Here is a 60,948-nt window from a genome sequence, read left to right as displayed (position 1 = left end):
TGAGGTCACGCTGTGGTGGGAAAACAGGTGAAGAACAACCTAGCCTGCTGGCCGAAACATACCCGCCTATTGTTACGCGCCGTGATGGGCACTTGCTACGAGCTAATGGGAAGCACGCATTGGCGCGGCCGATCCAATGGGATAGTGCAGAAGGCGGGTCCCGGAGGTGAGGGGGTGCGGCAAGAGGCGGGGCCGCGTGCGGTTCTTTCCAAGTTCGGTTGCGTCACAGCGCCGCTTCACCAGTTTGTGGGGACAGTGGATGCGACACTGGCCAGGGATTTAATCCTGCGCCTTTATGGGAGTAAAAAATCACCGCTGAGGAGCGTGAGTGAATTTGATCTTGAGCCTGTCCGACACTTGGTGCAATCGGAAGATGCTGCTTTAATCCAAATTAATTTCTGCTGCGGGACCTTTTCCGATTCAGTTTCCAAGCAATTGCACCTTAAATCCGGGGGGGATCCTAATTCACCATGGCTCGAACTCGGACGCAGGGAGAAGATTTCACCTTCGTCAACCCCGTGGTTAAATATTTACTATTTCTGTTTAACATGCTGTTCTGGGTAAGTGACTCCACTATCTCGTTTTAATTCATCTCTTGTTTTCTGCCGCCTCAGTCTCTGTGCTCCTTTTTTTTCTTAAATGGCAGCAAACTTGCAGCTAGGCAACCTGTCCTCCTTAGTCCAAGCATGTTCAACCAGAGACTAGCTGAAGCAACACAGGCGTTTCGTGTTTCTGATTTCCCCCCCCCCCCCCCTTCCATTTCATTCTAAACATTGTCAGGCCAACCACCCGGGGATTTCCTCGCACCAGTATTCAAGGATGGATTTTCTTTTTTTTAAAAAAAAAGGCTGGAGGTCCCCTACGGTTTTTCTTTGTGTTTTTTTTAAAAATAAGTATTAATCATTAACCCGCGTGCAGAATGTTGCCAGCTTTCTGGGATTTCCCATTACCCCTCCCCCAGACATTGTAAAATCACAGACTTCTTCGAAAACGTTCTCTCTTTTTTTCTCTTCGAAGTGAATGAAGACCGGATTCTCAGTAGTTAAAGCAGCTAAGGCTCCAAACTGTTCCCTTCACCAGTTCATCGCATCAAAGCGATAATGACTTTTTCCACCGTCCCACGAAAACCATGTTTGTTAAATAATTTCGGTTTCCTACCAGACACCCTGGTATCTGAATCCCAGTTTCAACTCCTGATACTAAATTGACTTGCTCTTGTGATTATTTACATTGAATATCAAACATCCATCTGTTGACCTTTCATCTCTCCCGGACTAAGGAACACTTGTGTTTACGTACCGCCAATCCAATGAAGTATTTTCTGAACTCTCGTCACTGTTGTAGGCCAAATTGCACGCTGCAAGAATTCACAAACAACTATGTAATAAATATTAGTAACTGTTTACCTCATTGCGGTTTCACTCCATGAGATGCGCGGACTTGCTCCTAACATTGGGCCTAATCAACTTAAAACTAAAGCGAAATACTGCAGATGCTGGAAATATGGAATAAAAGCGGAATGTTGGAAATCAGTAAGTCAGCATGTGGAGAGAGAATTGACATGTCAGGACTGTCACCTCTCCTCGCCATTCAGAGCGAATTGGCTTCCAATCAGAGTCCGGCAAATGCTTATTCATTTTTAAAATGTATAATTTCATGGTCTGTGGGCACCAGTGGGTCACTGAAGATTTATCACCCAGCCCAGCCAGTCCAGAATGTGGTGGGATGGTGGTGCACTTCTGCAGTCCCAACTGCAATAGATACACCATTAGGAAGTTTCAAGATGTTAACCCTGTTAGTGAAGGAACAGTGATATATTTGAAAGTCAGTATAGTGTGCAACTTGGAGAGGAGTCTGCTAGTGGTGGTGTTGTGTGCACTGGCTGCCCTTGACCTTCTAGAAGGTACCGGTCACTGATTTGGAAGGTGCTAACAAAGGAGCCTTGGGAGTCGCTGCATTTCATTTTGTAGATGCCACTGTGTGTGTCACTGATGGAGGAGGTAAATGTTTAGGATTGTACATGTACTGTCAATCAAACAGGCGACTTTGTCCTAGATGGTTTTGAGCATCATGAGTGTTGTCAGAACAACACTCATCCAGACAAGTGGAGAGTATTCCATCACACTTGGGTGGTGTGCAGGCATTGGGGACTAGGTGAGTGACTCACTACAGAATTCTCCAAGTCTGATCTGCTCTTGCAGCCACAGTGTTTCTATGGCTGGTATGGTTTAGTCTCTGGTTAATGGTAATAAACAGAACAGTAAGGCCATTGATTATGGAGGAAACTAGTTAGACTATCTCATGTTGGAAGTGGTTGTTGTCTGGCTGTTGTGGCACAAATGTGACTTGCTCCTTACCCAACTTTGGAGAAAGTGAGGACTGCAGATGCTGGAGACCAGAGCTTGGCACACCAGCCTCATTCCTGAAGAAGGGCTTGTGCCCGAAATGTTGATTCTGTTGCACCTCAGATGCTGCCTGGCCTGCTGCGCTTTTCCAGCACCACACTTTTCAATACTTATCCAACTTGCTCAAGTAACTATCGCATTCCCAGCTACACCATTCCCCCCAACCCCCCCATACACACATACACAAAAAAAAATCTTTCAGCTTCCTTGGGCTACAAGCCTCATTCCTGAAGAAGGGCTTTATGCTCAAAACGTCAATTTGCCTGCTCCTTGGATGCTGCCTGACCAGTTGTGCTTTTTCAGCACCACACTTTTTTCAACTCTGATCTCCAGCATCTGCAGTCCTCACTTTCTCCAAGTCTGAATACAGTCCAGATCTTGCTACATTTTGACGTGGACAGCTTCAGTATCTGAGATGTTGCAAATTATACTGAACATTGTGCAATCATCTGCAAATATCTTGAAATTGATGGGAAGTCATTTAAGCAGTCGACAATTGTTGAGCCTAGGACACTGGGACTGGGATGTCTTCCCCACAGGTTAACTGAATCGAGTTAATCAGTTCAGTCCATTTTGCCTGATGATTATTACATGCAACTACAAATCCCTTCAATACTCTGTGCTTCAGAAAATTATCAACAACCGCAGAATTTTGCCTATGGTTATTCTGGTCGACGTTTGGCTGGCTTCCCATCCTCCTGCAGAGTAGAACACACAGAATTTCGTGCTTGTAAGAAAGTAAAACATTCTTGACATGTTCCTAACAACTTGCATATGTAGGCAGGATCTTTAATATGTTCAACAGAGTAAAGGTATCAGTTTAGTCTCCTAAAGTAAACAAGATCATAAACTTGTACAGTCACTAAAGTATACTAGATTGGAAGAAAGGCTGTTTCACATGCAAGTTTTGGGGCCCAGATGTAGGAGTAGCAGAATGTGCAGGTGCTCCAGTTGCTACCATGGAATCGGGAGTTTTACAAGAATGAACAAAAGCACCCCAGAGGGAATGTTCCTTTCTGGAAGCAAATGAGAAAGGAAGAATAGATTTTGGTTCTTGAATAGTGCTGTAGATGGTAAGAAATGATCTGGCAAAGACTGTGGCTAGTCAGGTGTTGGTTGATGGTAAAGGAGACTCAACAGTGAGGAATAATCTTGTTGGTATAGATGTAGTCAATGACCAAAGCTGCAGTGGAGCATTTGGAGATTCTGCTGGAGGATAGGGAGCCAGCCAAATGTAGACCAGAATAACCAAAGGCAAAATTATGCAGTTGTTAATCATTTTCTGAAGCACAGTGCATTGAAGGAATTTGTAACTGCATGTAATACTCAGGTAAAGTGGACTGAACTGAGTAACTCAGCATTTAGGGATTCTGCTGTTTTAATATTTGCGTTGTCAGGAGAAAACCTTTTGAACAGCATGTCGTAAATATGAGGTAGTGTGGGGCAGTGTAGTAGGTGTATGATACTGGGATCTATGGATATAGCACTGTACTTTACTTTGTCTTGACCAAAGCACTCTGGTCTCACACACACATTGCTCATTACTGGTACCTACAGTTACATATATTATATTGTATGCATGCACTATTGGAAATATAGTAACTCTCGAGCTGTTAAGTTACTGCCTGTTAGTTATTATAATGATTCTGTGGTGCTATTTTGAGGATAAGCTGAGCATTCCCTCCGCATTCTCGCCAAGAACCTGCATGCTCATCTTGTTGTTTGTGAGATAATGCTGTATATAAAGCTAGTTTTCCATGTTACAATTGATACATTTGCAAGCATTTTTTTTGTGTAAAATGCCTTGGGATATATTAGGTAGACCTAAAAGGTTCCTAAATAGTATAAAAAAAACTTCCATTTATACAGCACCTTTCACAATCACAAATGTCCAAAGCCCTTAACAGCAGTTGAAACACTTGAAGAGAGCTTACTGTTGTAATATCAGTAGTTCAGCAAATAATTTGCACATAGATTACATTGATGTTTGTAGGATCTATCCTGTAGTTCTGTGTTATTTACATTGTATGCTTAAAAAAAATTCTGTTTGAAACAAATTTCTTTTGAATTGACAGATATTGGCTTCTGAATGTCAGAACAAAGTGTTTAGTACTGTCCGTCATGTCACAGGACCAGCCTTTCACTTGCTGTTGGCTTCAAAGGCCAAATGGCTTGTTAAGGAATTAAACACAAGTTTGCTTGTGGAGTTACAAAACTAATAGCAATTCGGTGCAGTCAATGTTTTTTGGTGGGACAGAAAGAAGCAAAGTCCTGTTTACAAAGATGGAGGGTGGTGTGGAAAGGGAAGGAAGTTGTTTTACTGCCAGATTATCCACACTGAGGACTGGAGCAATTCACCAACACCAACTCGAGACAATCAGAGATAGAAAGAAAATGCCAGTCTTGCCAATGATCACTGCATCTTAGAGCAAAGTAACGGTCTGATTCTTTTTTTTCCACACGTTTACAAAAGAGAACTTTTTTTTTAAAAAAGAAAGACCCAAGTATAAACATTGATATGCAGTTAAATCTTAAATAAATGATAACCAAAATCTATCAAACAAGAAAGCAGAAATACCAAGAGAAAAAAAAGAAAACTCGACTAACTACTCATGTAACTTCCAACTAACCAGAGTGTATCATTAAAGTTCTTACATTACTCAAGAGAGAAAAAAAAATCCAGTGGATAACGCATAAATTGAGCAGTGATATACACCCTTGGAATGTGTTAACATCAGATCACAACAAAACCTGTATTTATCCAAAACATCTCGAGCATATAGCATATAAAATTCACAAAAATAAAATCTCTTTAGTACATTCAGATCAATATAATCTAAAAAAAAATCTAAATACTAAAAAAAAGTATAATACGTGTTTAGTTGGAGATCTTTCCCCCTTATTCCCAGGGGGCATCACTTCCTTTCCAAAAACCCATCATAACCTCTCCCAACCAGTGCTCCAACCTTGACCCAGGCACCCCATGATAGGATAAGGAAAATTCAAGTATACTACTGAACTAGAACTAACAGTGAGTACCCTATTCCCCCACCCCACCCACACCAACACCTGGATATATTTGGTAATGTTAATACCATATATGAACATATATTACTATGAAATTACAGTCTCAGCAAATAATAATTAAATATATTAATACAAAATAACAGGGGAAAATAACCCCGCTCCTAAGGACAAAGATAAAATAAGATATATAATAAAAAAGGAGGGGGGGGGTGAAGGAAATTGCTAAGTAAAGGATGGATAAAAGATGAACTGCAGAAAGGCAGTTCGAGGGGGATCTGCCTTTGGAGGTAGCATGGGCTGAGGTCAGAAATAAGAAAGGAGCAGTCACCTTGTTGGGTGTTTACTATAGGCCCCCCAATAGCAGCAGAGAAGTGGAGAAACAGATTTTGGAAAGATGCAGAAGCCACAGGGTAGTAGTCATGGGCGATTTCACCTTCCCAAAAATTGATTGGAAGCTCTTTAGATCAAGTAGATTGGACGGGGTGGTGTTTGTGCAGTGTGTCCAGGAAGCTTTTCTAACTCAGTATGTAGATTGTCCAACCAGAGGGGAGGCCATATTGGATTTGGTACTCGGTAACGAACCGGGACAAGTGATGGGCTTGTTAGTGGGTGAGCATTTTGGTGATGGTGACCACAGTTCTGTGACTTTCACCTTGGTTATGGAGAGAGAGAGGTGCGTGCAACAGCGTAGGTTTTACAATTGGGGGGGAAGGGTAAATACGATGCTGCAAGACAGGATCTGAGGGGCATAAGTTGGGAGCATAGGCTGTCAGGGAAGGACGTCATTGAAATGTAGAACTTTTTCAAGGAACAGATACAACGTGTCCTTGATACGTATGTACCTGTCAGGCAGGAAAGAGATTGTCGTGTGAGGGAACCTTGGTTGACGAGGGAGGTTGAATGTCTAGTAAAGAGGAAGAAGGAGGCTTACATAAGGTTGAGGTAACCAGATTCAGACAGAGCGTTGGAGGGATACAGGATAGCCAGGAGGGAGCTGAAGAAAGGGATTAGAAGAGTTAAGAGAGGGCATGAAAAATCTTTGGCGGGTAGGATCAAGGATAACCCCAAGGCCTTTTATGCGTATGTGAGAAACATGAGAATGATGAGAACGAGGATAGGTCCGATCAAGGACAGTAGTGGGAGATTGTGTATTGAGTCAGAAGAGATAAGAGAGGTCTTGAATGAGTACTTTTCTTAAGTATTTACAAACGAGAGGGACCGTATTGTTGAAGAGGAGAGTATGAAATGGACTGGTAAGCTGGAGGAGATACTTGTTAGGAAGGAAGATGTGTTGGGCATTTTGAAAAACTTGAGGATAGTCAAGTCCCCCGGGCCTGACGGGATATATCCTAGGATTATGTGAGGAAATTGCAGAGCCGTTGGCAATGATCTTATCGTCTTCACTGTCAACGGGGGTGGTACCAAGGGACTGGAGAGTGGCAAATGTTGTGCCCCTGTTCAAAAAAGGGAATAGGGATAACCCCGGGAATTACAGGCCAGTTAGTCTTTCTTCGGTGGTAGGCAAAGTAATGGAAAGGGTACTGAGGGATAGGGTTTATGAGTATCTGGAAAGACACTGCTTGATTAGGGATAGCCAGCACGGATTTATGAGGGGTAGGTCTTGCCTTACAAGTCTTATTGAATTCTTTGAGGAGGTGACCAAGCATGTGGATGAGGGTAGAGCAGTGGATGTAGTGTAAGGCATTTGATAAGGTTCCCCATGGTAGGCTTATGTGGAAAGTCAGGAAGCATGGGATAGTGGGAAATTTGGCCAGTTGGATAGAGAACTGGCTAACCGGTCGAAGTCAGAGAGTGGTGGTAGATGGTAAATATTCAGCCTGGAGCCCAGTTACAAATGGAGTTCTGCAGGGATCAGTTCTGGGTCCTCTGCTGTTTGTAATTTTTATTAATGACTTGGAAGAGGGAGTCGAAGAGTGGGTCAGTAAATTTGTAGACGATACGAAGGTGGAGTTTTGGATAGTGAGGAGGGATGTTGTCAGCTGCAAAGGGACTTAGATATGATGCAGAGCTGAGCTGAGGAGTGGCAGAAGGAGTTCAACCCTGTCAAGTGTGAGGTTGTCCATTTTGGAAGGACAAATAAGAATGCGGAATACAGGGTTAATGGTAGGGTTCTTAGTAAGATGGAGGAGCAGAGGGATCTTTGGGGTCTATGTTCATAGCTCTTTGAAAGTTGCCACTCAGGTGGATAGAACTTGTAAGAAGGCCTATGGTGTATTAGCGTTCATTAGCAGAGGGATTGAATTCAAGAGTCGTGAGGTGATGTTGCAGCTTTACAGGACATTCTGCCCCTACCTGGCCTGATCCAGCCTCCAGATTCAATAACTGCGGAAGCCACTGTTCAAGGAACCTTGTAAGCTGGCCGTTCGGGAAGGCCCAGCAAACGAATATTTTTTCGACGACCTTGATTCTCAAGGTCGTCAATGTGATTCTCTAAGGTCCAGACTTGCTGCTCGAGAGTCCTGACCCGATCCACGGCCAATTCTGCATGGCCTCGGAGGTCGCGGCCTTTAGCTCCGCCCCTCCGACTCGGCATTCAATTTCTTTGATGTCTCGGCCATGCTTTTGCAGCGCGGCCGAGATTGAATCCCACTGACTTCGGGACTCTTCTATGAAAGCATCGATCTTCACGTCGAGTTTGAAGATTATTTCCGCGAGGCACACCACCGTAGGTAAGCCCCCCGGGGCGGCTGCGGACCCCTCTGCTGCAGCTGGGGAGGGTGGGGGAGGGGCTCCTGCTTGCTGAGAACTGCGGGCTCCTTTCCCTCTAGTCATTTTTACAGGAGACTGAACTGTATAAATTTAGTACTAAACCACTAATTACATTAAATAAAAACTATTTTTAGTTGATTTGGTGAGTGTGGTGGGGGAGGGTGGCCTACTTTGCCTAGGTCTTGGGAGGAGGACTATAGACTCAGACTTGCTGAGTCACCGCCATCTTGGATCTCCTGATTCTTAACCTTCTGGCCTCCGGGCAGGGACGTTATCACTGTGCCACAAAAGCTTCCAGTTAGCTTTTATATATTTGTTTGGTCCCTCTTCTTTACTGGGTAGAGAATGTTTTCGGGTAAGTGTGCTATATATTAACAGCTAATAGGCAACGCTTTTCAAAATAAACAACTCAACAAAAATGGAATAAGTTTTTGACAGTCCGTGCTATTGCCAGTGTTCTTTTTGCCTTTGCGTGCGATCTGTTTGCACTGCATTGTCCCATTAAGAGTGTTGGATGGTCATGGGCTCCACAGCTTAGTGTGACCAATGCCCTGATACCACACATCAGTCACTACCTTTGACCTCTTTACAATGTCCCAAATGTTTGTAGAATTTTGGGCATAACTTGCCTGTGGTATTTCCAAAATTGCAACATAAAGTGTACATATTTGACTGTGAGGCACTTTAGGAATTTCGGAGATCGTGAAAAACACTTGTGAAATCCTTTCCGTTCTTTTAAATTCATAAGTCCCCTCCCCTCTCCATATTGTAACTAGCTAATGTCAGTGTCAGTTTGTCCCTTTTGTCCTCCTCAGGCCTGTAATTCTTCCCAAAGTCTCACAGCATTATTTGTTTATTTCTCTTAGATTACATGCATCAAATGTCCCAACCCACCCCCACTTTGTAATGGGAAAGACACTGGGTATCTGTTGGCACAACCTTTCTCTACTGTTGTTAATGTGAGGAGGAAAACAATGAAACAAAGATTACAAGAGAAGAAAGTTACTTTTTTGCCTTTTTTCACCAAAAATGCAAAAGAAATTACAATGTATTATGAAATAGGAATTGAAGGAAGCAGGAAGAGAATGATTAGTAATCTGAATGTGTGTTGGGTTTAATAACAGTGTATCTCTAATTACCTGGAGTTATTGACAGGCACTTGTGAATGATTCTGAAACTGGACACCCATTGAACCTCATTCTTAGGGATACTGTCTGGATTCCATGATTCTATGAAACACAGGGACCAAGATGGAGCAATTATTCCAACTCCGTTGCGAGCTTTCTGTCCCAGAAACAGGCTGGAATACAAAAGCATGGAAGTTATGCTAATCATGTAAAGCTCTGATTAGCATCTATTAGAATGTTGCAATGCATTTGGGTATTACACATCATTGAGAGTATGAGCCTTGGAGAGGGTGGAGCATGAGTTCACAAGAATGATGGGGTGGGGGTGGGGTGCTGAAGAGGATTGTTATGTGGATTGGCTTGTATAGATTAGGGTATTATTTTAAAACAGAGATTGATTTTTTTAATATTTTGGTAAGGACATTGAAATATATAGAACCAACACAGTTACTTGGAGTTGAGATACAGTTCAGCCATGATCTAACTGAATGAAGGGAACGTCTCATACTAGTGAATGGTTTTCTTCCTGTTCCATATCCAGAATCTGCAGGGCCATCAGTGCAACTATCCTGTTTCTTTAAATGTAGCAGTTGTGCCAAAATTGTTGTAAATGGAGAATATCATGCTCCCCTCCTTCCACTGTTTATGGCTCCTACTACAAGTTATTACATAACTACTATAGGCTTACTCTTCCATCCTCCCTTCATGGTGCAGAATTGAATCCTGATTAGATGGGTTTTTATAATATGTTCAAGTGATATTGGTTTGCCCTGTTTTATCATGGACTCCATTTATCAGTTAAAACCAATTATAGAGGGTGGCTCACTGAGCTGTGTTGAACGTCCCTGGATCATTTGTTAAATCTGTGAGCTGGGCGGGGGACAGTACCTCCTTCTCAGACAGGACTGGAGGAGGAATGGGGTCTCTCTCTCTCTATCTCTCTCTCTGTGTCTCTGTCTCTCGGAGCTGGGTGGAAAGACAAGTGAAAAGTGAGAGTAGAGTTGGACCAAAAACAGGGCAGCACATTGGCACAGTGGTGAGCACTGCTGCCTCAGCACCAAGGACCTGGATTCGAACTCCGCCTTCGGTGAATGTGCAAACCCCACACAGACATACTCCCCATGTCTCTGTGGGTTTCTTCCAGGTGCTCCAGTTTCCTCCCACAGTCCAAAGATGTGCAGGTTAGGTGGATTGCCCATAGTGGCAGGCTAGGTGGGTTAGCCATGATAAATGTGGGGTTATGAGGATAGGGAGGGGTTGGGGAGTTTGGAAAAGATTTGTAGCTCAGGTTCTAGATATAGGTTTGCTCACTAAACTGGAAGGTTCATTTTCAGATGCTTCATTACCATACAAGGTAGCATCATCAGTAGGCCTCTAGTGAGGCACTGGTGTTGTTTCTCTCTGTCTCTCTCTCTATGCTTAGGTAACCTAAATACATAAATAGAAAGTGGGTGATAACACCTGTGCTTGACTGGAAGCTCGGTAATGTTACCTAGAATGGTGACAAAACTTCTGAAAATGAGCCTTTCAGCTCAGCGAGCAAACTTGCATCCGAAGGGAGGGGTATTGGTTCTGGTTCTGGGTCTGAGTGGGATGCTCTTCAGAGGGTCAGGACAGACTCTATGGACTGAATGACCTCTTCCATGATTCCATGAAATACAGGGAACAACATGGAGCAACTTATTCCAATTGGTTGTCAGGTTTTTGTCCCAGAAAGCACATAATGATGACACAGATTCCACCTGTTACTGATGTTGAACTGCACTGATAAAAGACAGCTACATAAGTAATCCAAAGAAACATAGCCTATCAATACCCAATTCAATTACTGTACCTGTCCCCATGCACATGTTCACAAAGGCATGGACTGAAAAATGCAGTGTTCTATGCAGGAGCACATACAAATGCTTGCACATACCCAAGTATCTATAAGCTTCATCTTGCACATGTGAAATCTAACTCCCCTGCCTCACCCCACTGCCTCCAAGGCTTGATCCCATTATAACAGTGCAAAAGGATAGTAAGGACATTCTGCCCCATTTGATAGGAAGCCCAGATCTCTGTCATCTAAATTCATTGGATCATTTAAATAAATTGCATCTATTATTTAGCTAATATCCATAGTGGATACAAATTGTATCAGTACCTCGTATGGTGATGAAACATCTGAAAATGAACCTTCCAGTTTAGTGAGCAAACTTACATCCAGAACCTGAGCTACAAATCTTTTTCCAAATTGAAAGTAACAGTATGCGCTTCTCCCTGTCCAAACAAAACAAGAGCACATATCATCCCTAGCTCCTTTTTGAACTGGTTATCTGCTTTGATATTCACCTAAGCCTCATGTCAGGCCTAGTGCTGAAAATTAATGTCTGTCTAATCAGTTGATGCTGTCTGGAACTAAGAGAGCTTACCCGTAATTTTGTATCTTTGGCTGTTCCTTTATCTGAGGCTTTGGATCCAATGTACACTGGACACCACTTTTCCTAGTCAAACAGGACAAAACAATGCAGATCATTGAGACTGCATGTCTGGATGTTCAGGCAGATTTCTCAATAGGGTAATTTGTAATCCAGATAGATGATTGAGAAAATGAATGAATGAATGAACACTCAGGCCTGGCTTCTTCCATTCTTCATTACATTCTCTCCACCACTTCCTGGCTCCTCTCCTGATAGTGACTGGTTCTGGTGAATAGACTGAAAGACTCTGGTTCAACTCTGGCACTTACTTTGGATCTGGTGAGGTTCAAGTCAGGGAGGGAAGAGAATGGGAGATCAGAAAACTTCAAGTGAGACAGACCCTGTAAAATCTGGCAATCTTGTGAGTATGAACTTCCTGTCAATGCTCATGACCTATTTTGTTGTGGTGAGTATCACAGCCACCTTGATCTCGGCTAAGTCTGGATCTGAGTGAAAGCCCAGCATTTGCCTCGCCTTTGAACCTGCCAGTCAGCTATGTTCAATTTTGAGGTTGAATAACTTTGTTTTGTTTTAATAATTGATCCTGATCCACGTCACTCCTTAAGAGCTCCACAACAGTATAGACACACCATTCCTAGCACAATCTACAATGATCCTGCTGCAAATCTCCCTGTTGATGCATGGTGAACAAAGAGGGTACAGACTGTAAACCATGCTATTGCACTATGGAAATTGCATGCCAATTGCAACAATGTGCTGAGAATAGAAATCAGTGAAAGCTCCTGATTTTAAACCAGACCACTAATTACTTGTGATGCAAGGATGGATAGATGGTGCTTAATTCTCCTGCTCATTTGGAAATGAAAGCATCCCTGCTGATTCTCAGTAAGTAGAGTAAAATATCAATGGCAAGGGAAATGTGGTCAGGCTGTTTCTCTTTTTGAGGGGGTTGGTGTAGAAAGGGGCGTGTTTATGTGGTGAGGGGGGCATTCTTTAATCACAGCCCCTTCTCATAGTGTGTCTCAACATTATTTCTTTATTCGACAACTTGGATTTGCCTCACGGCACCTTTTATTATCCCAAACAATTCACCCACTTTCAAAAGGTTTGCTGATCAGAGGGCAGTGAGTTTCTGAATGCTAATAAGCTGTGGAGATGAAGCTTCAAACCTTAATGCCAAGTGTTTGCTCAGTGGGTGGCATGCCCACTTCTCAGTCCAATGGTGTAAATTTAAGTACCACTACACAGAGCCCAGTACAGGATAGGATTGCCCTTTCTGGTTGATGTAAAAGACCTACTAATGCTATTTGAAAGAAAAAAATGAGTTTTTGGTAAGATGTCTTGGGTAATATTTAATCCTTCGTTTAACAAACTGATTTTTGTTTCCCTTAATTATATGTAGTGAGATTCTGCAGTCTGAAAACTTGCTGACTCTTTTCTTGACATGATCCTTCAAACTAAGACCTTGTCTTGGTATTGCATCTTCCCTGACTTTGCCATGTCCTAAAGTACTGTACTGCTGAATAACTGAGGTTTTTGAGTTGCATCCTTCTCATTACTATTGACAGCTTTCAAATGATTGGAGGAGAGAATCCTGGAAATTTTGGCAGAACAAGAATAAACCCGCAGGATGGCGGAGCTGCCATTATTCCATGTATGAACTGTTAAAACGCTTCCCTTTTTAGACAGTATGATGTCTGGTCCATTTTCCGGATGGAATTGAAATGCAGGTTAATTTTGATCGAATTGAATGGCGAAATAGATTCAAATGGCCTCATCCTGGTCATGAGTCATTTTAAAATTAACATGTAGGTGCAGCCAGTAATGAAAAAGATAAATGGTGCATTAGCCCTTCATTGCAGAGGTTTTGTGTGCAGAAGTAAAGATATCTTACTGTTGTATAGAGCCTTAGTGAGACCTCACCTGGAACAACGCTCAGAACACATGGAGGTAGTGAGCAGATTTGCTCCTGAATCCCCAAATTACTTAGAAAAAGGCACTCACAGGCCTGACCAATTAGAGGTTGATGCCATAGGGATATCATGATAGACATTCGGCTGTGATTGAATAAAACAGCAGGACAGATTTGATGGGCTGAATAGCCTACTGCTGTTCTTATGTTTCTAAGAATGATACTTGAAATCCATGTGTTGCTTCCTAGTTAAGCACTATAGATCTGGGATGATAGGCAAACAAGCCTTACTGCAAATTATATAGGCAACAGAGAGAGTTTTGAATGGTCTCAAAAGTCCATGGAAGAATGGAAGCCAGCCACGAATATACTAAAGTAGTCCACTCACTAGAAATAAAGCAGTGGAGGAGGGTTTCAACAGCAGGTAAACTGTTAGGCAATATTATGGAATGGTGTAGAAATATGGTCTGAAACTGATTTTGGGGTCAAATGCGACCTCCAGGCTGAGAACCGTCTTGTTCAGCTTTGGACTTTTGCTAGAGAGAGAGAGAGAGATGGAGACAGTAGCTTTAATGGCGTTGCTGGCTGGCACTGAAGTTAGTGGTCTTCCCAGTATTTTATTAGGGAAGAACTTTGTGTTCGTATGGTATTCAATGTTAGATGAGCATTCTGAAAATGTAGAGGTAGAGATGGTAGTTGAGTGAGGTAGGGGTTGATGACTGGGATCTGGGGAGAATTAGTGAATGTGTAGAAACTGATGCTGTGCTTTTGGATGGTGTACTCGGGCATCATGTAGGTGAGGGTGTCAAATATTAATCCTTGAGGGACATGAAGGTTAGTAACCAAATACCCTATTAGGTAAAGAAGCTGGAATTAAAAAGAAGTTTACAATAAATCTTTGTGTAAGAAGAAACTTCCAAGCACAACGAATCTATCCTGCTTTTGCACCACTCCTTCCCTTACTCCAGGTATTATGTGCTTTTCCTTCAAAATGTCTCTTCATGCTTTTGATAGAATGGAACAAGATCAGAAATTACTGGAAAAACTCAGCAGGTCTGGCAGCATTTATGGAGAGACAGCAAACTTAACATTTTTGCTCCAGTGACCCTTCTGCAGAACTGAATGGGGCTTTGAAAAATTTGGTATATATGCTAAAGGAGGAGTGGGGTGTGGATGCTGAATTCCAGCATCTGCATTTCTTTGGGTTTTTTTTTTTGGATGGAAAAGAGCATTGAGTTCAAAATCCAGACTGACACTCCAGTGCTGTACTGAGGGCATTGTTTTGTTGTCTCGGGTATTGCCGTTCAGATGTGTGAGGACCTGACTCTCTCCTCAGGTGAACTGTGGCATTGGTTTGAAGGATAGGAAGATTTCCCTGGTACCTGAGCTACTATTTATTTCTTGGCTGATCCCTAAAGCAGATTGTCTGGTCATTCAACATAATACTATTTGTGGCACCTTTACTATATGTAAATTGGCTGCTACTTTTCCTTCCATTGCAACAGTGACCATTTAAACTGACACACTGAAAATCCTGGAAGTACAGGTCATGCAGCAACTATGGTAAAAGAATGTTTCAGATCTGTAACTTTTCATAGGAAACTGTTACACATTGAAGAGCATTTAAAAAGTCAGAGTCACACATCATTGAAACAAACCTTTCAATCCAACCATGTTTCCAAACTAAACTAGTCCCACCTGCATGTGCTTGGCCCATTTCCCTACAAACCTTTCTTATTCATGAATTTATCCAAATATCTTTTAAATGGTGCAACTGTACCTGCATCTGCCACTTGTCTGACAGTTTCATTCCACACATGAGCCACCAAAATGTAATCCCTCATATTCATCAATATTAAACTCCATCTGCTACTCCTCAACCATTGACCCAATTGATCAACATGTCTTAATATCTTCGATAACTTTCTTCACTGTCTACCACACCACCAATTTTGGCGTCCTCTGCAAACTTACTAACCATGCCTCCTAAATGGATGTAGGTTTGCTCGCTGAGCTGGAAGGTTCATTTCCTGACGTTACTAGAGCCTCTAGAGGCCCACTGAAGATGCTACCTAGTGTGGTGACAAAACATCAGGAAATGAACTTTCCAGCTCAGCGAGCAAACCTACATCCAGAACCTCAACCTGAGCTACAAATCTTCTCAACTCACTAATGCCTCTTATATTTTCATCTTTTGTTTGTAATTTTATATAAATATAAGTAGATCCAGTACTGATCCCTGTGGATTACTGCTGGTCACAGGCCTCTTGTCCAAAAAACAAGCCTCCACGACAACCCTCTGTCTCCTACCATAAAGCATTAGTTATTGTCTTAGCTTTGACTGTGAAACCGATTGTAGCTGTGGTGCCCAGATGTGGTTTGAGTGTTGTACATCTTCCAAAGGAAAATGGGCATTGTTTTTGAGAAACACTTTAGGCTCTATCCCAAAACTGGGAGATTCCATCCAATTAATTCAGCCTCCAGCCAGGAGCATCCTCTGATGCACACCTATTGCTGCTTCTGATCTTAATATGGAAAATCTATCTAATGGCCAGCATGTCCCACTGTCTCACATTTCAGCCTGATTCAGTTCACCATGCTTCCTGAACTCTCAAATCAAGGCTGCCTGCATAAGACAACACATTGATTTCTGAGTTAAGGCCACCATACTTAAAAGCACTCTGACATTCACAGGATTTCTCCAAGATTTGCAATCAATGCATTTGTTTTAAGGTGCTCATACTGTTTTTATTTTGGTGAAATACACACATTTTCTATATAACTCTGCACACAACATAGTAAGTTTAAAAATCACACAACACCAGGTTATAGTCCAACAGGTTTATTTGGAAGCACTAACTTCATTAGGTGGGTGTGGGCTATAAGATTGTAAGACACCAGAATTTATAGCAAAAGTTTACCATGTGACGTAACTGAAATTATATTTTGAAAAATATTGTTTGTTAAGTCTCTCATCTTTTAGAATGGGCATGTTGGTTTCAGTTCTTTCATATGTAAATCGCAAAATTTTTTTTTTTAAAAGTTACATTCTCAAGTGAACCTGCTGGACTATAACCTGGTGTTGTGATTTTTAACTTTGTACACCCCAGTTCAACACCGGCATCTCCAAATCATCACAGCATAGTAAATGCACCTCCTATGTGCACATTTACTTGAGCATTTACTGTCATTCAGTTACTAAGGAAGCAAGCCAGACGCCACAATCAAAAGATACTCTCACATTCTGTATCTTTCCAACAAAGCTACAATTGCTGCCTGTAGAATACTTCATTTTCTTTCGCATTCCTCATTAAAATAATTTTATAGTTTCTTTTTGCTTTCCCAATTGACAGATTTCCCTGTCACTTCAATGGATGACTATTCAGGAAAAAAAGAAACTAGTTTTCTCTAGGTTGATGTTATCCCACATGTGACGTTAGATCAAGTCTTGTTTGAATAGACGAATTGCAAATACTGCATATGAAAGTAATGTTGATGGATGACTCGAGACACTGTATTTGTGCTACCCTCGCTTGTCCTAAAGACATGACTCTGTTTTCCTCAAATGTTGAAATTGCTTGATGATAGAGATTTAACATTGAACAATTCCAATGGAGTTTTCTGACCATCTGTGATTCAACTTGGAAGCAGCAAGGTTGGCTTTCAGATCTTGATTATATCCTGTGGTCCGGTTTGCTGTATTGGCTGTGCAGTATTGGCTTTGGGGTCTGAGAATTTTCCATGAACCATGTGGCTCACATAGCAATGCTGAGATCTGATGAATATGCTCTTGGTGTATGTAACACTTTGCAAAAACCCCTGAGTTAAGAATTTTGTCCTTGTTACAAACCAACAGTGAAAATGAAGTGCTTACAATTACTCTGTGATGTTGGTATTGCGTCTAAGTGTCAAACACCTAAGAAGTGATGCAAGTACCACTGCCTGATCTCTGTTCTGAAACAAACTCTACGTTCTTTCCAAAGTCTGAATGAGCCTGTTTTTGTCAAGTGAACCTTCCTAATTACTGCAGAGAACATTTGACAGGGAAAGAGATTTTGGACAAACCAATCATTGTTGACATCATGGTTCACTCGAATGCCTTCTACCTTTCTTCTCCCAATCTAACATCATAACCATTTATTTCATTCTTCTTCATCAGCTTGTTTTGCTTCCCTTGAAATATATCTATTGTTGGCTCAACCACTTCCCACAGCAGCAAGTTACAAATTCTTGCCACTCTTTAGGGTAAAGAAGTTTCAGTTCTTTCCAAAATGCGTTATATTCCGCTTTCTCCTTCTAGTCTTTAACAATGTGTTTATAGTGTGTGCCTTTTTTTTCCTTTATTTCACTAGTTGTGTTTTCTCTTTTATTCATCCTGATACATCATTACTGGCTAGATGGTTTTCACAAACAAAATTTGATATCTAGCTGCATGAGAAATATAAGTTAACTGATGAAAATTTGGTCAAAGAGGTCAGTTTTAAGCTGCATCATAAATGGAAGAAGTCAAGAGAGGTAGGGGGAAGAGGTTTCAAACCTTTGATGCTTGACCACTTGTTACAAGTGCATATGGAGGGATCCAAAAAAAAATGAGGGATCTACTGGAGACTAGAAAGAGTAAAGTTACCATTGTGCCAACAGACCAAAAGCTACCCTCTCATTAGAGAGAGACATGATTGGTGGTGGTTTAATCCGAGGGTAACTATGCTTCAGGAAGTGCATAGGGGTTTTCCAGGGTTTTTGGAGCTGGAGGTAACTTACATAGGTAGGGAGGGTAGGTACAATACTGATTAGATACAGAATAATGTATAGAATCATTTTAAACGTATAAGTCAGTAAAACTGACAAGTGGTACATAATATGAAATTTTGGGAAAGATTGAAATATATGGCTATCTATATGTATGTTAATCGGGATATTTATCAGCAGATTAACACTTCCATTCCTACTGTTGAAACATGTTGTTTATTTCTCTAGTTACATGAATAGTTCAGTTTTTTTTATTTGCTGTCCCAAATGTTTTCATTCTAAGCAACCATTTAGAGGTTGCACTGGCTCTACTGCACACTGCCCCATTTGACACTCAAAGCAGGTAAAACATGAAGTAGAGAATAAAGCACCCTCTCCACTTTCATCAAGATGTTTCACACAGATTAGATTCTCAGGAAAGGTTTTGCGGTCCCCACTTTCATTTCCTCTTTGTAGTGACCTTGGACAGCTTCTTAGACGCTACAGCTACCTTTTATGGGTAAACTGTTCTTTTGCAGTGGAAGTGGTCATTGTATGTGCCTTACTACAGAGACCCAGACTGCTGTGTTGACTAACCAGATTGGGACATTGTATGCAAACACTCAGCTCCAGGTTTTTTGTAGATTCATCTTGCTGTTCCTATGATGTTTTTTGGGCATGTACCTATGCCAGAATCATAACTTTTCTACTGGTTTCATTTCCTTATTTCTAAAAGAACTTTGGGTTTAAAATTAAGTTTTTGCAATTCTATTAGTGATTTACAAAGGAAATGGTCAATGTTAGCTAAGGAGTCATAAGTTGATCATATGGAATATTGTCATTGCATTACCCAATGTCTGTGTGTGGTTGTCGACAAGAACATGATGTTTTCAAAGCTAAGATTAGCAGATATTTGGGGATTGAGGATAGATTGAAAACAGATAAATGGGGTGGGTACAATTCAGTTGTGACCTAAATGACTGATGGATGTTAATATCATAAGTAATTAAGATTAGAAGAGAAACAAGTAGTGGTTGTTAATTGATTGATTGATTGATTACCATGACCCAACTGGGAAGATTGAGAGTCAAAAAGTGTAGTACTGGAAAAGCATAGCAGGTCAGGCAGCATCCAAGCAGCAGTAGAGTTGACGTGTCAGACCTAAGACCTTCCTGATGAAGGGCTTATACCCAAAATGTCGACTCACCTCCTCAGATGCTGCCTGACCTGCTGTGCTTTTCCAGTGCTACACTTTTCGATTCTGATTCTCCAGCATCTGCAGGCCTCCCTTTCTCCCAAGTGCGTAGAGTGTACTGCACTGGAATCAAATTTCACTACTTTGAGCCATCACAAATGTATAAATGACCAATTGAATCACCAAGATGGTAACGCTACCTCAACTGGACTGCTATCCAAAACAAAAGGAACTTTCCAAATTCCATCAAGAATCAAAAACACTTGTTAAATGATAGGTTTATTCAAAATAAACAATTGGTGAAATGGATTACTAGCCACTATTGTGCAAGTTTAAACTGTAGCCCTCTAAAGCCAAACACATGCTTCTTCTTTTACAAATAGGACCGATGAGGTAGATAACTTTGCAGGAATGTCTTGAGTGAAAAATGTAATTAAAAAGAACAAAACCATAGCACTGGGATGAGATCATTCAGTTAGAATCATAGAATCCCTACAGAGTGGAAGCAGGCCAGTTGGCTCATTGAGTCCACTTTGACCCTCATCCAGACCTGACCCCTTACTCTTAACTCTATAAGCCTGCATTTCCTATGGCTAATCCATCTGCTCGCACATCCCTGGGCACTACGGGCAATTTAGCATGGCCAATTCACCTTACCTTAAGATCTTTGGATTGTAGGAGGAAACTAGAGCACCCAAAGGAAACTCACGCAGACACCGGGAGAATGTGCAAACTCCACACAGTCTCTTGAGGTTGGAATTGAATCCAGGACTCTGCTGATGTGAGGCAACAGTGCTAGCCACTGAGCCACTGTGCTGCTTATTTTGATTTTAGTTTCTGAAGATGATATAATGTCTGTTGCAGAGCAATGGAAAATCCTCAAATCTGTCACTGCTCAATTGGTAATGGGTCTTTGTTTAGATTAGACTTACAGTGTGGAAACAGGCCCTTCGGCCCAACAAGTCCACACCGACCCGCCGAAGCGCAACCCACCCATACATTTACCCCTTACCTAACACTACGGGCAATTTAGCTTGTCCAATTCACCTGACCCGCACATCTTTGGACTGTGGGAGGAACCGGAGCACCCGGAGGAAACCCACGCAGACACGGGGAGAATGTGCAAACTCCACACAGTCAGTCGCCTGAGTCGGGAATTGAACCCGGGTCTACAGGCGCTGTGAGGCAGCAGTGCTAACCACTGTGCCACCGTGCCGCCAGCACTTTGCTTGAGTTAGGACCACTTCTGTTCAGTCTCCTTGAGTTTCTTCCCCATTTTGCATGCAGGATTTCAGGAGGTCTGAGCTCAACTGCCTCCCTTCTCGGTTCTGTGACAAACTATAACTTAAAAATTGTAAAACATATTGCATGACAACTTTTTAATGCAGTTTCTGCACAAGTTACACGATCTTTTGTAACCAATAAGTGAACACCACACCATTCATACAGAGGATTGTATTTGGAATTCCTTTAGGGAAGAGTAACTGAGGCAAGGTGTAAAGTGTTAATATTTCATTTTCCCATAAATGTTCTGTGAAGCTGATCCTTCTATCTACTTTTGTTTACTATTGATCATATAGACATGAATTACATCCTTATCAAAGGGGAAAAAACATCAAGATATGGCATTGGTACTGTCACTTCCTGCACAAGCAGGATGAGGTGCAAAGTGTCTTCAGAGAGATACAAATCAGTTAGACACTGAGAGGTTTAGAACGTAAGAACCACGATCAGGAGTAGGCCATCTGGTCCTTCAAGCCCACTCCACCATTCAATAGGATCATGGCTGGTCTTTTTGTGGCCTCCGCTCCTCTTACGCATTCTCTCACCATAATCCTGAATTTGTTTACTGTTTTAAAAAAAAAATTATCTATCTTAGAGTCATAGAGATGGAAACAGACCCTACAGTCCAACCCGTCCATGCCGACCAGATATCCCAACCCAATCTAGTCCTACCTGCCAGCACCCAGCCCATTTACCTCCAAACCCTTGCTATTCATATACCAATCCAGCTTTAAAAAAATTCAATCAGGAAGCCTCAAGTACTTCACTGAGCAAAGATTCATAACCCTTTTGGGTGAGGAAGTTCCTCTTCAATTCAGTCCTAAATCTGCTCCCCCCTAATTTTGAGGCTATGCTCTCTTGTTTGAGTTTCACCTGCCAGTGGAAACATCCTCCCTGCTTCTATTTATCTATTCCCTTCCTAATTTTGCAAGTTTCTATGAGATTCCCATCATTCTTCTAAATTCCAATGAATATAATCCCAGTCTACTCAGTTTCTCCTCATAAGCCAATCCTTTCAACTCCAGAATCAACCTAGTGAATCTCCTCTGCAACCCCTCTACTGCAAATACATCTTTCTTAAGTAAGGAGACCAAAACTGCACACAACTCCAGGTGTGGCCTCACCAGCATCCTATACAGCTGTAACATAACCTCCCTGCTTTTAAACTCAATCCCTCATGTAATGAAAGACAAAATTCCATTTGCCCTTACAATCAGCTGCTGCACCTGCAAACCACCCTTCTGTAATTCACACTCAGGGACAGCCAGTTCCTCTGCATAACAGCATACTGCAACTTTTTCACTGTTCAAATAATAGTCCTTGTACTTTTATTTTTGAGAATGGATGACTTTGCAATTATCAACATTGCACTCCATCTGCCAGAACTTTGCCCACCCGCTTGCACTGAATGTATCCCTCTGCAAACATTGCTACTCTATCACTCATCTTAGTGTCTTCTGCAAACTTTGACACACTACATATGGTCCCTGACTCCAAATCATCCATGTAAATTGTAAACAATTGCAGCCCCAATACTGATCCCTGAGGCACACCACTAGTCACTGATCAGGAATTAGAAAAGCACTCATTTATCTCCACTCTTTGCTTCCTGGTATTTAACTAATCCTCTATCCTCTATCCATGCTAATACATTCCCTGCAACATCATGCATTTTTATCTTTTGTAGCAGCTTTCTGTGCAGCACTTTGTCGAATGCCTTTTGAAAATCTAGATACACCACTTTACTGGTCCTCATTGTCCACTGCACTTGTAATATTTTCATAGAATTCCAGTAAATTCGTTAAACATGACCTGCCTTTCATGAACCCATGCTGCATCTGCCCAATGTCTTGTTATTTCTTCCTTGATAGATTCAAATCTTTTCTCCACTATAGAAGTTGTAATTCCCCTTTTTTTGTCTACCTCCTTTTTTTTTTAAATCATGGCATCATATTTGCTGTTTTCCAATCTGCTGGAACTGCCCCAGAGCACAGTGAATTTTGGAAAATTACCATTTGTACATTTGCTATTTCTCCAGCCATCTCTTTTAGTACCCTGGGATGCATTCCATCAGAGCCAGGAGACTTGTCCACCTTAACTCCATTAGCTTGTCCAACACTATCTCTTTCATGATAGTGATCATTTCTAGATCATTCTAGACCTACCATAGTCCCCTTGTTGTTAATTACTGGTTATTCATGTCCCCCACTGTGAACAGTGACACAAGATGCCTGTTCAATGCCTCGGCTGTTTCCTTATTTCCCATTATTAAATCCCCTTTCTCATCCTCTAAATGACCAATGTTTACCTTAGCCACACTTTTTTTCATTTTATCTATTTGTGGAAACTTTTGCGATCTGTCTTTATATTCTGAGCTGGTGTACACTCATAATCTATCTTAATTTTCTTTTATAGCTTTTTCTTGTGGCTTTCTGTTGACCTTTAAAGGATAACCTATTAACATTTATTGACAAAATTTAAGTCAGAGGAAATATGGTTAGACTTGGAAAGATGTCCAGACTTGGGGCAAAGCATCACTAAGAAAGAAAAATTACAAAGAAGAGTAAGGATAATGACATTTTTTGGCAGAAGTCAAAAATGACAGAAACAACAATGACAGACTATATAAGTGAAGAATTAATTTCGAACACCCAGATGTGACTCAGTACAATTGCAAACAGTTCTTGGATGCTGTGGCACCATAAGCCATAGGAATGGAAGTAAGGCCATTCGGCCCATCGAGTCCACTCCGCCATTCAATCATGGCTGATGAGCATTTGAACTCCTCTTACCCACATTCTCCCCGTAGCCCTTAATTCCTTGTGACTTAAGAATTTATCAATCTCTGCCTTGAAGACATTTAGCATCTCGGCCTCCACTGCACTCTGCGGCAATGAATTCCACAGGCCCACCACTCTCTGGCTGAAGAAATGTCTCTGCATTTCTGTTCTGAATTTACTCCCTCTAATTCTAAGGCTGTGTCCACGGGTCCTAGTCTCCTCGCCTAACACAAACAATTTCCGAGCGTCCACCCTTTCCAAGCCATCGATTATCTTGTAAGTTCCTATTAGATCTCTTCTAAACTCCAATGAATACAATCCCAGGATCCTCAGCCGTTCCTCGTATGTTAGACCTACCATTCCAGGGATCATCCATGTGAATCTCTGCTGGATACGCTCCAGTGCAATATGTCCCTCCTGACGTGCGGGGACCAAAACTGGACACAGTACTCCAAATGGGGCCTAACCAGAGCTTTATAAAGTCTCAGTAGCACAACAGTACTTTTATATTCCAACCCTCTTGAGATAAATTACAACATTGCATTCGCTTTCTTAATCACGGACTCAACCTGCATGTTTACCTTTAGAGAATCCTCAACCAGCACTCCCAGATGCCTTTGTACTTTGGCTTTATGAATTTTCTCACCGTTTAGAAAGTAGTCCAGGCTTGTATTCTTTTTTCCAAAGTGCAAGACCTCACATTTGCTCACATTGAACTTCATCAGCCATTTCCTGGATCATTCTCCCAAACTGTCTAGATCCTTCTGCAGCCTCCCCACTTCCTCAGTACTACCTGCCTGTCCACCTAACTTTGTATCATCGGCAAACTTCGCTAGAAAGCCCCCAGTCCCTTCATCCAGATCATTAATATATAAAGTGAACTGCTGCGGATCCAACACTGAACCCTGCGGGACACCGCTTGTCACCGGCTGCCATTCTGAAAAAGAACCTTTTATCCCAACTCTCTGCCTTCTGTCAGACAGCCAATCCGCAATCTGTGCCAGTAGCTCACCTCGAACACCATGGGCCCTCACCTTGCTCAGCAGCCTCCTGTGTGGCACTTTATCAAAGGCCTTTTGGAAGTCTAGATCGACCACATCCACTGGGTTTCCCTGGTCTAACTTAATTGTCACCTCTTCAAAGAATTCCAACAGGTTTGTCAGGCACGACCTCCCCTTACTAAATCCATGTTGACTTGTTCTAATCCGACCCTGCTTTTCCAAGAATTTAGAAACCTCATCCTTAATGATGGATTCTAGAATTTTACCAGCAACCGAGGCTAGGCTAATTGGCCTATAATTTTCCATCTTTTGTCTTGATCCTTTCTTGAACAAGGGGGTTACAACAGCGATCTTTCAAACATCCGGGACTTTCCCTGACTCCAGTGACATTTTTGAAAGATCTCAACTAACAATGGTAGGGTCCCTATCTTGAGGCCAGAATGCCCAGGTTCGAGTCCCAACTGTACTGGAAACATTGCACAAAATGTCCAAACAAGATCCAAATATTTGCGAACGTAATTAGGGTCTTGTGGTGCAGTTAGTGTCCATGCATCTGGGCCAGGAGACCAGAGACGAGTAATAAAATCTCTGAACAAATTGATGAGAAGATATCCATAATTGCAATGTGTTGTCCTGAACAGCATAGCCAAGTTTTCAAGGTAATGCATAGCATGGAAGGTTCAGTAGGAGAAGATTGGCGAGACTGGTCAGACAGAGGGACTTGTACTGGTCACAAGAAGCTTCAGCCTGGTAATGAACATTCTGGTTGCAGAAACAACCCATTGCATTGTGTTAGACAGAAGAAGCGTGTCCAAAGTATGTGTAGGGTGGTTAAAATGTTACCTAGCTCTTCTAAAACTAAGGAATGTGAGGGGGGCCAAGGAGGCATTGTTGTTAAATTACCAAGTTATGGAAGAAAGAATATTGTGAAGAAGACATAAGGTGGATGTACTGGCTAGGTAGAGTGGCCAAATATTTAGTAGACGATGCATAATGTGGGGAAAATGTGATGCTCATTACTTAGACAGCAAGAATGATAGGCATACGATTACTAAACCGGAGATTAACTGTGGAATTTCAGAGATGCAGAAAGATGTGAATGTTCTAGTGCATAAGTTGCAAAATGTTAATATGCAAGGACAGTATGTAATCAAAAAGGTTAATGGGATGCATTATTGAGCGAGGAATTGAACTTAAATTAAGAATCAAAAACAAATTGCTGGAAAAACTCAGCTGGTCTGGCAGCATCTGTGGAGAAAAAGCAGGGTTAATGTTTTTTGGGTTCAGTTCTGAAGAAGGGTCTCTGGACCCAAAATGTTAACTATGCTTTTTTCCCCATAGATGCTGCCAGACCTGCTGAATCTTTCCAGCAATTCCTGTTTTTGTTTCTGATTTCCAGCATCTGCAGTTTTTTTTTAGTATAAAAGTATGAATGTTACACTTCCGTTATACAGGACTACAGTTTAGATCTCCTTGTTTCAGGAAGGATGTAAGTTTATTGAAGGCAGTTTAGGAGAGGTTTACTAGATTAATGCCTGCAATGAACAGCAAGTAATTCAGAAGGGAAATTGAATTTTGACATTTTATTGCTATGAGGTTGGAGTTTTTTGAACAGGGAAGTCATGTTACAACTGTATATGGTGTTGGTGAGACCAGACCTGTTGTACTATGTACAGTTTTGGTTCCCTTATTTAAAAATGGTATATTAGCACTCATGACAGTTCAAAAGAGATTCACTAGGCTGATTCCTGGGATGACTAATCATGATCAGCTGAACTGTTCAGGCCTTTATTTGTTAGAGTTGAGAAGAATGAGGGGTGATCTTATATATTAAGATTCTGGGAGGTGACTCAACACAGTAGATATTGCGATTATGTTTCCACTAGTAGGTGAATCTTGAACTTGGGTATATAGTTAACTAATAAGAGACACTCATTTAGAACTGAGGCGCAAATGAATTTCTTCTCCTGGTTGATAATGAATATTTGGAATTCTCCACTCCCAGAGAATTGTGAAGGCTAGCTAATTTACAGTATTTAAAGAGGAGCTGGATAGATTTTTGAAATATGATGGAGTTGATGGGTATGTTGAACTGGCACAAAAGAGAAGTTCAGGCCTGGGGAAGATCTGCTATGATCTTGTTGAATGATGGAAGCATATCTGAGGGGCGGAATGGCCAACCCCTGCTCTCATTTCTTATGTTCTTATGAGCAGGCTGTACACACTGAGCTTGTTTTCGCTGGGGTTAGTGAGGGGTGACTGTATTAAAATATATAACCTCTTGAATTATCTTTACAAGGTAAACACTGTAAATAATGTGAGTGACTCCAGAACTAGGGTGCATTGTTTTAAAATTAGAGGTCACCCTTTAAGACCGATCAGAATTTATTTTGAGTGTTGTCACTTTGGAATTCTGCCTCAGGAAGCAACGCCATTAGTTATTTTAAAGGCAGAGGTAAATAGATTGTTGTTAGGTATGTGAATCCAAGGTGATTGGGGGTTGATAGGAATGTGGGATTGGAGATGAGTAGAATCAGCCATGATCTTATTGAATAGTGGAGCAAATCCAAGGGGCCATATAGTTTATTTCTGCTCCTATTCTGAACTCATGTGGAACATATGTGTTTCAGATTTGGGATTGACTATGCACTGAAGTCACAAAAAAAAGTCTTGCTTCCAGAAGTAGAACGAAGCTGGGGTAAACTACTTAATCAGCACAAATGTTGTATCAACTGAAATAATCTTAGTGTTTTAATAAATAGTCTTAAGCTATCAATGAAAAAAGAAGCTGAAATGAAATGGAATAGCAGACATAAGGTGATTGTTTTTGGGAAGTCTGTGTGGTTTATAGTTTACATAATCTGGACCTAATTGTATTCCTGGGAATTCCTCTAATCAAAGTGTTAATAGCATTAGGTGATAGGGGTCTCCAGAAATTTAAAAAGCCTACTAAAGACTAGAGTTGGGGACCAGGAGTAGACTTAACATGTAGATGTGATCAGTGTTTTTTAAAAATAAAAGTATCGTTGTGGCCTATATTGAGTCTTACATTAATGAGAGGTTTTAATGAAGTTGTGCAGTGTTCTTGATGATATGAGGTAAGGGGACATAAGTTATCTTGTGCTTCATAGACTTGGCAACTATATTTATTCAGTTTACAATATTATATAATAAAAAAGAGGAAAAAGGTGCATGTAGGCAGAATAATGAAGAAATAGTTCAGGACTGGACTGGGTGGACTGGCTAAATTCATCGTTCAGTGCTTGCATTTGACCAAGAGTGAGGACAAAGATATGTGTAAAATATGAACATTTATGTGATGAATATAGCAAAGAAATATCCATTTGGCACTGGCGTTTGAGAAAGAAATTGTGTAGGAATAGATTAGATGCTTTGCAAAGTTTTAGTGGACAAATGGGGTAGGGTGGGGTGGGGGGGATGGCGCTGGTTTCTCTCTATCAGTTGGGTTTGGGAGAAACTGAAAAGAAATTGGTGATCACCCATGGATGGGGAAAGAACAGCAATTAGCTCACTTTCTGAGCACTTGAAAGCCTGCATTGAGGGAGAAGCGTATTTATTTAAGGCTGAGATTTCAGAAGTTTGTCAAGCCTTGCAGCATTGTGAGGCCAATAAGGACATTCGAATGCACAAAGTCACAACCTTACTAAAAATGAGGAATTAGTTAAGATGGAAGATGACATGTGCAAGCTTACTCCTCCAGGAAGCAAACAAATAATATTTCTACAACAAGTAATGGTTATTGTAATTAGCCTCTTGATACCAACAGAAACCATTTGGTCTGAAAACAGCACTTGGATCTCTGTATCAAAATGCCCGAATGTAAAGGAACAAAAATTAGACCACACCAGTATAGTTTGTGGAACTGTGGGAGTATACATTTCAACATCCAAAGAATGGAAGAAATACTCCCATTGTTAAATGTGAGCATGTACCTTTACTCCTGTAATTGTTTGCATGAATACTATGGGAATTCAGTTATTTCATATCTAATTACAATTTCTTGAAAGATTTTCTATGACATTAAAGATTGTTTTGCCGACACCATAGTTGTATATGTGTAATGTTATTTAATCCATTAAACCAAATGCTCCTAAGTGGACCTTTCACTGGTTTTACTGGTATCACAAAACTAAACTGCCAGTCATCTTTATGAGCAGTAAAATCGACGTTTTGGGCAAAAGCCCTTCATCAAGAATAAAGGCAGAGAGCCTGAAGGGTGGAGTGATAAGGGTACTTATCTCTCCACCCTTCAGGCTCTCTGCCTTTATTCCTGATGAAGGGCTTTTGCCCGAAACATCGATTTTACTGCTCCTCGGATGCTGCCTGAACTGCTGTGCTCTTCCAGCACCACTAATCCAGAAACTGGTTTCCAGCATCTGCAGTCGTTGTTTTTAACCTAATCGTCTTTATGATCCATGTTTATGATTTTCATGTGTGATAAGTTTAAAACTGGAAGTCAGTTTGCATGGGGCTTTAAGAAAATTTTGTCACAAGCAGAGTTAGTCAGGAGTGATCTTAAATAAATAATTTTATGTCGGACATGTTAATGACATTTCTGTAAATAGAATCAGAACCTCACTAAAAGAGGATCGTGCATCGAGGTAGACGTTAAAATTGGTACGTTGAATTGGTTGAGTACTCCGGCTAGACCCAATGTCAGTTATGACCTGTTGGAACTGAGGACCATGTTAAAACATTTTAGGAGGTTCTGAGAGCTAATAAAACACTGAAGAAACTAAATTCTGAGGAATTCACCCTCCAGTTTCCAGCCTTGAGTGATCCAGCAGGTATGAAGTCATCCTTTACATTGCTTCACCTAGCTCCCAGCTTGATTTTCTAGTCTGGCAGGGTTTATCATATTTTTGTTGGGAATAGTAATAAATGCTGTTTATTAGACAGGAAGCTAAGAAACTAAGAAGGATAATTAAAAGCATCTTAGTTGCTGAAATACTGCTTCTGGTGGAAGCAGTTGATACCTAATGTTCTGAAAGAAATCCTATACAACAAAAAATGCCCGTAGAAAGTTTTATGGATAATTTATTCTCCTTTCTGGGCAATATTCAGTTGTGAAAGGTTGAAAATTGACCTTGATAGTCTAAGAGAAACCTTGAAAATAATAAATTTCTAAAATAAAATGGGTTGATGCAAGACACCAATTTTCAGATTGTTTTACCAAAATAAATACTTGTCCTAAGAAATGATTAAATGTCTTCAGAAAGAGTCATTTTATGTTATAAGAACATAGAAACAAATGGTTTGGAACACTTTATAATTGAACATCTTAAAATAGTTCTTTAAAGGGGGATTATAGAAGGTCAATTGTATTGCAATACATTTTAGAATATGAATAAAAATCATTATCTTTGTACTCTTATTTTTCAAAATATGAGGAAATTATCAATTAAAGAGAAGAGCATCAGTTAATATAGCAAGCAGTTAGTCAGAAAGGAATGGGTGATAGAATACTTGGGCATCACTTAATAACTAAAAGGAAACAGCTGGACTCATATATATGAGAGCAGTTGGATTGGTATAATTAATAGACTGACTTTGTGCAATGTTTGTGTCTTTTTTTTTTGTCTGTTTAAAAATCCTGCTTAGAATCCTGGTTATAACCTGGGGGGGCTGAGTGATCTGTTTCAAAGTTACTTAAGTTTGGAGGTGTCCAAATAATAGGCGTTGGGGTCTGTTTGACCTCTGACCTGGCTGGCAAGCCCTTGAAATCCAAAAATGGTTGCAAGGTTCCATTGTTTAGGTGTATTTGTTCCAGCGCTAAGGATCTGATTGGACAGGGGTGAGTTCAAGCTAAAACATGATCCTTTTTTTGTAAGACGGTTATTGAGCCTATTTGGCTTCTTTAGTAAACAATATTCCCTCCTATCCATCGCATTGCCTGCACCAACTTGACGGACTCCTTAATTGACTTTTGAACCATTTACTTAGTTGACCAAAGGCCATTAGCACCACTACTTAAAGACAGTTTTAGACACTCCTTGTTGGCTTTTCCAGTGATACTTACTTTGTTAGCTCTGGCTGGATAGCTATCTCTTGAGTTTTATCACAAGACACCAAACCAGCTGCCATTGGGCACTAAAACATCCAACTTCAGCATATACTTTCCCATCAGAAAATGAACAAGCTCCTTTTGCCGAATGGTCTGTCTGTCAAAAAATTCCTTTATTACCCTCATCTCCTATGAGTTTTGAAAGAAAAACAAGTGTATATTTATTGAAATGTGCTGAATGAAATTTCATCTCCGTTTCACTTCAGTGGTGTCCTACACATTGTTCTGGAGCCTCCGTGATTAGTCAGAGTGCTAGTAACCTTAAGAAATGCCACATCCTGAGAACCAATTACACCAATGTAATTGAGAGGCAATTATCTCCCACTTGGGAAGATGGAGATTTATTGTAACCTTTAAAAATCAGTCATTCCATCAAATTGCCTCATAGCTGTTGAGAAAGAAGCCAGACTAAAGTTGAACTTAAACCTCACTATAGTTAGCAATAGCATTATAATTTCCCTGACTAAATGTAACCTAATTGTTTATTCTTTCTAGAGTATTGCCATGGTGATGATTGCGATCGGTTTGTATGCCAGAGTTATGAAGCACGCGGGTGAGTGATGTGATGTATTATCATTTTATTTCTTCAGTGTTTCAGAAACTACTGGAGGAAAGGCAGAATTCTGGATGGGAAAGGAAGTCGGGGGGTGGAGGCAAAAGAGTTTTATTAGGATTGCAAAGCAAAAGGTGAGATTTGGAGGAGGACAAGAGAAGATATGTGAATGGGGCTGGGATTAATCGGAATAGAGAGTTGAGGTTTGCATAGTTAAGGGTGACAAAACTTTGCCATATTTTTCAGAGGCTGCCATGGCCTGCCTTGCAGTGGACCCTGCCATCCTCCTCATCGTGGTAGGTGCACTTATGTTCCTGATCACATTCTGCGGCTGTATAGGATCGCTGCGTGAGAACATCTGCCTCCTTCAGATGGTAAGTGACACTGATCAGGCTGGGGGATGTGCCCATCTGTGTTGTAACAGAGTGGAGGGTAGGACTTGCTTCACTGAGAAATGGGGCTAAAGTTGAGCTGCTGCTGCTGTCAGGACCCCCCTCCCTCTATCAATTTTGTCTAATATCCTACAATTTACTTTGCCAAGACTTGAGGGTGGGAAGGTCCAAGAGTGATGAGGGATTCTGTGGAAGACTGTATGTTGTAACTCTTGTCGCTGGTATTGTCAATGGCAGGAAATTGAATAGAATTTTCAGATAATCAAAATCTCTGTATTATGTACTAAGGATAGTAATAACACTTATAAGGGTATAAGTGAGTGGAATGGGCAGACACGTGGCAGTGAGTTTAAATGTAGGGAATTCTGAAGTGATCTGCTTTGTTAAGAAAACAAGGAGAAACTATATTAAGTAGAGGGCACAATTCGAAAGGGGGAGGGACTGGGAACAAATGTACACAAACCTATGAAGGTAGAACAGCTTGAGAAAGTATTTATTAAAGTTTGTGGAGTCTTGGGCTGTACAAATAAGAGACGTGGAGTACAAGACCCAGAAAGTTCTGAGACAGCTGTTTGTAGACAGCTGGAATATCCTGTCCAGTGTGTGCCAGCACTACCCAGGAAGGATGGGAAGGCTTCAGAGTGCTGAAAGGAATCGCAGTAAAACTTCTGTGGCTGAGACCCTTTGGTTGCAAAGCTGGATTGGTAAAGAGATTTGATAGAGATTTTCAAATTATAAATTGGACAGAGTAGACCGGCAGAAATTGTTCAAATCATGGAAGGGTCAAAAAACCAGAAGCTTTCATAGGTGATGGGCAAAGGAAACAGCAATAATACCCAAGAGAATCTTTTTGAGCAGTGAGAGTTTAGGATCTGGAATGCCAGCCCTGCATATATTCGATCGTACTTTTCAAAGAAGACTTAGAGAATTATCTGAAAAATTAATTGTGGGCTCTGGGGAAGGGATGGGGGTGTTGTCCTTGTGACAGCCAGCATGAACATGATAGTCCAAATGGTTTCTTTTGGAGTTTCTATTCTACAAAGTATTAGTTTAGGGCAATTGAGGCAGCTGTAGATTTATGGGGCTTGGGCTGCTTTGATCAGTCTTTATTACAGTTTTACCTATCTTTATCTACCACCCAGTACCACTTGCCCCCTTGATTGCCAGTGCCACCCAACACTCCCACTGCTATTCTGATTTTGATTTGTTGTGATTTGATTTTCCAGTTCTCTATCTGCCTGACACTGATTTTTTTGCTACAATTGGTTGCCGGCGTTCTAGGCTTTGTCTTTTCCGATAAGGTATGCTTTTTATTTTCTTCAATGCACCTGGAAAGGAAGGGTTGGGGTAGGAAATGGGGGAACGGAGATGGAAATAGCTGAGAGAAATGAGGAAATTTATGATCCAGTGGTATCAATATGGGATTTAAAAGACTGGGACTGGTTGGAGAAATGGAAAAGGTTGTAGGAAATGTGGTGATGTTGGGGAATGGATGATGGATGAGTTCTGAGGTGAACACAGGTAAGTTGGATGAGCAGATGGTCATTTATATGGAACTTGAGGGGCATAAGGGGTAAGTGTTTAAAGTCTAAATCAGTGTAAAGATCCCTATTTGCTTCTCACTTTACCAAATGTGTGGTATGTGTATTACTGGTTACAAGAGGATTGGCATTGGGCTGATGATGTAGTTCAGCATCTGCAGTATTTTGGCTGAAAGCTGCTTTCAATCTGTGTAAAACACATCCGTGTGATTGATCAGCTGAAAGCAAAGCAAGATTTTGAAATCATAACCACTGCTCTCGGAGAAAAGAGACTTGAAACTATTGAAAACCAGCGAAACTGCATTATAGAACCAGACAGCACGGAAACAGACCCTTTGGTCCAACCATAATCCCAAACTAAACTAGTCCCAACTGCCTGCACTTGGCATATATCCCTCCAAACATTTCTTATTCATGTACATATCCAAATGTCTTTTAAATGTAACTGTACTCCTATCCACCAATTTCCCCGGAAGTTCATTCAATGCACAAACCACTCTGTGGAAACAAAAGTTGCCCCATATGTCATTTTTAGATCTTCTGTCGTCTTCGAAATATGCTCCCTCGGTCTTGAAATCCCTCCTAATGAAAAGACTCCTGCCATTCACCTTATCCAATCCCCTCATGATTTTATAAACCTCTGTAAGGTCGCCCCTCAACCTCCTACACTCACTTGAAAATAGTCCCAGCCTATCCAGCCTCTCCTTGTAACTCTCTGCAGCAATAGTCTTGCATATTTTGAATATGTATTGGTTTTACAGTCTGATGCAGACTGCCTGAGTGAGCTGTAAGCTCTTCCTGGACTGCCACCTGTGCTCCCAGAGCAGCTACACATTCAGACATCCTTTCACCAGGGTCAACCTCGAAGAATTCTGAACACCTGACTGAACTTTTGCAGGCTTTTCAAACTATAACTTAGATTAGATTCCCTACAGTATGGAAACAGGCCCTTTGGCCCAACAAGTCCACACCAACTCTCTGAAGAATAACCACCCCCCCCGACCCATTCCCCTAACCCTATGTTTACCCCTGACGCTATGGGCAATTGAGCATGGCCAATTCGCCTGACCTGCACATCTTTGGACTGTGGGAGGAAACCAGGGCACCTGGAGGAAACCCACGCAGACACTGAGAGAATGTGCAAACTCTGCACAGACAGTCACCCGATGTGGGAATCGAACCCAGATTGCTGGCACTGTGAGGCTGCAGTGTTAACATTGTACCACCCTCATAACCTTTAGTAAAGTTTTGGATATGCATGGTACTAACATTTAGGTGTTATGAGAGGTGTTGGAGCTTTTTTTTTCCCTTCAGTGTGATCCCATCTGTCATGAAATTTAATGTATTAGAGTTGCTTACTTGGCCATGTGGAGAATTGAGTGTTAACTATGGTGGTGTTGAATTGGAATCGCGTGTAGATCAGAAGTAGGCCATTCAGCCTATTGAGTCTGCACTACCATTCACTGAGATCACAGCTGATCTGATCAGCCTCAACTTCATTTTCATAACACTTGATCCCTTTACGGATTAAAAATCTGCCTGTTTCAACCTTGGGTATATTTAATGACCAATGTCAACAGCCCTCTGCGGTAAAGAATTTTACAGATTCATAAACTGGCTAAAGAAGATGCCACTATTTCCATCATTAGTTAGAGAAGCGATTCAGACTGTCAGATTTGCAGTGATTCACTTTCACAGCACACTGTATTTACGGTTTCTGTCCCTGAAGGACATTGTAGGAGCAACTGAGTTTTTACAATAACTTAACTGTTTCATGGTCACGTTTTGGTGGTTCCAGTTTTTTATTCATTATGTTTAGTGTGCTAGTGTCCAGTAACACAGCTCCACTATTTTCTGTGTGCTAATTCATTCAACACTGATCTGTGGAGAATTAATAAACAATGAACTTACTTGGTCAACCCTTTTGTGTTCCTGTCACATACCAGAATGGAGCATATATACTGCAATGGGAGAAGTGCCTCAAAACTGGGAATCTTGCAGTTTTTGTTGGACTATTACTCAGCTGTTGTGCGGTACACTGCTTGGTTACTGAATGTTCTGTAATGTCTTCACACCAGCTCCATTTTAGCTGGAGGAACTGTTAGTTTATTGTTTATAGATGTGTGGAAATTAGTTCTATTTTCCCCTTTCAGTTCTACTAACAAAAAGAAATTCTCATAAAAGCTCGCATGCAGGCACATCAAATTACATTGATCTATTGCTGTGCTTAAAACCAGTTTGGCCTAAGTAATCTGTACTGGTTATCTCGCTGTTTGCATACCCTTCAATTTTCTTCTCATGTGCCTTTCTAGTCTTCAATGTATCTATGCTATTTTCTTTCATTATTCCCTGTAATAGCAAGTTCACATTCAAATTTCTGCTGAATTCTGTGTTGATTTCTAAATTTGGTCTCCTCCTCCAAGTGGATACATCTTCTATGTCTTACGTTCTTATTTTTAAAGCACACTATCGAGTCAGTGTCTTTTTTTTCCCTGGAGAAGGAACTCCAGCCCACTCAATCTTTCATGATAAACCTTCCTTTGTTGAATTTTATAAATCTTCCTAGTGCCTCTCTCCTTTTCCTAATATGGAGACCAGATCTGTTCATAGAATTTTAACTATATTACAACATTTACAATATTTTTGTGTAGGCAGGGGAAGAAACTGGGAAATGTAGTCCAAGGATGATTCTTCTCAAGTTCCATTAATCTTGTATTTGCTTTTATGGAATTTCTGCTCCCTCTGCTGGTTCATTCTGGAAATGCAGGATGCTGTGGAAATGAATCACTGCAAATCTGACAGTTTGAATCTCTTCTTTAGCTGGAAACAGACGCTTCAGTCCACACAGTCCATGCCAACTGTAATCCCAAACCTACCTGCACTTGTCCTATAGCCCTTTAAACCTTTCTTATTTGTGTACTTATTCCAGTGTCTTTTATGGTTTCCTCCCACAGTTCCTAGATGTGCGGGTGAGGTGAATTGACCATGCTAAATTGTCCATAGTGTTAGGTGCATTAGTCAGAGGGAAATTGGTCTGGGTGGGTTACTCTTCGGCGGGTCGGTATGGACTGGTTGGGCCGAAGGGCCTGTTTCCACACTGTAGGGAATCTAATCTAAACTGATCAAACTGTGCCCACATCCACTACTTAATTTGGAAGTTACAAACCACTCTTGAAAAAAGTTGCCCCTCATCTTCTCTTTAAATCTTTCTCCTTAAAAATATGCTCCCTAATTTTGTAATTCCCTCACTGTAAGGAAAAGACACCTGTCTATCGCCTTATCTATATCCCTCATGATTTTAAAAACTTCTATAAGGTCACCCATCAACCTCCTATGCTCCAGTGGAAAAAGTCCCAGTTAATCCAGCCTCTCCCCTTTAACTCAAGCTTTCTATTCCAGGCAACATCCTGGTAAATCTTTTCTGAACCCTCTCCAACTTGGTATTATCCTTCCTCTGACAGGGCGACCACAACTGGACACTGCACTCCATAAGAGGCCCCAACGACATCCTGAAAAACCTCACAATGACATCCCAACACCTGTACACTACATTTTGAACAATGAAGCCAAACATGCCAAATGCCCTAATCATCCTGTCTGTTTGTGACACAAACTTCAAAGAACTATGTACCTAGTGGTGTCTCCTTAGCCATGACCATCTGCTAAAGGTGGTTTTTGCTCTGCCCAATTTGTAGTAGTTTTCTAGACCACTTCAGCAAGCATTAAAGTCGACCACATTATGGGACTGGAATCATGTGTAGGCTAAACTGGGCAAAAGTGACAGATTTCCTTCCCAAGGTGACCTGTTAGTTGTTAAGTCAATCTAATTGCTTTGTTGTCATTCTCACTGGCATCAGCTTTATATTTCTAAATGCTATTACTTACATTTAGGAACTTGAATTCAGTTTTATGTTGGAATTTTAACTGGCCTTCGCTGAAGTAGTAGTCCTGCGTCATCATTCCTGTACCCTTACATATTGAGCAGATAATGACTATGGAAGATTAAGCTTGATAGAAAAGTAATGGGTGGGTTCTTAAGGTGGACACTCAGAAAAGAGTCTTTTTACATATTTTATATCTTCATGCCCACAAGTAGCAGTCCAGCTGGGTTTATTATTAAGTGGCTAAGGGGAGGCCTTACTTAATAGGTTGGAGTTATGTCTGTCATTAATTCCCAAATATTCCCTTGTTTCTAACACAGGCTCGATCAAAGGTCAGTGAGATCATCGACAGTGCAATAGTCCACTATCGAGACGACTTAGATCTCCAAAATCTCATCGACTATGGGCAGAAGCAGGTACAGTGCCATGTGGTCATTAAACTCTCTCCATTAAATTACTTTTAATCTGATCAGTATCCTTGAGCCACTCATACTCCAATTTATTTTTACAATCTTCCTTTCTTACCCCTCACTTACACTGAGTTGCTTCTTAACATACATTGTGAAATACCATTGCCGCACAGATTAACAAAGTGCTGAAGCATTGTTTGAGTTATTGAGGCCTTCAAAAGAGAAACATAGTCTTGGAGACAATGAAGTAACTTCGTTGTAAATAATGCACAGCTGGATTTGACAATTTATTGAAACAATCATTTACTCAATCTTTCAATTTTAGATTTCAATCTGCAGCAATAATCTTAAAAATTCAGATATAATGTAAACTTTATGAAGAATGGATTCCTTTTCTACTTCTCAATCTTAACCTCCAGTCAGTTAATTTGACATGTTCAGCCTGTAGGCATAATGGAGAATTTTATTTGGATTTTTCTGTTCTGATCTCCTTTTTGACAAAAGTTACAGAATCTCTACAGGGCAGAAATAGGCCATTTGGCCTATTGAGTTCAGACTAACCCTCCAAAGAGCATTGCACCTGGACCAAGCACCCTACCTTACCCTATCCCCGTAACCCTGCATTAACAACCTGTGTATCTGTACATCCAAGGTCCTTCTACACCAAAAATGCTGCTTGTTTTCCTATTTTGTTTCCAAAATGCAAAATGTAACACTTTCCTGGAACATACCAGCCCATTCCATTTATATCCTTTGTAGTTTTTCATAGTATTATATCTGTCATCTAACTTTGTCATCCACTATTTTTATATTGGGCTCTGATGCTTTGTTTTCTTATTCATTAAGGTCAATTCACTTGCATTTAAAAAAAAAATCCTGAATATGGGTGTCACTGGCAAAGTTGGCACTTATCAGTTCCCATCCCTAATTGTGCCAGGGAGGGGGATGGTGAGCATCCTCTTGAGCCACTGAGGCCCTTGATATAAAGATGCACACTCTTCGTAAGAGAGGGGTTTTCAAGATTTTGACCCAGTGACAATCGAGGAAAGCCTAAGTTCAAATCAGGATGATATGACTTGGATCCCACTGCAGATATTTTGGCCGATAACCTAGGCTGATAATCTAGTGCCGTAGTGATGGGATGCTGCACTGTCAGAGATACCATCTTTCTGATGAGATGCTAAACTGATGCCCCAAGTACTCCCTCTAGGAAAAGTGCAAAGGTTGGCGAGCAAGCAACAATTGACACAAACCCCACTGAGGATCGGCACTTTCAGGGGAGGAGGCTGGAGAAAAGGACATGCGGCCCAACACTGAGAGCAAAAGGCACTAATCTGTTTGTCTTCCTTCTGCTGCTGTGTTCCCCACTTTTTTTGGCTCCACAGTTCAGCTGTTGTGGGGGAATCTCATACAAGGACTGGAGCCACAATATGTACTTCAACTGCACGGAAGAGAATCCCAGCCGGGAACGCTGCTCCGTCCCCTATTCGTGCTGCCTGCGCTCTAAAGAGGTAAGTACCCTAATGCTGATGAATACTGATAGACAGGCTGCAGTCCTGTTCCTAACTTAATAATGATACAAGCACACAGTCAAAGAGCAAGAACAAATACTGAAGTTGCTGAAAATTTGAAATAAAAATGAGAAAATCCTGGAAACACTCAGCAGGTCAGACAAAGAACATTGGTAAGTTTATTAAGGATTAAATGTAATACATATACCCAACCTTCGGATTATAATGGATACTTTCTACAGGCTATATTCCCATCAAAGTTAGTTTGGTTCAACCTTCCACATTGCACCCTCCATCATCTCACCTCATAATACAGTGGTTTCACTTTATACAAAGACCATGAGAGTATCTCATCCTTGATTGAAGCTTATTACTTTGAAGAAATAAGTGTAATTAGTCTGAGTATAAATACCAATAACGAAGTGAGCATGGAGCTGTTACCACTGGAAGAGATATACAGTCTAATAGTCCATGCATTCTTCTTTGGAAGTTATTTGATATTTGACATCGTCATTCCAACCCCTACCATAGCCCTTGTCCTGTCAGAGCACAGCAAGTTTGAATATACCATCGATGATCTTTTAATTAGGTCGGTTTAAGGCATGGAAGAATTTCAGCTACTTCCAACATTCTTGTTTGTTGGCCAAGATCAGCTACTCTGCTTTATTCAGATTCTCATGTAATAAACTCTGCAATGCATTATCACTGGTGATAGAATCTTCTTTCTGTCCATACTGTCCACAACTACAATCACATACCAGCTTGGTAAAGTTTTTTTTTTCAACAATGAACACAATGAGTTCCTGCTTCCAATATCCCATATCAGGAGATTCATCTCTCCCAATTTACTGTCAGTTGTAGGTGATGTGCACACAAGTTCATCAATGTATTGGTTTTGCATCCATTTAATGCGCCAAAGGTTCCAAATACGTTCTCCTAATAAAGTATCATGTCTAATTAAAGGTACAGTAAAGATTAACCTAAAAATTTCTCGATCTCAGGGACAATAACCCCAATGTTTCAAATCTCTCTGTGCATAATCACTTAAGCAGTTTGGTTCTGTACAGTGACATATGAAGAAACAAGCAAACATTGGAGTTTGACGCTATCCAACAAACCAATCAAAGGCATTTCTTCCTTGTACAAGGCTATATTTACGTATTTAAGGCATCAGGAGGGTCCGGTAACTGAACAGGCTTCCAATTAACTTTGGCTGAAAGACTTTGGATGGTGTTTTTTTAACCCCTGTGCCTTGACAGCAACTACACCAAGTTTTAGTGCATCCCTCAGCATGTAGTCCTGGACCTTGGAATGTGCCAAATTGCAACACTCAATCAAGGCCTTCCAGAGGAAGGAGTTGACCAACACTTTTTGGGCAGTCCAATGAGCACCTTTCAGAATTGATGGCCCTCCAGGCATAGTTGATGTTTGTCTTGGTGTGCGTCCTAGGGAACAGACTATAGAGCACAGAATCCTGCACTACAGAGCTGCTCAAAACAAACTTGACAAAAATCACTGCATCTTTCTCCAGACTTTCTTTGCAAAGGCATGTTCCAGCAGGAGATGTATGACCGTCTCTATCCCCCCACAGCAGCTTAGAGGGCAGCATGCAGTGGTGTAACTGTACACTTTAGGAAAGATGCTTTGCCTGTGGGCAGGAGTTACAGGAAATTCAGAGTAACAGTTCTGGTCACCACACTGTGGAAGGAATGTTATTACACAAGAGAGAGTGCTGAAGGGATTCACCAGGATATTGCCTGGGCTGGGATGTTTCTACAATGAAGAAAGACTCGATAGGCAGGAGTGCTTTTCTTTGAGCAGCGAAGGCTGAGGGGGAGATCTGATCAGGGTATGTAATGTTCTGAGAGGCAGAAGCTGGATGGGGAGAGATGTTTTCCTCATAGTACAGGAGTCAATAACCAGGGGCTCAGTTTAAGGTAAGGAACAACAAGGTTTACAAGAGATTTTGAGGAAAACGTTTTTCACCCAGAGGGTTGTGGGTGTCTGGAATTCACTTAAATGTAAGAAGTATTTAGATGAAATGCCATAGCATACAAGGCCAAATGCTGGGAAATGGGATTAGAATAGATAAGTGCATGATGACTAACAGGACATGATTGGCCAAAGGGCCTCTTTATGCGCTGTAAAAGCTCTGACCAAAGTAGTTAAAGTAGCTTTAGTTGGGTGGGGAGATTGGTAACATTGGAGTTATTCTCCTTAGGACAAAGCTTTAGAGGACATTTGGCACATGAAGGGTTTTGATAGAGTAAATGTAGAGAAATTGTGGTAAGCAAATTAGTAACCTGAAAATACAAGATTTATGTAACTAACAAAGAAAGAGGTGACTAGAGAAAATGACCTTTCTACAGTGAGTTATTATGACCTGGGATGCATCACTGAAAAGGGCAGTGGATGTAGACTGAAATAATCTCTTAGCAAAGAAAATTGAATCATATATGAAGGATCAAAATTTATTGGGGTTTTGGGGAGAAGGGAGCTATTGGATCGCTGTACAAAAGAGTTAGCACAGAAACGATGAGCCGAATGGATTCCTTCTGTTCTGTATGTTTCTATGATCCTCCATCCTACAGAAGATTATCCAATATATAGTTTCTGATAGTTACTGTCTCACAGATGTTGCAATTTGGAGCAAATGGAAGAATAAAACTGCTTACAAAGTAGACATAGCATCAAGTGTATCTATCTGAATAGGTTTTATGGAAATGTGAAAAAGCTGAATACACCTGCTTCTCTGTCATGGTGCACTTGCCATCTCTGACCCCTGTGTCCTTCCAATGCAGAAGGTGATCAACACCATGTGTGGCCATGGGATGCAGGACCTGGACTATTTGGCAGCGGAAGAATACATCTACACCAATGGTTGCATCGACAAGCTCGTCAACTGGATCCATAGCAATCTCTTCCTGTTGGGAGGAGTAGCCCTGGGCTTTGCTATCCCACAGGTCAGTATCACATCCACTTAATGCCACCTCCATGCAACCTGTTCCACCATTCATGCTTGATCTGTATCTATTAATTACCCTTGCCTACCAAAAATATATTACGTACTGAAACACAGGTGCAGTCCCACGAGGGGTCGGGTTTGTTCGTGTGTGTGTGTGTGTGTGTGTGTGTGTGTGTGTGTGTGTGTGTGTGTGTGTGTGTGTGTGTGGGGGGGGGGTGTAGAATTCCTCTAGCCATAAAAACTTAAGATCCCTTATTCTGCACTCCCCCACCAAGAGAAATTAATTTCTCGATCATATACTCTACCAAATCCTTTAATCATCTTCAGCTTCTTAACTGGGTCATCTGTGACCTTTTTGTACTGAAAGAAGACCATAAAACATGGGAGCAGAATTAATTTAGCCATTGAATCTTCTCCACCATTCACTGAGATCATAACTAATCTGATAATCCTCAACTCCACTTTCCTGCGTTTTCCCGATAGCCCTTGATTCCCTTGCTGACTTCAAAATCTGTCAATCTCAGCCTTGAATATACTTAACAACGCAGCCTTGACAGCTGACTGCATGTGAATTCCATAGATTCACCACACTCTGGGAGCAAAAATTCCTCATCCATGTTTTAAATGTTTTAAAACCTCTTATTCGGAGATTATGTCCTTTAGTCCTAGACTCCCACAAGATGAAACAATTTTACCATACTTTCCCTGTCAAGACCCCAAAGAATCTTGCATGTTTCAATAAGATTGCCTTGTTTTTAAATTCATTTTGATGTTCAAGCATTTTCTCATGAATAATAGTTATTGTATTTATTTTCTCTCCTCCTTTTGCCCTTTGATTATTTAGTAACTTTGGAATGGTGTTACTATCTTCTGCAGTGAAGACTGATGCAAAGTGTTTATTCAACTCCTCTTTGCCATTTCATGATTCCATATTATTAGTTCCCAGCCTCATTCTCTAATGGGCCTATGTTCATTTTGGCAGTACTTCACTTTGGAACTAGTATAATCTATACAGTTTATTCTCAGAATTTATCTGTTTTGGGGTCTCATTGGCATCCCACAATCCCCTGCTATGCCAATCCAGCCATCCCCCCTCCCCACTCCACCCCCAAAAAAAAATCAACCGCCCAGTACATCGTCCCATGAACCTTGATGGCAAGCTCTGAGGTAAAAGGAAGAGATGATCCTCCTGAGTTTCTTCAGTGACTGGATTGTGATTAGAAGGAGAGATCCAGTGTTATTGATGTTATATTCCCTCCTTGTGTTGCCTTTGACGCAGAGACCAATCTCAGTGTGCCTCCTGGATGCTGAAATCAGCTGGTTCCCATCCAGTGTTAATTTTTGGATGTGTGCTATCCTGTAGTTGAATAGTATCTAGTGGACACCCATCAGGGCGGAGGTATGAGCACCAGTGAAAATTGTCCCTGGCACAAAGGAGAATTGAAGCTGAGAAAAACCTAAGTAAATGCTGATGGTTCTGGGAGGAAGATGGAGCAGGCATTCTAAAATAGTGCTTCCATGTAGTGGAAAAGAACCACAAACCAGGATACGTCTGTCCTACACTGGTGGTGGTGATGTGTGTGTGTGTGTAGATCAAGAGGCTGCTTCCCCTCATAACTGATTGAGAGGAATAGTTCAACAATGATGGGGTACCACCAGACAGTCTGGAAGGCAGCAATGTCCCTTTAACAAGGAAAGACCTTGCATTTATAATGTTTTTCACACAGTCAGGAAGTCCAAAAGCTCAAAGTACAGGAGGGCTGTTTAAATGTAGACACTGGTGTAATGTGGGAAAATTGTTAGCTGATTTGTCTACAGGAAGGGACTGATAATAAAAGATAATGATCTGATGATGTGATTAGGCCTTGCTTGAGGGATAAATATTGGCCAGTACACCAGAGTTATAATAGGATCTTTAAAATCCTTCTGAAAAACCAAGGCTCCTAATGTCTCAACCTCTGATAGAATGTGGGACCTCTGCAGCACTCCCTCAATGTTGACTTAGATCATGTGCCCAATTCAATGGAATGGATGTTGAGCTCATGACCTTCTGACATTCTGGTGAGTGTTGCACTGAACTACCACTGTAAATAAGATGATACTAAAAGAATGTGGACAACAAATGAGCAAATACGTGAATATTATTAGCTGCAGAAAACTGTTCCTTTAAGAAAACTGTGTGGGTCACTCTTCACTTTTTTTTTGTTTCTATTTCTCTCTTCGGCTGCCATCTCCAGTTGGTGGGAATTCTTCTCTCCCAGATCCTCATCAACCAGATCAAAGATCAGATTGAACTCCAGAAATACAACAGCCAGCACCGAGCAGACCCATGGTACTGACTCTTCCCTGTTAGTCAACACCCCTCCCCTACCCAACATCAGCTATTCTCACATTGGAGGCAGCACACTGTTCCCCTGGAGCCATTTTACAAACTGTTGACATGAAGAGCAACTGAATTCTGAAGTGCGTTGGAAGTGTTTGTTCAGAAAGGACTATGGTCGATAAGGATGGATAGAAACCACTCTACTTTTCGTACATTGTACACACTGATGACAGGAAGTCGGTTTTAAATTAATCTCTCCTCTCGGTTATCAATGTCACATTTTAACATTTATTTGTATTGTAAATATCCAGAGTAGGGATTCTGAAATATGACTGTTATATTGAACATCATCCTGTATTTAAAAAAAAAACTGCAGATGCTGTAAATCAAAACCAAGAACAGAAATTGCTGGTAAATCTCAACAGGTCTTGCAGCTTCTGTGTGAAGAAATCAGTGTTAATGGTTTGGGTCCAGTGACCCTTCAGAACTCCAGCATCCTGTATATATCCAGTTTGCTCTTTTTTTTTGCACTTGTATTTTAAGAGATTTATTTGTCTGTTTCTGGGAAGCTGTGCTAATTGATGACCATGTTTGCTGCTGTTAGTGAAATATCTGTGCCCCATCATGCACTCTGTTCCTGTATGTCACTGTTAACCTGTCAAGTTTTGTGTTGCTGTCTTACTGTTGCCTCTTAACACATTTGTCTTTCTGAGAAAGACAATCTGGGGTGAATTCCGTGCCTCCCAAACATGGTTGGAAGGCATTTAAAATTGTCGATGTGCTTCCTCAGTCATGAACCTAAACCTAGCACTAAAAGAGGGAAGGTAATTCCTGACTTATGGTGTTATTGTATTGAAATGAATGTTACAGTGCTGTGGCTTTTCCAATTGTATGTGAGTGTTTTGAGGGGGGTGGTTTTTGTGTGGATAATGCTAATATCCAATTGTTAACTTAAATTTTTGCGAAATAAAATATTTTTGTCTTTTAATAAAATTTATAAGTTGTTTGCTGTGTTAAAGTACCTTTTAAATATTTACTTTTGGTTAACTTGAGTCGTCCAAATAATGCAGCAAGGGGGTGGAAGTTGTTCCAGCAGATGGTGGAATGACAGAGTTCAGTAATGTGCTCAGCTTCTCAGATTTACCTTCACAGTTGCAGTTCCTTAGCCAAAAATTCCTAATCTCAGACATGCAATTTCTTGGCTAAAGAGGGAAGGTGGAGAGATCAAAACTGTGCTTAAAGTATAGCCAAATGGCCTACCAGGTTCCCTGCTTGGACTCGCTTATAAGGATATATCAAAAGGTTGGCCAGCCTGGGAGTGGCAGAGAAGATTTTTTTTAAAAAAGTCCACCAGAGGTGAAGGAAAATGGAGATGGAAACATAGGATTTTGGGTTGCCCCAGGTGGCCAGCGATAACCTTTCCTTTACGATTTAAGGAAATTTTTGTGTTGATCAAGGAATCAATATATACAATGCAGGAGAGTTCTTGCAAGCTATGGAGCTAACTACAGATCATCCTTGTTCCCCATAAAATCCCTGTGGACTGCTCATTGAATGATCTGACCTCTCCTCGAATGATTCCGGGACTTAGGATTGGAGGCTTATCATAGCTTTCCTAAAATCCAGTTTTGTTTCTAGATTGGTGGTGATGGCAAGAAGAGTTCGATTGATGTTAATAAAAATGAAGCCAGGCCAAGAGTCAAAGATCGTTGGTTTGAATCTTTTTTTTCTTCTTTCCCCCTCCCCATTTCAAATCACAATCTATCGTTTATCTGTGTTCCTTCATCCATCACACAAACTATTCAGGGCTCTGTGAAATATTCCAAACAAGTCCTTGTTTAAATCAATCTGTGCGCAATTCATACCACAGGAGATGAACTGGCAATTACGTAGAAAATGAGCCTGTTTGTCTGTGCAGGGCCTCCAGTGCTCAGCACTCTCGTCTGGAGAGCCTGTGTGTGTGTGGTCTGAACCTCTTGCCAACAAGAGGCACTCCCAGCAGCAGCCTGTTGCATCAGTTTTCACTGTCGGCTTTGGCTCAGTTTCCTGCCTGAAAACTTTCCTGTTTTCTTTGTTTCCTAGTTCCACCCACCTCTCCCTCTCCTGAAGACTCAGATTCTTGGAGGAGGTGAAATCAGGAGAGGGAGGAACTATTCCGCAGTCCTTGCTGTCTGCCATTGTTAACTGCACCCTAATGAATGATTGAGAGGCCTTGACAGCAGCAGAGATATTCTGCCATGTCAGTCCAATATGGAGTATCCCTGACCTCTTCCCAGTGAGGTAGAAAGTAAGGCGCAATTGTCACACTGTAAATCTCCTACCAAGAATGAGACCAGTCGACAGTGATGTCCTCACCCAAACACTACTTGAACTGTGCTGTCCAGTGATAATGAGCAAGAGCTTGTACACTCCCTCATGCTGTCTTTGTTTCTTTTTCTTCCCCACACGGACACATGCACACAGTGGTGAGTAGGGAATCTGAGGCAATGTTGGCAAATATGAAATATGATATGTGAAAATTTACGATGATGCACTCTGGTGAGGAGAGGGATGAGTATTATTTAATTTGGGAAAGGTGGCAGCATGGGGATTTGTGTGTCCGAGTGCATGAAGCACAAAGAGCTACCATCTAAGTTCAGGGGGGTAATGGGGAGACAAATGTAGGGTTGGCCATTATTTCAAAGGGAATGGGGTTTAAAAATAGCAAAGTATTGTTAAAACTGGGCAAGGTACTGTTCAGAACACAACTGGAATGCTGTGAACAGTTTTCGGCCCTTTATCTAGGAAACGATATACTGGCCATGGAGGCAGTCCAGAGAAGATAGACTTGGTTGATCCTGGGGTAGATGGAATTTCTTATGAGGTAAGGTTGAATAGGTTGGGCTTGTACTGACTGCAGTCTCAGATAATGAGAGGAGCTCTGTTCAAATCAAATAACGTTCAGCAGGGCTTGACAGTGTATGTGAGGACTGGTTATTTCCCCTAGTGGGAGAGTCCAGGACCAGGCAGTATAACCTCAAAGGGGTAACCCATTTAAGGCACATCAAGGTACCCCCACCCCCTGAGGATGATGAATCTGCAGACTTCTTTACCCCAGAGGGCTGTTAATATGTTCAAAGCTCAGATGCACAGGCTTCTAATTGTTAAGGAAATCAAGTATTCTGGGGATTGTCAGATCAGACATGACCTTGCAGTGATGGAATGGACTCATTGGGCCGAATGGCCTACTCTGCTTCTATGTTTTATGGTGACTCCCCTATCCCATGGTGCAGTGAAATCAGCCTACTCTGTACAGAGCTATCATGGGACCATGAGGGAAATGGTGCTACCACTCACATCTTTGTTTCCCATCCAGAGTAATATGGGGATTGGTTAGCTCAGCTGGCTTGATGGCTTGTTCACAATGCAGAGTAGTATCACTTGTGCTGGTTCATAGAACATTACAGCGCAGTACAGGCCCTTCAGCCCTTGATGTTGCGCCGACCTGTCATACCAATCTGAAGCCCATCTAATCTACACTATTCCATGTACGTCCATATGCTTGTCCAATGACGATCTAAATGTACTTAAAGTTGGCGAATCTACTACTGTTGCAGGCAAAGCATTCCATACCCTTACTACTCTCTGAGTAAAGAAACTATCTCTGACATCTGTCCTATATCAATCACTAGATATGTTCAATGCTGTATCAGCGGAGGTTACCATGAAGGGATCTTCTTCTCAGTCTCTCCCCTCACCTGATGGTGATTCTCTTTCATTCTCTCCCTAGTGAGAGCAGCCCAATGGTCTGGTAATTCCACTGAATTACCAAAGAAGATCATTGAATTTACCCTGATCAGCATCGTATCATTTAGGGCAATGTTCTGCAGGTAGTGAGTGAATCTGGCTTAGCTAAGGAATATTTCTAAAGTTTTGTAAAGACTGTTCAGCTTGTGCGTGAGTATCGCAGGTATGTTATCAAGGCTTAGACTGGTTATGGAGGAGATTTGCTAGATTGACATTAGAAATAAAGAACTAGAAGCCATTGCAATTGTCACTGCTCACCTTAGAAAACAAGGAGCGATTTAATAAATGTTTTCAAAGTCATCAGATGAGCTGACAAATTGCTAAAGAACAATTGATTCCTTGATTAGAAACAAGAGGACACCACCCAGGACAAAGCAGCCTACTTGATTGGCACCACATTTACAAACATCCACTCTTTGCACCACAGAGCTCAGTAGTAGCAGTGCACCATCTACAAGATGCATTACAGAAATTTACTAAGACTCCTTAGCACCTTGCAAACCCAGACCACTTCCATCGAAAAGGATAAGGGCAGAATATCTGGTTGGCATGGATGAGTTGGACTGAAGGGTCTGTTTCCGTGCTGTGTGATTCTATGAGATACATGGGTACACCACAATCTGCAAGTTGTCCTCCAATACACTCACCACCCTGATTTGGAAATATATCACTGTTCACACAGTTTCACTGTATCAAAATCTTGGAACACCTTCCCTAACATTGTGGGTTCTCCTATAGCCCATGGACTGCAGTTGTTCAAGAAGGGAAATCACCATCACCTTCTTAAGGGCAAGCTTGGATGAGCAATAGATGCTGGCCCAGCCAGCAATGTCCACACCCCTTGGATGAATAAAATGAAAAAGCTATAATTGTTAAAGAAAGCAGGGGAGAAGTGCGAATTATGTTATGCAGTTGGAAGGATCTGGAAATGTTGAGGGCCATGGTAGTGGGACTCCTTAAATAGCTGTTCCAAAGAGATGGTCCAAAAACAATGGGTCAGGTGACCAACACCAAAATATTGTCAGAAGTTAGCATTAGTTACACCAACTGCTTAGATTTTCCTCAAAGTAAAGCCTGCATTTCCCAGCACAACCATCTCGCTCCTCCCTTTGAGGAAGAAAACATTTTATGCCGCATCTTTCACAAGCTAAGGACAATCCTCTACAGCTTTTACTTTTGAGATGTAATCACTGATGTCATGGAAAAAAAAACACAGCAAAACTCCTATTTCAACATGCAGGCAGACTGGAAGAATCAGGATGGTATTGGACCTCAAGAAAGAGACTTTGTGGAGTGCCTCCAAGATGGATTCTTAGAACAGCTGGTGCTGGAGCCTACCAGGGAGAAGGCAATTCTGGATCTGGTATTGTGCAACGAATCAGAATTGATCAGGGACCTCGAAGTGAAGGAGCCATTGGGAAGTAGTGACCATAATACAATAAGCTTCAACCTGCAATTTGAGAGGGAGAGGGTACAATCGGAAGTGACAATATTTCAGTTGAATAAAGAGAACTATGGAGCTATGAGTGAGGAGCTGGCCAAAGTTCAATGGTGCAATACCTTAGCAGGGATGACAGTGGAGGAACAATGGCGGATATTTCTGTGTGTAATGCAGAAGATGCAGGATCAGTTCATTCCAAAAAGAAAGAAAGATCCTAGGAGGTGGCATGGGTGGCCGTGGCTGACGAGGGAGGTTAATAAACATATTAAGTTAAAAGAGAAAAAGTATAACATAGCAAAGATGAGTGGGAAAATGGAGGACTGTGAAGCTTTTAAAGAACAACAGAGAATTACTAAGAAGGAAATACGCAGAGAAAAAATGAGGTACGAAGGTAAACTGGCCAAAAATATAAAGGAGGATAGTAAAACATTTTTTAGGTATGTGAAAGGCAAAAAAATGGTTAAGACTAAAATTGGGCCTTGAAGACAGAAACAGGGGAATATATTACGGGGAACAAAGAAATGGCAGAAGAATTGAATTGATACTTCAGATCTGTGTACACTAGGGAAGACACAAACAATTTCCCTGAGGTAACAGTGGCTGAAAGGACCCGAACTTAAGGGAATTTATATTTGCCAGGAATTGGTGTTGGAGAGACTGTTAGGTCTGAAGGCTGATAAGTCCCCGGGGCCTGATGGTCTACATCCCAGGGTACTGAAGGAGGTGGCTTGAGAAATCGTGGATGCATTGGTGATTATTTTCCAGAGTTCGATAGATTCAGGATCAGTTCCTGCAGATTGGAGGGTGGCTAATGTTGTACCACTTTTTAAGAAAGGTGGGAGAGAGAAAACAGGAAATTATAGACCAGTTAGTCTGGCCTCAGTGGTGGGAAAGATGCTGGAATCTATTATAAAGGATGAAATTACGACACATCTGTATAGTAGTGACAGGATAGGTCAGAGTCAGCATGGATTTATGAAGAGGAAATCATGTTTGACTAATCTTCTGGAATTTTTTGAGGATGTAACTCTGAAGACGGATAAGGGAGATCCAGTAGATGTCTTATATCTGGACTTTCAGAAAGCTTTTGATAAAGTCCCACATAGGAGGTTAGTGAGCAAAATTAGGGCACATGGTATTGGGGGCAAAGTACTAACTTGGATTGAAAGTTGGTTGGCTGACAGGAAACAAAGAGTAGTGATAAACGGCTCTATTTCGGAATGGCAGGCAGTGACCAGTGGAGTACCACAGGGATCAGTGCTGGGACTGTAGCTTTTTACAATATATATTAATGATGTAGAAGATAGTATTAGTAATAACATGAGCAAATTTGCTGATGATACTAAGGTGGGTGGCAAGGTGAAATGTGAAGAGGATGTTAGGAGATTACAGGGTGACCTGGACAGGGTAGGTGAGTGGTAGAAAGGTTAGGTGAGTGGTCAGATGCATGGCAGATGCAGTTTAATGTGGATAAATGTATGGTTATTCACTTTGGTGTTAAGAACAGGAAGGCAGATTACTACCTAAATGGAATCAATTTAGGTAAAGGGGCAGTACAAAGAGATCTGAGTGTTCTTGTACACCAGCCAATGAAGGTAAACTTGCAGGTACAGCATGTAGTGAAGAAGGCTAATAGCATGCTGGCCTTCATAACAAGAGGGATTGAGTATAGAAGCAAAGAGGTTCTTCTGTAGCTGTACAGGGCCCTGGTGAGACCACACCTGGAGTATTGTGTACAGTTCCGGTCTCCAAATTTGAGGAAAGACATTCTGGCTATTGAGGGAGTGCAGCATAGGTTCACGAAGTCAATTCCTGGAATGGCGGGACTACCTTACACTGAAAGACTGGAGCGACGGGCTTGTATACCTTGAGTTTAGCAGACTGAGAGGGGATCTGATTGAGACATATAAGATTATTAAAGGATTGGACACTCTGGAGGCAGGAAACATGTTTCCGCTGATGGGTGAGTGCCGAACCAGAGGACACAGCTTAAAAATACAGGGTAGACCATTTAGGACAGAGATGAGGAGAAACTTCTTCATCCAGAGAGTGGTAGCTGTGTGGAATGCTCTGCCCCAGAGGGCAGTGGAGGCCCAGTCTCTGGATTCATTTAAGAAAGAGTTGGATAGAGCTATCAAAGATAGTGAAATCAAGAGTTATGGAGGTAAGGCAGGAACAGGATACTGATTAAGGATGATCAGCCATGATCATGTTGAATTGTGGTGCAGGCTCGAAGGGCAGAATGGCACACTCCTGCACCTATTGTCTATTGTCTGTAGACAACAACTTTATCATAAACAGATGAACTGTTATAGTTAAATTATTGAATGGACAAGCATTGGCCAAGGTCCCAGGGCAAATCTACAGCTCTTCTTTCAAATTGTGCTGTGGAAACTTTTACATCCACCTGATAGGCCTTGATATAACTTCTCCTGTAAAGTATAACCCCTCTGATATCGTAGCACGTACTCAGTAATGCCCTGGCAGTGTCAGATTAGATTTTGTGCTCATGCCTCTGGACCAAATTTGAAATCATTACAAAAGTGCAACCCACTGAGGTGAAGCAGAGCAGAGACTGAGTTGCTTCTGTACTTCATTGACTGCAGTGGTAAAATATAGATAGTCGAACTCCAGTCAATTGATCTGAAGATACATAATTTCTGGATAATGTTGTGTCTTTAAGAGGAGAGAGCTCCAGAATTTTGGGACTTTGCTGTGTACTACTACTGTAATGTGGTGTGAGCTTAGTTTCAGTCCCTTATGATGTTTCAGTCTGTAAAGAATGATCAAGTGGAGCACTTAAATTGCAAATTGTAAAATGTATGCAAACATTTGGGCAGTAAACTATGCCTATTTGTAATGTTATGCTCTGAATAGCTTTGCAAATATTTGACTTATTTGTTTTCTGAAATTTACGTGACTTCATATGAGGCTCAAGAAAGAGAGAGTACCAATTGAAGTTAGTTGGTGTGGGGCTCCAGATTAGTGCTGTACGAGCTTGTTAATGAAGTATTCAGCTGTCCAGTTCTGGGGGGTCCTGCTCATGCCTCTTCTCAGTTTGTTGAGTCTGACTGAGTAATGCAAAGCATTCCAGTTGTGTTCATTGACTACTGATTTATGGAGAAGAACACGCACTCACAGTCTGCTTTTGCATTGCAGTCTGGTTATCTCTAATAGGAAATGCAGATGTATATGGAGTATGTGAATGAGCTGCAAATGTGTTGCTGGTCAAAGCACAGCAGGTTAGGCAGCATCTCAGGAATAGAGAATTCGACGTTTCGAGCATAAGCCCTTCATCAGGCTTATGCTCGAAACGTCGAATTCTCTATTCCTGAGATGCTGCCTAACCTGCTGTGCTTTGACCAGCAACACATTTGCAGCTGTGATCTCCAGCATCTGCAGACCTCATTTTTTACTCGAGTATGTGAATGAACATTGGGATGAAAACAAGATTGGGTTCACCTCTGATATCCTTCCTGGTTAAATAGCTGACTGAATCAGAGAGTCATACAGTATGGAAACTGACCCTTTGGTCCGATTCACCATACTGACCAAAGTTTCCAAAACTAAACCGATTCTACTTGCCTGCATTTAGCCCATATCATGATGGGGTCCTTGGATGAGAAACCAATTAAACTGATGGCCCAGCTAAAGGTGGTCCTAATCTTCAAGGGGAGGGAGTGGAAAAAGCAACTGGATAAAATCTGGTTTGAAAAATGTCAAGGCAGTGCTATTAATTGTATAGCACAGTCAATGTACCAAATAGCTTTCTTCAGGACATCAAAATGCTATCATGTCATGAGGCTGGATCTTTCTTTAATGTTTTCTTGGATACAGGTAGGGGTTTTGAAAAACATTTTTAAATATAATAATATAGTTTTTGTAAAGAGTTCTAACTTGTTAAAAATTAATTTTGTTTCTATGAAGTTTATAAACCAACTGTTAATATTTGCTTATTTATGTTGGAAAAAATGCCAACTCACGAATTTCATTTCTAATGTTTTGATTTGTTAGACTTTGAGACAATGAGGGTTGGCATTTAGTTAATTATTTTTAGGAGCTGGTTTTAACTTGTCAGCTTACCCTCAATGTGGAGGAAGTGGATAGACGTAAATATGGAATTATATAAGTAATGCAGGAGGCTGCAGCTCCCACTTATTAATAAGGGCTGCTGAAGAGAACTTGCAGTGTCCTCTTGCTAAGGTTAATTACTGGAGCTACATTGTGAGGTATTTAGTATTAAGTTTGAAATGTGTGGGCCAATTGTACTTTTCTTTTAATGAGTCAATAATCTTCTACAGTTTTGGTCTCCATATTTCAGAAATGGTACAGGAAGTACTGGAGAAGGTGTAAAACTAATTAACAAGGATGATATCAGATCTGAGAGATGACAACTCTCAGAACAGGTTACAAAGTTTGGGCTTTTTTCTGTCGAAATTAAAAGGTTGAGAGGTGACCTGATAGAAGTCTTTAAAATTATTAAGGGATCCAATTTCAGTAGATTCAGAGACAATATTTCCAATTATAGGATAAACCAAAATTTGGGGACAGACAGGTATTCACTAACAAATCCAGTTTGGGTTTCAGGAGAGTGATGAGAATGTAGAGCTTGCTACTACAAGCAGTAGTTGTAAATAGTACAATGGATTTAAGGGGAAACTAGATGAACCTGTTAGGGAAGAATGAAACTCAATGTTGATTGGTTAAATGAAGTATGGACAGAGGACACTCATATGGAGTTTAAATATCAGCATGAACCAATTGACTGGAATGGCCTCTTTCTATGCTATACATTCTGTGTAATTCTATTTCCATGCCTTTCTCAACATATTGAGGTTCCAATCAGGATTTGAGTACGACAAACACTGACCCAACCTCCAATATTTAATGTATTCTTTAGAAATGTATTAACTTTAACTAGAAGAAGCAACATGTTGTTTGATCTGAGAGAGGAGCAAGAGGAGGGAGACATTTAGTAAGAAGCTCCAGAGCAGACATTGGCTGTTGGAATACTTATTGATTTTTTTGGAGATGATGAGGGTGAAATTCTCCTTGGATATCAGTGCAGAAGGGTAACTGGTTTTGACTTGCCGCACAATTGGAAACATCTCCACATTTGCCTTATTGAAATAATTCATACTTTTGAGATTGCCCCCAATGTTCACTTTTTTTGTCAGAAACTGCCATGGTGTTCCTCTTGTCTCACAGTTCTAATCTCTCACTTTTAGTGTCATCTTTGTAAGTTATCTTACACCTCCTGTAATATTTTTGTAAGGTGAGCCCAGAACTGTTTAAGATTATGGATTCATTTAAAGTGACAATTGGCCTGCACTTTTCAAACTTAACACTAACTGAATCATAAGGCCGCCTACATTTTAGATAGATTTGCTTACTTGCTACACTCACAGAACACTGCCAATTGTTTTCTGAAATAGCCCATGATAAACAGGAGCAGCAACTGGAATGAAAATAGAAAATGCTGGAAAAATTCAGCAGGTCTGGCAGCATCTGTAGAGAGAGAAGCAGTGTTAATGTCTACAGTGGAAATGAAAAAAATGGCATGGTATGTCAATATGTAAAACAGGTATGGTATGTCAATTCAGTATCACTGATTTTTGTGCCATTGCATATCCGTACTCTCTCTTCTGGCATTGTTAGCTTATTCTGGATTAGTGGTGCTGGAAGAGCACAGCAGTTCAGGCAGCATATGGATTGATCCTGGGATCTTCTACTTCCATGTGTGGCTCAGTCACAGGCAGGACAACACATCATCTCCTAGGTTTCACCTTCCCATTTTACGTCTGTGTTTAGACCAAAATGCCACATTTCCTAGGGTGAGGGAACAGATGGACATCTTAATCCTTGAACAGTGAGAGGAGACTGTAGGCTACAAGTGAATCAGCCTTCATTTGCATGGCATTTGTCATGATTTTCATGGTTTTAACTCCAGCACCCTGTGCTGTATTGCCACCGCCAACTCAGTTCCCTCTGTTGAATAAGTTTGAATTGTTTGAACAGCGAATGATCATCAATGTGAAACACCATGAACACATCACTTGGTCCCCTTCCCTGTTATAAACTGAAATCAAATCTTTTCTTCCCCAGTGTACACTGATAATTCTGCACCTCAACAGAAAACACTGATAATAAATCTGCTTCCCCAGCATAAGTGGATATTCTGTTGATTATAATATTTTGTGCTACTTCCTATTGATTGAGTCATAGGATATTCTTTTATACAATAATCTGGCACCACTAACAAAGTGTGACTATGGGAGTGTGACATGGAGAAAGTGATAGGAAATATGAAATAAACAAATGTTACATGATGTAGGTGTGGTATTTACAGAAAATGCATTCTGCTTGCAATAGTTTTGATATATATATAAATGTTGCCGACTTAACCAAAGTACAAATCCTGCATACTGCTGAACCTGTGGTCTAACTGGATCATTTTCATACCCCTTTCTGCTGATTGTCTTTCCTACATTTCTAATTTCTAATGTGATTTTTTTAAAAATGTGATTGAAAACACAATGCTCAAATCAATACTGTAGAGTTTGCAGGTCACAACAATAAGGAAACCTGCACTGAAGTTCACAGAGCAGAAGCATAAAATGTTGGGGTGCATAGCTGAAGGATTACATAGAGGAACAATGCAGGTAGGGAAGGATACAGAGCTGGGGTGGTGCATGGAGAGACACTGCACTACGGAGTGGTGTGCACAAGGACACTATACTGTAGGATAACACATGGAATGACACTGTTGTGAGACAGTACCCATAGGGACACTGCACAGTGAAACACTGCTATTGGAGTACTTGAGAGGCATAGCTGAGGGATTCCATGGAGGAACACTGCACTAAGGGACACAGATGGTGCACAGAAGAACAGTGCATGGAAGGATTCTGAGGAGCAGTGTTTGGACACCACACTGCGGAACACAACAGCGAGTGACCTGTGAAGCACTGCGGTGATTGGATAATAGAAGATTTCTAAAGGACAAGCTGCAGTTACAATTTGTAACATTTTTGTCAGATTCATTGAGGAGTATATTTCTGTTTGTCATCTCTGCTTAAAGGCAGCCAATGGGAGCCAGACAAATCTCAGTTCACTTTTTTAGAATCAGTGTAAAAACAGGCCCTTTGGCTCCACACATTCATGATGAAGGGCTTTTGCCCGAAATATTGATTCTCCTGCTTCTAGGATGTTGCCTGACCTGCAGTGCTTTTCCAGCACCACGCCCTCGACTCTGATTTCCAGTCCTCACTTTCTCCCAACGAGTTCACACTGACCCTCCGAAGAGTAACCCACCCAGACCCATTCTCCGACCCTATTATCCCACATCTACCCCTGACTAATGCACCTAGCCTACACATCCCTGAACAGTCTGGCCAATTCACCTAACCTGCACATCTTTGGACTGTGGGAGGAAACTGGAACACCCAGAGGAAACCCACACAGACATGGGGAGAATGTGCAAACTCCACACACAGTCGTCTGAGGTTGGAATTGAACCCGGCTCCCTTGTGCTGTGAGGCAGCAGCATTAGCCACCATGCCACCACGAGACCAATCTTCTTGTTTGGGCTGAGATTGTTGTTCTTTCCCAGATGAAGGTAGCACCGTATTCAAGTCCAGTCTTCTTGTCGTGGACTGTCCTGGCAAGGAACATGTGAAAAAGGCCAGAAGAAAGCCTTCACATCAAGTGCCGTTTGCACATTCTCAGGAAATGCAAGTGTTTACAGCCAGTTCAGTGCTTTGTAATGTGTAATCAGTGTGGGAAAATGTGATAGCCAATATTGTGCACAACAAGATCCCTCAAACAGCAATGACATAATGGTCACATCGAGTAAAAAGTGAGGTCTGCAGATGCTGGAGATCAGAGCTGAAAATGTGTTGCTGGTTAAAGCACAGCAGGTCAGGCAGCATCCAAGGAACAGGAAATTCGACGTTTCGGGCCAGAGCCCTTCATCAGGAGTGTGACCAATAATGGTCACATCGTCTGTTTTGTAATGTTGATTGACATGATACAGTAGCTATTGATCAAGACTCCAGGAGAATCCCTTTTGTCTTCTCTGAAGTACTGCGTGGAGATCTTTTGAAAAAGGATATATTCAGTTCAGAGCAGGTCAACTCAACTGGGATGCAGGAGTTATGTGGGATCATTTGACGCCGAAGAGCCTGGAAGATGAAGTGAGTGCATCAGTTGGTGCTTGTGGATATTTTCTAAACACCCTGTAATTACACGCCTTTGGAGCAGGTCTGAACCCAGGCCTCTTGGTCCAGAGATAGACGCACGATCACCGCATCACAACAGCCCTGTCTACAAAGGGACCAAAATTCATTAGGCATCAGCAAAGAATGTCACTCCTTGAATGTGGCGCCCTACACCACTTGGCCATTCAGTTATCAGCAGAGGTTTGTAAACTGAGGTATTGAGGACTGGAAGCGAAACAATTCCAGTGCCTGAGTTTGAGGCTGATGCAAAGGTGTTTTTTTGGGGGGGGGTGGGAATTATTATCCTTCCAACTGCAATGGAAAAGTAGTCGGGGGCCAGAAAAGGGAATACTGACTGCGTTTAACTTTTGCCAGTGTGGTTGTGGTTTGTAAACTGGGTGGGGGATGGGTTCGGCTTAACCTTACTAAGTGCCTCCCACTCCCCAGCATGAATAAAAACTGCTGATGAACCAAACTCTCAAGGAGGGAGAAAAAGGTGTATACAAAAAAAAACATTTTTTTTCAGTGGACTAGTAGACATTCAGTGAATTGGACACAGATTCAAGATCTATAACGGAGCACTGGGAGAGGTTACAAGGAGAGAACGAGAGAGAGGGAACGGGGAAAAAATGGACTGGGTATCAAATTACAATCCTTTTTCTCTGTCACTTCTCTGGCACGTAAAAGTGGGAGTCAGGAGGCAAGTTGTTTGAGATCACGCACGTTCTTCGTATAAATCAAATGATTTGCATTTTCCCCCGTGGGCTTTGTGTTTTCAGAAAAAAAATCGTCTCAGTGAGTTTGGAGAGAGAATTGGGGAATAATCAAATCCCAGTCTGCAGCCGGTGGAGTCTGGAATGAGTTGAAACTGACGCGATGGCATTCGATGCAAGTTGGGAAACTGACACATTTTCTGGGACAAACAGAGGCCAATAACCAATCGGAGGAAGTTTCGAGTGGAAGGGGATTAATTCCCCGCTTTCGGAGAGGCGAACATTAAAAAGTTCGAAGATAGGCGACGGGGTGCGCGTGTGTGTGGGGAGAGGGCGAAGATTTCCTTTAACTTTGCAACTGGAAGAATCAAGATGTCTACCGGCTGGCTGTCTTTTGTTAAAGCGGCTCCAGTCTCCCTGCTCTTACTCTGGACATTCCTGGGGCTGAGCGGCACCAACCAAACGTTTCCCCAGGACCGCTGCAAGAAAGTGTCGGACTGCGAGCCCCTGAGATACAACACATGCATGGGTTCGGTTCTCCCCTACACCCACACGTCCCTCGCTCTGGCTGAAGACTCCAACACCCAAGAAGAGGCACACAACAATCTGGTTCTTTGGTCAGGTATTGCACTCGAACCCCTTGTATTATCAAAGCAAAACGCTTTTTTTTAATTTGGAATTTATATGATATTAAACAAGTGGAAAATATTTTCAGCCCCAGAAGGGTATCCCCGTTTCCTTTATTTTTGTACCATTTTAGTGGAACGCAGAACTTGAGGAACATCCAATGCACTTCCAACAAGATTGTGCCTCAGCAGGGAGAGAGCTGAGTTGTTGTTATACTTCTTCCCGTGTGATAACTTGGGTGGTATATCCGTTCTAAAGCCACAGTAGATTCTGAGATCCTATCAGCCACAATAAAGTCCTGTACACTCACATCCTCCTACCCCAACACTGATGCCTTCAGTTGCCTAGGCCCCACATTCTGGATTTCAGCTCTTGCCCCTCCACACTTCATTTTTTTTATCCTTTGCTTAATATCTGGTTCTTTTTTAGCAAACTTTTAGCTATATGCCCTAATATCTCCATGTGGCTTTGTATGTTTGTTACAGACCCATTGAATACTTTGGAGAATTTTACTATGCTAAAGGGACTGTACAAATGCAGCCTCTGAAAGCTGTTTCAAGCCTACAGTATTATAACTCCAATATTAAATTTATATTAGGTGAACACCTCTTGTCAAATCCAAAGCATAGGTCAAGATCAAAGTACAGGCAAGTAAGGGAGGCATGGCTCAGTCCAGTTTGCTTTATTGTTGATAAAAATTAATTAAAAATCTGATCTCCCTGTTCATTAACAACTGTGAATTCTATTAAGCAGAGTATATAAATATAGTATAAATATCCAGAAACCCTTCAAAGGAGAGGAATCAGATGAAAATTGTTACTGAGCCAAAGAAGATGACATTAGGATAGTTAACTAAAGTCTTGCTCAAAAAGGTGGATCTTAAAGGAGAGGAAGAGTAGTTTAGAGATGGAAGCCTGGATGACTCAAGGCTTGACTGTCACAGTCTGTTGAAGGAGAATTAGAGGAATGCAGATTTCTTGAATAGATTTAAAGCCAAAAGAGATTACAGATTTTTTTTTAAAAGGGGCAAAACCAGGGAGGGATTGGAACATGTGAAGGAGCATTTTAAAACAGAAGCATTTGGGAATTTGAAGTCATTGTGAGTCAGCAAGTGCAGTTCCAGTGACAGAACGAGACTGGTTTGATGAGAGATGTAACCATGTAGGGAACAATGGCACCACTTTGTGCACATTGAGCTTCCACAAACTGCAAGATGATAACATCGTAGTAATCTGTTGTGGTAATTGTTGAGGGGTAAGTATCGCCCAAGACTTCAGGAGAACACCCCTGCAATTCTTGTAATTAGCATCATGGGAGTTTTCATGACATCTGGGACATTAGGTAGGGCTTTAACATCCTAGCTGAAGAGCAATCTATGTATCATTTCGCTCATGATTCCTATATAGGATTTGTTCTCCAAATTTGTGACCTCGTTAAGAAAATTCAATTAGACATGACTTACCCTTCACAAATCTACGATGACACGGTTTGATCAGCTAATACTTGTTCAAATGCTTAGTCATTCTGTCCAGGACAATAGATTCCAACAGCATTCCCATTAATAAATTGTACAGTTTACATAGCACACATATGGGTTTTTCAAGCCTAATTATTGTGTTGGTGATCATATTCCACAGACATCTGCTCCCATTCCATCTACCTCAACTTAAAACGCTTCAGCATCGCTCTCTATTCTCTTTTCTCTCATGTACTGCTAAGGTCCTGGAGAGTATTGTTGAACAAGAGACCTTGGAATGCTGGTTCATAGCTCCTTGAAAGTGAAGTTGCAGGTAGATAGGACAGTGAAGAAGGCATTTGGTATGCTTTCCTTTCTTGGTCAGAGCATTGAGTATAGGAGTTTGGAGGTCATGTTGCGACTGTACAGGACA

General features: G+C 41.3%; 2 protein-coding genes across 2 annotated transcripts in view; both read left to right on the top strand.

The window, feature by feature from the left end:
* Positions 1-244: 244 nt before the first annotated feature.
* tspan33a (tetraspanin 33a) lies at positions 245-45,234 on the top strand. The gene is made up of 8 exons (XM_060843120.1): positions 245-560; positions 31,193-31,250; positions 31,497-31,624; positions 32,869-32,943; positions 37,385-37,480; positions 38,860-38,985; positions 41,787-41,948; positions 44,188-45,234. The coding sequence occupies exons 1-8, from the start codon at positions 471-473 to the stop codon at positions 44,287-44,289; spliced, it is 837 nt and encodes a 278-aa protein (XP_060699103.1). The 5' UTR covers positions 245-470; the 3' UTR covers positions 44,290-45,234.
* Positions 45,235-58,230: 12,996 nt separating this feature from the next.
* smo (smoothened, frizzled class receptor) overlaps positions 58,231-60,948 on the top strand; it is a 42,835-nt gene continuing 40,117 nt past the window's right edge. Inside the window, exon 1 of the mRNA XM_060842743.1 lies at positions 58,231-59,054. Coding sequence (XP_060698726.1) covers positions 58,805-59,054 — 250 coding nt within the window. The 5' untranslated portion in view covers positions 58,231-58,804. The remainder of the gene's footprint in view (positions 59,055-60,948) is intronic.

This window comes from Hemiscyllium ocellatum, chromosome 23 (assembly GCF_020745735.1).
Source record: "Hemiscyllium ocellatum isolate sHemOce1 chromosome 23, sHemOce1.pat.X.cur, whole genome shotgun sequence".
Taxonomy (NCBI): domain Eukaryota; kingdom Metazoa; phylum Chordata; class Chondrichthyes; order Orectolobiformes; family Hemiscylliidae; genus Hemiscyllium; species Hemiscyllium ocellatum.
This window is presented reverse-complemented; position numbering and strand designations above follow the sequence as displayed.

Bases quoted from the DNA above. Each gene is read 5' to 3' on its own strand.
- tspan33a (XM_060843120.1), top strand. From the start codon at position 471: ATGGCTCGAACTCGGACGCAGGGAGAAGATTTCACCTTCGTCAACCCC. The intron at 561-31,192 runs GTAAGTGACTCC...TATTCTTTCTAG, and splicing joins TGTTTAACATGCTGTTCTGG to AGTATTGCCATGGTGATGAT. The intron at 38,986-41,786 runs GTAAGTACCCTA...CTTCCAATGCAG, and splicing joins GCTGCCTGCGCTCTAAAGAG to AAGGTGATCAACACCATGTG.